The sequence below is a fragment of the Gobius niger genome (genome assembly GCF_951799975.1).
Source record: "Gobius niger genome assembly, chromosome: 1".
In the NCBI taxonomy this organism is placed as follows: domain Eukaryota; kingdom Metazoa; phylum Chordata; class Actinopteri; order Gobiiformes; family Gobiidae; genus Gobius; species Gobius niger.
The window spans coordinates 73,241,119-73,313,207 of NC_136852.1; the positions used below are offsets into that span (position 1 = coordinate 73,241,119).

Here is a 72,089-nt window from a genome sequence, read left to right on the forward strand (position 1 = left end):
TGTCAGGAGCTTGTGGACAGTGGTCATGGAAGTACGGCCCGTCAGGGCCGTCTGATGCTACTTGTGAAATTAAAAAAATTATGGGCGCGCTAGCGCCCTCTGCAGGCTGGAGCCATTATTCACATGGAGAGGCTAAAAATATAGTTTTGAGGTTTACTGACAAAGATTAATGGCAGATCAGGGCAATAAAATGCCGTGTGGCGCCCTTGGTAGGGCTATGGCGCGGCAATAGAGGCGCTATAGGAGGCACGGCCCGCGAGGGCCGTTCGATGCCGCTTGCGGCTTTAATTATTATTGTTATTATTGTTATTATTTTTTTTATTCTTATTTTTATTCTTATTTTTATTATTTTTATTTTTATTCTCATTTTTATTTTTATTATTATTATTTTTATTCTTATTTTTATTTTTTATTTTTTTCATCTTTGTCTCCCGGGTTTGTGCACGTGACCCTCTCGCCTCCTCGCGCTCTTCGCGCTCACCTGTCGCTAGGAGACCCTTTGCCCTCCTCTTGTTGTGGCGCGGTCACGTGGTTGAGTGATGGGGGAAGTGCTGCTGTCGCTCTGAAACTTTTCTACCTTCTTCTTCCCTCCCGACCGGCTCCGAGCGCGACACGTTTCACCGTCTCCGGCACCGCGGCCTGAATCATGGAGTTCACGGAAGAATCTTCTCCCGCTTCGGCTTTCGACAAGGAAGCGTTCGAGCTGACGGTGGAGGACGTGTACGACATTTCCTACGTGATCGGCAGAGACTTGTTGAAGATCAGCAGCTCCGGGGAGGAGGTGTCGGACCTGCAGTTTCGGATCGTGCGCGTGCTGGAAATGTTCGAGACTCTGGTGAACAAATACAACCTGTCCCTGGAGGAGCTGCGGATGGAGCGGGACAACCTGAAGAGCGAGCTGGAGAAGGTGCTGTCCGAGGGCTCCCGGGAGGGCACGGTGAGTCCCGCACGCGCGCACAGACACACACACAGACAGACACACAGACAGACACACAGACAGACAGACAGACAGACAGACAGACAGACAGACAGACAGACAGACACTGACTTCCACGGAGTTTATGGTTGAGCCGCAGATTCTGACTTAGTTTCGGTCTCGTGGTTTGTTTAACGAGTCCTGATTTAGTCCTGGTTTAGTCCCGGGCTGCACTTTCGCCCTGTTTAGTCCTGGTTTATGCCTTTAGTCCCTTTTGTCTGATCAGGTTTATTTCTGTTTAGTTTTGTCCTCATTTATCCTCCTAGTTTGGATTTTCCTATAGGGCTTTTTCTGTGCCCTTTTCCTGTTTATTATTATTGCCTGCGATGCGTAAACCATCCACCAGGGGGCGCTGCAGCAACTCAGCACCCCGGGTCCAGCGGTCTCCAACAGGTGGTGTGTGTGTGTGTGTGTGTGTGTGTGTGTGTGTGTGTGTGTGTGTGTGTGTGTGAGAAGTCATGATTTTATTTAAAGAAATGACCAGAATGATCACTCCAGCCACTAGGGGGCAGCTTAGAGAAAGTTCAGTGGTTATACTTTATTAATCTTTGTAGAGAAATGTGTTCTCTGCATTTGACCCGTCCTCAGTGTCTCTGGGCTTTTCAGTCATGTGACTTTTGTTGTTGTGGCGGCCATTTTGAATACCAAAGTAGAATTATGCAGTACTACAACATGTAACAATATCTCTGCTATAAGTGACATTTTTATGGACTCTTAGTCATTGTTCAAGAAGAAAACAGTAAAAACTCTGCCCCAGAGGTGAGTCGCTGCCCCCTGCTGGCCTCTCGTCCTGCTCTGTTGTCTCTGTGTTTGTTGAGTTTGGTCATGTTTGGTTTGTGATATTGACAGTGCTGTTTTCTTTTTTAAATGTTTCATTGTATTGCATTTTACTAGATTGTGTTTTGTGTATAATTGTACTTTTATTTCCTTCAGGAGGTAAAACATAACTGTCCAGGGACTACGGAGGAAAATAGCCCTTTGGCTAATTCTGGCATATTTACATGTATAATGTATTATTAGTATTATTATATATTACAAATTAGTATGCACTGTCCCTATAATAAATATATAAATATAAATAAAATTAAGCTGCTCAAGACGGTAGCATGCTACCGGCTAGCATTTAGCTTCAACAGCTCAGCTCTGACCTCTCCAAGAGAAAGCCCGGAAGAACATCAAGCTTTAAAGGAACAGGCCACCGTTTTTACATACTGAGATATGTTCTTACCTGAGCTGTGACGAGTTCTTTAGGACCTGTCTGATCTTCCCCCGTGCCTTCAATCACGTAAACACAGCGCAGACGGCGTTAGCATTTAGCCTCTCCCTCTCTCCTCTATAGCTCCAAAACAGGTCAAGATAGAAGCTACCAAGCTCTTCCACGTTTTCCCTATTTAAAAATGGTTACGTGAAGTGTTCCAAAGTATAATTACACAAAATCAAACAATGTGGATTTTCTAAGTGGATAAAAGGGGGGACTATATTGTGAGGCGTAATAATACCAGGAGTAGTTTGGCCATCCATCCATCCATCCATTTTCTTCCGCTTTATCCGGGGCCGGGTCGCGGGGGCAGCAGTCTCAGCAGAGATGCCCAAAACTTCCCGGTCCACACACACCTCCTCCAGCTGTTCTGGGGGGACCCCGAGGCGACACCAGGCCAGCTCGGAGACATAGTCCCACCACCGTGTCCTGGGCCTTCCACGAGGCCTTGTCCCACTAGGACATGCCTGGAACACCTCCCGCGGGAGGCGACCAGGAGGCATCCGAAACAGATGCCCGAGCCACCTCAGCTGGCTCCTTTCGACGTGAAGGAGCAGCGACTCTACTCCGAGCTCCTCCCGGGTAACTGAGCTCCTCACCCGATCTCGGAGGGTGCGCCCAGCCACCCTGCGAAGGAAACTCATTTCGGCCGCTTGTATTCGCGATCTTGTCCTTTCGGTCATGACCCAAATCTCATGACCATAGGTGAGGGTGGGAACGTAGATCGATCGGTAAATCGAGAGCTTTGCCCTCCGACTCAGCTCCCTCTTCACCACGACAGACCGATACAGCGACCGCATCACTGCTGACGCCGCACCGATCCGTCTATCGATCTCACGCTCCATCCGTCCCCCACTCGTGAACAAGACCCCGAGATACTTGAACTCCTCCACTTGAGGCAAGGACTCCCCACCGACCTGAAGAGGGGAAGCCACCTTTTTCCGGTGGAGAACCATGGCCTCGGATTTGGAGGTGCTGATCCTCATCCCGGCCGCTACACACTCGGCTGCAAACCGCCCCAGTGCGTGCTGAAGGTCCTGGTTCGTTGAAGCCATCAGAACAACATCGTCCGCAAACAGCAGAGATGAGACTCTGAGGCTCCCAAACCAGACACCCTCCGGCCCCTGGCTGCGCCTAGAAATTCTGTCCATAAAAGTAATGAACAGAACCGGTGACAAAGGGCAGCCCTGGCGGAGACCAACACGCACCGGGAACAGGTCTGACTTACTGCCGGCAATGCGAACCAAGCTCCTGCTGCGGTCATACAGGGAACGGACAGCCCTTAGCAGAGGGCCCCGGACCCCATACTCCCGGAGCACCCCCCACAGGGCACCACGAGGGACGCGGTCGAACGCTTTCTCCAGATCCACAAAACACATGTGGACTGGTTGGGCGAACTCCCACGAACCCTCGAGTACCCGATGAAGGGTATAGAGTTGGTCCAGTGTGCCACGACCAGGACGAAAACCGCATTGTTCCTCCTGGATCCGAGGTTCAACCATCGGCCGGATCCTCCTCTCCAGCACCCCGGAATAGACCTTACCGGGGAGGCTAAGGAGGGTGATTCCTCTGTAATTGGAACACACCCTCCGATCCCCCTTCTTAAAGAGAGGGATCACCACCCCGGTCTGCCAATCCAGGGGCACTGTCCCCGACCGCCACGCGATGTTGCAGAGACGTGTCAGCCAAGACAGTCCTACAACATCCAGAGACTTAAGGTACTCAGGGCGAATCTCATCCACCCCCGGAGCCTTGCCACCAAGGAGCTTTCTCACCACCTTGGTGACTTCAGCCCCGGTGATGGGCGAGCCCACCTCCGGGTCCTCAGCCTCTGCTTCCTCATTGGAAGACGTGACGACGGGATTGAGGAGGTCCTCGAAGTACTCCTTCCACCGCCCGACGACATCCCCAGTCGAGGTCAGCAGCCCCCCACCCGCACTGTAAACAGTGTTGGTGAAGCACTGCTTCCCCCTCCTGAGGCGCCGGATGGTTTGCCAGAATCTCTTCGAGGCCGACCGATAGTCTTCCTCCATGGCCTCCCCGAACTCCTCCCAGACCCGAGTTTTAGCCTCCGCGACCGCCCGAGCCGCAGCACGCTTGGCCTGCCGGTACCTCTCAGCTGCCTCAGGAGTCCCACAAGCCAACAAGGCCAGGTAGGACTCCTTCTTCAGCTTGACGGCATCCCTTACTTCCGGGCGCCACCACCGGGTTCGGGGATTGCCGCCGCGACAGGCACCAGAGACCTTACGGCCACAACTACGAGCAGCCGCATCGACAATGGAGGAGGAGAACAGAGTCCACTCTGACTCCATGTCCCCCGCCTCCCCCGGAATCTGGGTGAAGCTCTTCCGGAGGTGGGAGTTGAAGACCCCACTGACAGAGGGATCCGCCAGACGTTCCCAGCAGACCCTCACAACACGCTTGGGCCTGCCAGGTCTGACCGGCTTCCTCCCCTGCCAGCGGATCCAGCTCACCACCAGGTGGTGATCGGTTGACAGCTCAGCCCCTCTCTTCACCCGAGTGTCCGAGACACGCGGCCGGAGGTCAGACGACACAACTACAAAGTCGATCATCGACCTCCTGCCTAGGGTGTCCTGGTGCCACGTGCACTTATGGACACCCTTGTGCTCGAACATGGTGTTCGTTATGGACAAACTGTGACTAGCACAGAAGTCCAATAACAGAACACCACTCGGGTTCAGATCGGGGAGGCCGTTCTTCCCAATCACCCCCTCCCAGGTCTCACTGTCGTCACCCACGTGGGCGTTGAAGTCCCCCAGCAGAACAATGGAGTCCCCAGTCGGAGCACTATCTAGTACCCCTCCCAGGGACTCCAAGAAGGCCGGGTACTCTGCACCGATGTTGGGCCCGTAGGCCGAAACAACGGTGAGAGACCTGTCCCCGACCCGAAGGCGTAGGGACGCGACCCTCTCGTCCACCGGGGTGAACTCCAACACGTGGCGGCTGAGCTGGGGGGATATGAGCAAACCCACCCCAGCCCGCCGCCTCTCCCCGCGGGCAACTCCAGAAAAATGGAGAGTCCAGCCTCTCTCCAGGAGTTGGGATCCGGAACCCAAGCTGTGTGTGGAGGTGAGCCCGACTATATCTAGTCGGTATCTCTCAACCTCCCGCACAAGCTCAGGCTCCTTCCCCCCCAGCGAGGTGACGTTCCATGTCCCGAACGCCAGAAGCTGTGCATGCGGACCAGGTCGTCGAGGCACCTGCCTCTGACTGCCACCCAGTCCTCTCCGCACCCGACCCCTACGGATCCCTCTGCGGGTGGTGGGTCCACAGGAGGGCGGGCCCACGTCGTCCCTTCGGGCTGGGCCCGGCCGGGCCCCGTGGGCAGAGACCCGGCCACCAGACGCTCGCGTTCGGGCCCCAACCCCAGGTCTGGCTCCAGGGTGGGGCCCCGGCTGCGCCATGCCGGGCGACGTCACGGTCCTTGTGTGTTGTACTTCCATAGAGATCTTCTGAACTGCTCTTCGTCTGACCCGTCACCTCGGACCTGTTTGCCATGGGAGACCCTACCAGGGGCATAAAGCCCCAGACAACATAGCTCCTCGGATCATTCGGGCACTCAAACAACCCCACCACGTTAAGGTAGCAGTTCATGGGGTTGTATGGGGTAGTTTGGCATTTCGCGTAATTATACTTTGTAGTGGAACACTTCACGTAACCATATTTAAATAGGGAAAACGTGGAAGAGCTTGGTAGCTTCTATCTTGACCTGTTTTGGAGCTATAGAGGAGAGAGGGAGGGGCTAAATGCTAACGCCGTCTGCGCTGTGTTTACGTGACTGAAGGCACGGGTGAAGATCAGACAGGTCCTAAAGAACTCGTCAAAGCTAAGGTAAGAACATATCTCAGTATGTAAAAACGGTGGCCTGTTCCTTTCATACAACGTGTGTGTCTGAGCTGTTACTGTAGTGTTTCCTCAGCGTCATACATGTGAGACACACATGTGTTTATCCTGTTGAAGCCATTGACAGTTCAACTGTCAATGGTTAAAGCTAAATGCTAACCGGTAGCATGCTAACATCTTGAGCAGCTTAAACACTGACTCAGACTGAGACTCTGTTGACATGACAAACTGTAAAAAACACAGAGAAGGTTTTCTGGTTCCTCTTTGATGTGTTCATTTAGTCTTCAGAGTGAAGCAGATCTTTGGTAAATCCTGCTGTAGCTTCACAGACGGAGCTGCTACGCTGCGTCTCTGGGCTGAGTTTTAACCTTGAGCATTAATTACGAGTCATAAAAATGCCTCTGTCAGTCGTCTTTCTTTTTCATCCTGAGTACAGATATTGTTACATGTTATAGTACTGCATAATTCTACTTCGGTATATGGCCGCCGGAACTATGCGTGATGTCACTGGAAACGCAATGACAAGGAGCATGTTTGCATGTTCAATAAAAAACCAACGCATGACTTTAATAGTGTGTGAATATGGAAGGTAGAAAGTATCGAGAAAGTAGATCTGGATCGGGATATTCCAATAGATACAAAGACCATGTGACAGGAGAACCTCAGTCGCTCACGCGTGTAAAGCCGTGTAAAGGCGTGTCAAGGCGTGTAAAGCCGTGTAAAGCCGTGTAAATGTTCCGAAAGCAGAACACTGAGGCCTGTTCTTCTCACTCGTACGACTCTTGTCTCCGCAGACAGTGGGACCGAACCAGCTGCTGGTGGACCTGACGGACCCCAACAGGCCTCGCTTCACCATGCAGGAGCTCAAGGAGGTTCTGCAGGAGCGGAACCAGCTCAAGGCCCAGCTCATGGTGGCCCAGGAGGAGCTGCAGCTGTACAAGAGGTGGGACACGGGACACGTCAGCGGGACACGGGGACACGTCAGCGGGACACGGGGACACGTCAGCGGGACACGGGGACACGTCAGCGGGACACGGGGACACGTCAGCGGGACACGGGGACACAAAAAGTACAAAAAAATGACAGAAATTGATAACAATGTGAGGAAAAAAGTGAGAAAAATGGACAAAAAAGTGATACGAATTTAACAAAAAATGTGAATAATTTGACAAAAAAGTGACACAAAAAAAACTGATGAAAATGTGACAAAAAAGTGACACGAAAAATGACAGAAATGGATAAAAATTTGACAAAAAAGTGAGAAAAATTTGACGAAAAAGTGACAAAAAAATTGACAAAAATGTGAATAATTTTACGAAAAAGTGACAAAAAAGTGACCAAAAAATGGACAAAAAAAAGTCACGAAAATGAGATGACTACCCAACAAAAAAAGAGATGAAAAAAGTCAGCGGGACACGGGGACACAAAAAGTACAAAAAAATGACAGAAATTGATAAAAATTTGACAAAAAAGTGAGAACAATTTTACGAAAAAGTGACAAAAAATGGACAAAAAAGTGATACGAATTTAACAAAAAATGCGAATAATTTGACAAAAAACTGACAAAAAGGTGACAACAAAAACAATGACGAAAAAGTGACAGAAATGGATAAAATATTTGACAAAAAAGTGAGAAAAATTTGACGAAGAATGGAGGAAAAATGGACGAAAAAGTGACAAAAAATGGACAAAAATGTGATAAGAATTTGACAAAAAATGTGAATAATTTTACGAAAAAGTGACACAAATTTTTTTAAAAAAAGTCACGAAAATTTGGCAAAAATGAGATGACTGCCCAACAGTAAAAGTGATGAAAAAAGTCAGCGGGACACGGGGACACGTCAGCGGGACACGGGACCCGGGGGGGAACTTACTGAGGCTGGTCAGAAGTCACCACACTGAGTATTCAGATCCATTGGAAAGACTTTTCTGGATCTGTGAAGCAGGTTCAGACGTGTCATCACTTTACCCAAATCTAAAAGCTTCTTGAATAAAAAGTGTCAAAACAGCAACAAAAATGACACAAAAAAACAAGGATGGAAATTCAACAAAAGATCGACAAAAAGTGATGAAAAAGAGCCAAAAACCCCAAAAAAGAGCAACAGAAAAGTGCCTAAATGGTGACAAAAAACAACAAAATTGCAACAAACAAGAGACAAAAACTAGGAGGAAAATTGAACAAAAGAACGACAAAAACGTGACGAAAAAAGCTATCAGAAAGTGATGAAAATGTGATGAAAAAGTGACTAAAAAGCGATGGGAGAAAAAAAAGTCAAAAAAATAAATGAAAAATTGACAAAAAATAATAAAAATGTGACAAAAAAACAAAAAAAGTGACAAAAAATGATAAAAATGTGACAAAATATTATAAAAATGTGACAAAAAAATAAATTTAAAATGTGACAAAAAATTATTAAAAATGTGACAAAAAAATAATATAAAATTGACAAAAAAATAAATGAAAAATTGACAAAAAAATAAATGAAAAATTGACAAAAAACAACGCAATTCCAACAAACAAGAGACAAAAACTAGGAGGAAAATTGAACAAAAGAACAACAAAAACGTGACATAAAAAAGCTATCAGAAAGTGACAAAAATGTGATGAAAAAGTGACTAAAAAGCGATGGGAGAAAAAAAAGTCCAAAAAATAAATGAAAAATTGACAAAAAATAATAAAAATGTGACAAAAAAACAAAAAAATGTGACAAAAAATGATAAAAATGTGACAAAATACAATAAAAATGTGACAAAAAAATAAATTTAAAATGTGACAAAAAAACAAAAAAATGTGACAAAATACAATAAAAATGTGACAAAAAATTATTAAAATTGACAAAAAAAATAAATGAAAAATTGTCAAAAAATAATAAAAATGTGACAAAAAAAATAATAAAAAATTGACAAAAAAATAAATGACAAATTGACAAAAAACAACACAATTCCAACAAACAAGAGACAAAAACTAGGAGGAAAATTGAACAAAAGAACGACAAAAACGTGACATAAAAAGCTATCAGAAAGTGACAAAAATGTGATGAAAAAGCGACTATAAAGGGATGGGAAAAAAAGTCCAAAAACCGTCGACAACGCAAAGAAAAAGCTCCATTTATAGATGAGTTTTGTAGGTCTTAGCTTTCAAATGAGGCGTTTCTCTGGTCTATAGGCGGTGACCTTATACATTTGGGTTAAGGTGAGGGGTGAGATGTTAAGTCAGGGTTGTAAAGCCTGTATTTCACAATAATAAACTCTATGGTTTCTTATCAGACTCTGCTGACCGCTCACCACAAAACATTATCAAATCCTCTCATAATCGCTATAAAAATATTTGTAATTATATTTTTTTTCACTCAAACTTGGCTGTAAATAGTGTTTAAGTGGCGTTAGCCTGTTAGCTTCTTCATGATTCCATTAGTGTGTATTGGTGACTCCGGTCCGGTGGCAGTCAAGTTGCAATTGTGGTTTTCTGGTCAGAGACACCAGGGGGAGATGAAAGACCCTCCAAATCCTCCCTTAACACTTTAATGGGAGGTAAAAAAGTTCTGCTTTAACCCTCAATGAAATGAGGCGACGCTCGTGGTTTTGACCTCTTAACTCCCACCTGAACCGAGCACATTTTCTCCAGCTTTACCCCCAGTCCAAAAGCTTCAGGAAAGACGGTGTGAAAATAGCAACAAAACTGAGACGAAAACAATGATGGAAATGTGAAAAAAGTGAGAAAAAATTGACGAAAGAGTGACAAAAACTGTCAAAAAAAATGACAGAAATGGATAAAAATTTGACAAAAAAGTGAGAAAAATTTGATGAAAAATGGAGAAAAAAATGACGAAAAAGTGACAAAAAATTGACAAAAAAGTGATGCAAATTTAACAAAAAATGCGAATAATTTGACAAAAAAGTGACAAAAAAAGTGACCAAAAAATGGACAAAAAAAATCTAAAAAAGTGACGAAAAAGTGACAAAAAATGGACAAAAAAATGACAGAAATGGATAAAAATTTGACAAAAAATGGACAAAAAAGTGATAAGAATTTGACAAAAAATGCGAATAATTTGACGAAAAAAAGTGATGAAAAAGTGACAAAAAATGTACAAAAAAAATGACAGAAATGGATAAAAATTTGTCTAAAAATTGACAAAAAATTGACAAAAAAGTGATAAGAATTTGACAAAAATATGCAAAGAATTTGACGAAGAAGTGACAAAAAAATGGACCAAAAAATGATGAAAAAAATCTGATGACGTGAGGAAAAAGATCAATTTAGTTTTGTAGATCTTAGCTTTCAAATGAGGCGTTACACTGGCCTGCAGGATTTGGGTAAAGCCGAACTGGAGAAAATGCTCTCGGTTCAGGCGGGAGTTAAGAGGTTAAACACCTTCATTCATGACGTCACATCTGTAAAATAAAAGTCAAGTTTAACCTCTTGACCCCCACTTTGTTATTATCCACGTGTCCAGGCATTACCCAAATCTAAAAGCTTAACAGTAATTGCTCGACTTTACAAACAAAAAACAACTTAATTAACCTCTTAACTCCCGCCTTAACCGAGCGCATTTTCTGTAGTTCAGCTTCACCCAGAATCTAAAAGCTTACAGTCAGTGTCACGCCTCATTTGAAAGCTAAGACCTACAAAACTCATATAAATGTTTTTTGTTTTGTTTTTCATTGTTGCTCTTTTTTGTCACTTTTTGTCACTTTTTTGGTTGGACTTTTCTCACATTTTTACCCAAATTTTAACGTTTTTTGTCACTTTTTTTTGTGTGTTTTTGTCACTTTTCTGTTACTCTTTAGTGGCTTTTTCGTCACTTTTTCATCACTTTTCTGTTGCTCTTTTTTGTCACTTTTTGTCACTTTTTTGGTTGGACTTTTCTCACATTTTTACCCAAATTTTAATGTTTTTTATCACTTTTTTTGTTGCTCTTTTTTGTCACTTTTTTGGTTGGACTTTTCTCACATTTTTACCCAAATTTTAACGTTTTTTTGTCACTTTTTTTGTTGTGTTTTTGTCACTTTTCTGTTGCTCTTTTGTGGCTTTTTCATCACTTTTTCATCACTTTTCTGTTGCTCTTTTTGTCACCTTTTGTCACTTTTTGGTTGGATTTTTTCTCACATTTTTACCCCAATTTTAACGTTTTTTGTCACTTTTTTTGTTGAGTTTTCGTCACTTTTCTGTTGCTTTTTTTTGTCACTTTTTTGGTTGGAATTTTCTCACATTTTTACCCAAATTTTAACGTTTTCTATCACTTTTTTTGTTGCTCTTCAGTGGCTTTTTTGTCACTTTTTCATCACTTTTCTGTTGCTCTTTTTTGTCACTTTTTGGTCACGCATTTTGGTCACTTTTTCATTGTTTTTTCTCACATTTTTGTCGCTCTTTGGTTGCATTTTCCTCCTCATTTCCATCGCTGTTTTGACCATTTTTACCAAGAAGCTTTTAGATTTGGGTAAAAGCCAAACTAGAGAAAATGTGCTCAGTTCAAGTGGGGGTTAAGAGGTTAAACGTTTTTGTATTAATGATGCAAAATGAGTCTGAGCTGCAGCTGAGAAGGATCAGAAGAGTGATGCATTGTGGGTGAAACGAATGAATCTAAATGGTTCCAGTTAGTTCTTCTTCACGCTCGTCTGTCCTGAGCTCTTCCTCCTCCTCGTTTTCCTCGTCCTTCAGTAATGACAGTGTTACGTAATGTGCTCAGTGTGATTTACTTCGGGGGCAGAAACATCCTCAGGACAAAGAATAAAACTCATGTTGGGTTTAAACTCTTACCTTCCACCTGAACAGAGCACTTTCTCTCCAGTTTGGTTTTACGCAAATGTAAAAGCTTATTGGAAAAAGTAAAACATTTTTAAAAAAACAGAAGCGACAAAATTGTGACAAAAAATTATAGAAAAATGACAAAAAAATTAATGAAAAATTGACAAAAATAATAAAAATGTGACAAAAAATGATAAAAATGTGACAAAAAATGTGACAAAAAATAAATAAAAATGTGACAAAAAAATGATAAAAATGTGACAAAAAATAAGTAAAAATGTGACAAAAAAATGATAAAAATGTGACAAAAAATGTGACAAACAATAATAAAAATGTGACAAAAAAATAATAAAAATGTGACAAAAAATAAATGAAAAATTGACAAAAAATAAATAAAAATCAAAAAGCTTCTTGGGAAAAAAGCACAAAAACAGCCACAAAAGATGAGAAGAAAACAAGGATGTAAACGCAACAAAGATGTGACAAAAACTCCAAAATAAAAAAAACATAAAAAAGGTGAGACAACACAGCAACAACGCGAGGAAAAAGATCAGTTTTGTGGGTCTTAGCTTTCAAATGAGGTGTTACACAGACCTACAGTATATAATGGCCAAAGAGGACAGAATGCATTTGGTTCAGGCGGGTGGTAAGAGGTTAACCCCTGCCTTAACTGAGCGCATGTTCTCAAGATCGACTTTAAAGCCACACCGTGTAGGGCTGTGCAATTACTCGAAATCCGTAATCGAATTTCGATTATTACACTAATCGATTACAAAATTAGCATAATCGAATATATATATATATATATATATATATTTTATTTCTATTTTTTCTTTTTTTCTTTTTTTTCTGGCAAACCAGACTTGCATTATTTCACGGCGCTGGGATTATTTTCCCTTCGCATTTCTCGTGCCGTGGCTCGTGCTTTTGCCCGACATGAAAACAAACGGCGCTGTGTGATGATGTCATCAGGCCGCGCTGCTCAGTTTGCTTGCGCCGGTGTGAGGGCTGGCCAGCAGGGGGCAGGCGTGAAACAGAGACCTCTCCTTAATCGAGGCAAACTTTAAATCATTTGTTCTTTTATGACGGTTCAGAAAACAGAAAATATTCAGCATCGTTTTTGTTTTTTATTAATAAATATATAAATGAAATGAAGACTTTTTTTAAAGGCAACAAATAATCGTTTGAATAATCGTGATTTCAATTATGACAAAAATAATCGTGATTATTATTTTTTCAATAATCGAGCAGCCCTAACACCGTGTCAGATTTCACACAATAAACACAATTGAAACACAAGCCTTAATTTTCTGACAGATATTTTCACCATTGAAAAATACCTCAAACAAACCTGTTCTTTTGCTCTGTGCGGCTCGCCTCTGCTAAAACTATCACTTTACCCGGAGTGGGTGCGTCTCCAGCTCGTCTCCATGGAGATGTGAACTAAAGTCAGCAGAATTGAGAGTTAAACAGGCTCGGTCCTCGTCCAGATCCATCCTTTGATCATCCGCTGCAAAAAATAGCATTTTATTTGTCGAGCTGGTCATTGAGAGCGTGTTTAGTGTCGATGGCGACTGCAGAGTCCAAAATGTTACGCAGTGTGCCTTTAACCAAATCGAAAAGTTTCTTGAAAAAAGTGTCCAAATAACGCAGCAAAACAGGTGATAAAAAAGTGATGAAAAAGCGTCAAAAAACGGACAATATAGCACCAGAAATATGACGAAAAAGTTAAGTTTTAAAGTTTTTAAACCCAAATCTGAGGCCCTGTCCACATGAAGTCAAGCTGAAGACCAAACGCAAAGATATTTTATCAATCCAGTGTATCGTCCATACGAGCCCGGCGTTTTGGGGGTCTGTAAACGAACATTTTCCAAACTAGGTCCCAGAGGAAAGATCTCAAAACGCCGTTTACGCGGCGCCGTTGTTATGTCGTCTCCGCAACTTTTACTAAAACGATGACATCACAGCTCCAGAGTCTGTGATCCATAATCTACTGACCTTAGAATGAGTTTTCCTCATGGATCTATGATGGTTTGACTCCGCTCCTCTTTGCTCCACTGCCGTCCACAAGCCACAGGTGACAAGGAGAAAAACACGGCCGACAGTCTGTGTTTTTGGACTGACAGGAAAAGTCCGGTCCATGACAGGTTTTTCTGCTTTAGTCCCGCTACGTCTGAAGAATAAACTCTCCTCCTCGTCTCTTCTGTAGATCGTAAATCCTTGAGTCAGTTTAATTTTCCACAAAAGTTTACTGCGCATGCACCCTCTACATCATCCGTGTTAGCGTCACAGCGCCTCACACAGGCCCGGAAGATGAATTGCGCCGTTTTCACAGACCTGAGTCGACCCATGTGGACGCTCACATTTACTGAGCTGGCTTCGTGCTTACAAAGAAAGTTTCTGAAAACATAAGCGTTTTGTCTTCGTGTGGATATAGCCTTAAAGCTTCTTGACTGAGCTGGTTGCGGTGGGGGTTAAGAGGTTAACAAACAGCCCTTGGCCCCCTGCAGGAGAAACAAAGTCCCAGTGAAACAGTGAAACAGTGAAACTCTTCTCTTTCCTCTGACGTGTTTTCAGTGGGATTCTGCCCAACGCCGAGGCCGCCATGGTGGAGGTGGACCTGGACACGCCCCCGGCCTCTGAGGACAGCTCGACCAACATCACGGACGGCAAAGACGAGAGGAGCACCATCGGGAAACTGTGAGTTTTTCGTCTCAGTTTTGTTGCTTTTTCACAGCTTTTTTCCAAAGCTTTTGGACTGGGGTAAAGCCAAACTGGAGAAAATGTGCTTGGTTCAGGTGGGAGTTAAGAGTTTAAACAATCTGAATCCTGCTAATGGGAATAAAAATGATGGTGGTTCGTTTAATTGGATCGATGGGAACATTTTTCTGACGTTTTTCTTACTCTCAGTGTTAGATATGGATAAAACGTCCACTATCTGCCTGCATTATATTTGAATACATTGTTTATAATATGTTGTCTACGTTACAATAAGTAAACACGTGTGGGAACGTGAAGCTCCACCAATCAAAAGCCTCGTAGTAGATCATGGGACTCCCGAGCATCCTGGGTAATGTAGTTCTAGGACGAAGGCTCGCAGTTAAACTAGATGGATCTCATACGTGCTTTTTTCACCTGCGTCTGACTTTATAAGACTTTATTCCAAATCGGTCTCAAAGCAAAGGGGGGTTTTACTTCCGGACCGGAGAGGAGGCGGGACTGTGGAGAGGAGGCGGGACTGTGGAGAGGAGGCGGGACTGTGGAGAGGAGGCGGGACTGTGGAGAGGAGGCGGGACTGTGGAGAGGAGGCGGGACTGTGGAGAGGAGGCGGGACTGTGGAGAGGAGGCGGGACTGTGGAGAGGAGGCGGGACTGTGGAGAGGAGGCGGGACTGTGGAGCTCTATTGACCAGCTCAACACAGAAAATACTGAAAAATCAAAGAATGGATTCGAATGAGGCCCTGTTTAAATCTCACATCCTGCTGCCTTTAGACACATCTCCATGGAGACGAGCTGGAGACGAACCCTCTCTCAGTAAAGTTACAGTCATGTCTTAGGAGAGCTGAGCCGCTCACAGCACATTTATGAGGTATTTTTCCAACGATGAAATGATCTATCACAAAATAATATTTCAGTAGGGCTGCTCGATTATTGAAATAATAATAATCACGATTATTTTTGTCATAATTGAAATCACGATTATTCAAACGATTATTTGTTGCCTTTAAAAAAATCCATCAAAAAAGTGACAAAAATCCAGCAAAAAAAATACAAAAATCCAGCAAAAAAATTACAAAAATCCAGCAAAAACTGACAAAAATCCAGCAAAAAAATTACAAAAATCCAGCAAAAAAAGACAAAAATCCATCAAAAAAAGTGACAAAAATCCATCAAAAAAATTACAAAAATCCAGCAAAAAAGTGACAAAAATCCATCAAAAAAATTACAAAAATCCAGCAAAAAAGTGACAAAAATCCAGCAAAAAAATTACAAAAATCCAGCAAAAAAGTGACAAAAATCCAGCAAAAAAAGACAAAAATCCAGCAAAAAAAAGACAAAAATCCAGCAAAAAAGGACAAAAATCCAGCAAAAACATTACAAAAATCCAGCAAAAAAAGACAAAAATCCAGCAAAAAAGTGACAAAAATCCAGCAAAAAAAGACAAAAATCCAGCAAAAAAAAGACAAAAATCCAGCAAAAAAGGACAAAAATCCAGCAAAAACATTACAAAAATCCAGCAAAAAAGGACAAAAATCCAGCAAAAACATTACAAAAATCCAGCAAAAAAAGACAAAAATCCAGCAAAAAAAGACAAATATCCAGCAAAAAAGTGACAAAAATACAGCAAAAAAAAGATAACAATTCAGCAAAAAAAAAGACAAAAATCCAGCAAAAAAGTGACAAAAATCCAGCAAAAAAGTGACAAAAATCCAGCAAAAAAAATTACAAAAATCCAGCAAAAAAGTGACAAAAATCCAGCAAAAAAAGACAAAAATCCAGCAAAAAAAAGACAAAAATCCAGCAAAAAAAGACAAAAATCCAGCAAAAAAGTGACAAAAATCCAGAAAAAAGTGACAAAAATCCAGCAAAAAAAGACAAAAATCCAGCAAAAAAAATTACAAAAATCCAGGAAAAAAAGGCAAAAATCCAGCAAAAAAATTACAAAAATCCAGCAAAAAAATTACAAAAATCCAGCAAAAATATTGCAAAAATCTAGCAGAAAAAAGACAAAAATCCAGCAAAAAAGTGACAAAAATCCATCAAAAAAGACAAAAATCCAGCAAAAAAAAGACAAAAATCCAGCAAAAAAAGACAAAAATCCAGCAAAATAAGACAAAAATCCAGCAAAAAAGTGACAAAAATCCAAAAATAAAAAATTAGAAAAAAGAAAATTAAAAAACAAAAATTAAAAATAATTAAAAAATTGAAAAAAAAAAATTGAAAATAAAAATAAAAAAAAATATTATAATAGATTTTTTGCGATTATGCTAATTTTGCAATCGTTTACTGTTGTAATCGAAATCGTAATCGAATTTCGATTAATTGCACAGCCCTATATTTCAGTTTTATTTATGAGTGGAAATCCTACGCGGTGTAGCTTTAAAGTACTTCCAGCCTTTGTGACTCTGCGTCTCACTCTCCGGTCTCTCACAGTCTGGCCTTCCTCCCCCCTCCCTCTTTAAAACAAACCCCTCAGTGATCAGCTCGTTCCCACATGCCTCACACTGGTCCTAATGCTTTACTTGTGACCAAATGAGTCGATGCTGATGTTTGTGACGAGTGTGAGACATGTGGGACAGAGAAGTGTCTCTCAGCCCAAACTGGGTTTACTCATTACCCCGAGCTGCTCTGACCTCACTCTCCTCTCTCTCTCTCCAGGTTCTCCTTCAGACGGAAATGAGGAGCAGTCCTGGGCTCAGACTGAAGAACAAGTGACCACTCCAGGGCTGGTGTCGGGAAAAGGTTTTAGGTTTTACAGGCATCGAAAATCTTGAATATAAAGATGTTTTATTTAGATTTAATATCAGGTTTTGATGCTGTTGGTCGTGAACATTTAAAAGAAAGAAAAAAGTGAAAGACAAGTTGAAAAAAATCTTGAAAAAATGTGGGTTAATTTGGTGAAAACATTGGAAATATATTTTATTTTTAAGTAAAAAAAAAAAGAAAATTGGGGGAAAAACATGTAAAAATATTGGAAAAATGTGGGGAATTTTTTTCGCCCTTTTGTTAACACATTGAGTGCCAACAATCCAGACCGCTTTAAAAAAAAAAAAATTGTAGCACCGCAGTGGATTCTATGCTCTAGATATGGACACATGTTGAGCCACTATGTTCTCCATGAGCAGAGCTTAGTTTGATCCACCGTTCAGTTTTTCAGGGTAAAGGATCCGGCAAATATTTAGGAGGATTCGGGAAATATTTGATCTGATATAATGGTGTTTAAAGTGCACATGACAGGTATTATCTCACCAAATCAAGAAGAATGACAAAACCTGGGTTAAGGAAAATATTACAGTTTTACACCCGTATAATATCAGTTTGTGGAGAAAGTATGATTAAAAGGTCAAAACTTTGGTTGAGTTTGTCCTTAGCAACAGTAGAAGCTCTTCAGTGCTGACGTAGAAGAAAGTGTGCACTGAAAATAATATAATATATAATAATAATATAAATAATAATACAGCACTTCTCAGGGAGTTTTCTTCAGCACAGGGGTTGGTTTTGTTTTAATCTGATATATCAGTTTGTGTTTGTGAGCCTTTGTACCGCGTTCGTTAGCCCTGTGGATGTCGTCTCCCGTAGTTAGCTTTGGTTATGGCTACCGTAGTTAGCTTTGGTTATGGCTACTCTGGTTAGCTTTGGTTATGGCTACTCTGGTTAGCTTTGGTTATGGCTACTGTGGCTAGCTTTGGTTATGGCTACTGTGGCTAGCTTTGGTTATGGCTACCGTAGTTAGCTTTGGTTATGGCTACCGTAGTTAGCTTTGGTTATGGCTACCGTAGTTAGCTTTGGTTATGGCTACCGCAGTTAGCTTTGGTTATGGCTACCGCAGTTAGCTTTGGTTATGGCTACTGTGGCTAGCTTTAGTAATGGCTACTGTGGCTAGCTTTGGTTATGGCTACCGTAGTTAGCTTTGGTTATACGAGCGATCGCTGTTATTGTTTACTTCCGCAATTTTCGCCGGATGTTTTGGTGAATGGTAGGCAACAGCTGATGCACCCAGGCCTCTAACTCGGTTTTATAAAATGATAGATCTGTTACAGCGCAAGAGAAGCAATGCCCTGTTTATGGACATTGTTTTTGCTGATAATAGGATTTTAATAAAATGTTTATCAAATATGAAAATGTAAAATGCCGACCACGGCCAATGGATGTGACGACATCGCGATCGCTCGTATGGCTACTGTGGCTAGCTTTAGTAATGGTTACTGTTTGCCACAGCGTAGAGGCCAAGTTTATCATCAGCCACTGTCGTTCTACATTTCTACCGTGAGTGAATCGCTCTCCCGTTAATGCAAAGCACAACATACGTTGCGTAACGTAAACAAACTAATCCTGAATGAATCTGCTAGCAGCCGCGGGCTAGTTAGCTTTAGCCTGCTAGCTTCTTTGCGTTATCAGCGCTGATCTCCATTCATTGCATCAAGACTTTTTTAAATGTTGTTGGTCCTCAGTCTGTCACAGGTTCATGGTGATATAGTTGTGGTTCACTAAATGTTTGCAAATGTTTGTTTCAGCGACCGTTAACAGTTTTCTATTTCATTCTACGTCACTTCCGGTCTCCATGGCCGATGCGGAAGTGTTTTTTTTTAAGTAAAAAGGAATTTTTTTTGCCAGATTTAGGGAATTTTTTAACATGAATCTTGAATGCAATTGTGTTAACTACGTATCTGAAAATGTAGTCTGTGTCATATGCACTTTAAAGAGAGTGTTCCGGAAAATGTTTAGGCCTGTTACTAATTTACAAATGAAGCCTTCTCTGGAGATGAAAACAGTTTAATTCTACGTGCCTTCTACATAGGCTAGTTTTCATCAAAATCACTAATTTTTTTCTAGATTTGGAGATAATGCCTGTTTTATGAAACTCTCTCCTCTGGTCGGACACTAACGTTATGTGAAGAAGCAAATGCCAAAATGTTTCCGATTCAAGTCAGTTTTCAACCACATCATTGTTGACATGTTTTGAAACACGCGTGTTCTCGATCTCTTTTTATGGCGTGTGCTTTTAAACAGGCTGGTTCTGGATGGAAGACTTTAACAGGATGTTTCTCAGTCGTCCTTGGACCGATTTTAACCATTTAAAAACTCAGAGAAATGTTAAAATCTCAACTGTTTCGATCTTTCCATGTGAAGCTGCTCTGCTTTGTCACCACGCCCCCTCAGACTAACACCACGCCCCCTCTGACTAACACCACGCCCCCTCAGACTAACACCACGCCCCCTCAGACTAACACCACGCCCCCTCAGACTAACACCACGCCCCTCGGACTAACACCACGCCCCCTCAGACTAACACCACGCCCCCTCTAACACCACGCCCCCTCAGACTAACACCACGCCCCCTCAGACTAGCACCACGCCCCTCAGACTAACACCACGCCCCCTCAGACTAACACCACGCCTCCTCTAACACCACGCCCCCTCAGACTAACACCACGCCCCTCAGACTAACACCACGCCCCCTCAGACTAGCACCACGCCCCTCAGACTAACACCACGCCCCCTCAGACTAACACCACGCCCCCTCAGACTAGCACCACGCCCCTCAGACTAACACCACGCCCCCTCAGACTAACACCACGCCCCCTCTAACACCACGCCCCCTCAGACTAACACCACGCCCCCTCAGACTAACACCACGCCCCCTCAGACTAACACCACGCCCCCTCAGACTAACACCACGCCCCCTCAGACTAACACCACGCCCCCTCAGACTAACACCACGCCCCTCGGACTAACACCACGCCCCCTCAGACTAACACCACGCCCCCTCAGACTAACACCACGCCCCCTCAGACTAACACCACGCCCCCTCAGACTAACACCACGCCCCCTCGGACTAACACCACGCCCCCTCAGACCAGTGTTAATTTTGACAACATATTTTAATTTAGTTTTAGTCTTAGTCTTTTGACGAAAATGTAATTCGATTTTAGTCTAGTTTTAGTCGACTAAAATCAATTGCCAGTAAATTTAGTCGACTAACTTTAAGACGAATTTACTCGACTTTGCATTTATAATATTCATTATAATCATATTTAATCTTGTTCTTCTGCTTCATGGAGCTGCTCCACATGAACAAAGCTCAGAGCTGATCCTTTAACAGAGAATTTAAATGATCTGAGGCTCTTTCAGACGCTCAATAGAAGTTTGGATGATTTTAGTCTCTCCTTTTCATTTTTATTTAGTCTTATTTTAGTCGACTAAAATATCTGGACATTTTAGTCATAGTTTTAGTCTCATGAGAAACTTTTAATTTCGTTTTAGTCGTCAAAAATAACACTTTGACTAAAATTAAGACTAAATATTTTAGTCGACGAAATTAACACTGCCTCAGACTAACAAAGAAAACGCAATAATATATATAAAATGTCCAGATAGTGGCTTTTCACAAGTTTTTGGTCATTTATTTCACTTCTGTTCATCAGAGCTACAAAAACCACACATAAGGTGGATTAGAGTGTCTAGTTTCGTAATTTAATTTCCGTTTTTGGCACTCAATGTGTTAGAGTTTCTTGTCTGTTTCACCTCAAATGATACAAATGGAAGGAAAAAGAATGAAATTAACATTAACCTGTTTCACGGTTCTATATTATAAATAATTTACGAGTGCCGGATCTACTTTTTTTTAACGGTACCCAGCCCTGCAAGCAACTCTATGGACCAAGTATTTTTCTAGTTTGACCTTTTGTAAAATGTTTGTATATATTGATAAAGATATTTTGATATGTATAATAACGCTTTTACTCACACACAGTGATCTTTGTATGGACTTTTATAATTAAAAACATTCACAAACCGACTCGTTTGTGTGAAAACATTTGCATGGTAAGACAGTTCCAGGTTCCATTTCATATCTTCCACACGCCTGGTCCCGGTGGCGAGCGTGGAAGGCGTTTATTCTTTGAGAACAAGTAATAATTTACAACGACATTCTTCTAGGAAATCCGTGACAATATACAACACTAGCGAATGCTCCTTAAGCATGTCCCGATACAAGAGAAAAATATAAAAGCACTATATAAAACTGTAGCAAAAATATACAGGAAGCTCTTGCCTCCATTTAAAACACTGGAGTTGTTCCTAAAAGGCGACTGCGGCGGCGGGGGGCGGAGTCAGAACTTGAGCCAGGGGTGAGCGGAGATGGAGGCTTTGCTGCGGTCCCCGTAGTCGTACAGCAGCTCCTCGTCCGCGGAGATGTCCCGGGACGCCACCAGGATGAGGTGAGGGGTCCCGTCGATGGGGTGCAGCCGGGTCTGACAGTTCCCCGTCTTGCTGTGGTTGATGAGGCGACCCAGGCGGGTGCTCTCTCGAGTGGCGTCCACACTGGAACACAAGACACGGAGGTTATGGGACCGTCCCGCAGCAACAACGGGCTTTTAAGAGGGGGTATTCTGCTTTTTTCAGTCACACAGCACCAGTCTATATCTCACTACAATGATGAGCAAACCTTCTGTTGGTCTGTAAATGCAGTAAATTAGAATAACTGCCTTGTATAAAATGTCTCTCTCAAAATGGCTGTAGTGAATGTCTTGAAATAGGCCTCTGTCTCTTTAAGAACCTCTGAGCCTTTAGACACGCCCCCTCCACACGCTGTCTGTGGCATCAGTGGGGAGGGGGTTCTGCTGAGGAGCAGTGGTTGGTTACTCGGCTGGTGACGAAAGCTCGGAGGCGTCTCCAGGAGGTGGGGGCGTTCCTAGGAGGACTCAGGCAAACCTATCCCTAAAATGGCCGCCATCAGAGTTTTTACAGATTACTCAAAAACGCAAGAACTTCTTGTTCTTGCATCTTGTGAATGAGCCTTTAACCCCTTAACTCCCACCTGAACCGAGCACATTTTCTCCAGTTTGGCTTTACCCCAATCCAAAAGCTTCTGGAAAAAAGCTGTGAAAATAGCAACAAAACTGTGACAAAAAAGTGAGAAAACTGAATTGACAAAAAATGACAAAAAAATGACAAAAAAATACAAAAAAAACAAAACGAAAAAAATGACAAACTCATTTTGTAACTTTTTTGTCTTTTTTTTTCTTTGCCTCAGGTGCTCTGTGGAGCGGGTCACACTGTTTTTAATGCAGGCTAGCTGATACCATAGACATGCACTAGCCTTGCACTAGCCTAGCGCCACGTAACTCTTCAAATAGAAGAACTGAATGAATTACAAAAAGAAATCAGCAACACTCTGGATAACTAGGAAATGAGGCCCTGTGTCAAACATCCTAAAACATCCCTTTAAGCCCACGTGGACGGCCTCACTGCAACCTGACCTATCGCCGTAAAACCACTTTAAGTGACGTAATAGTCACTAAACAGCCGGTTGTTCTACCATGATAGTCTGGTTTTAATGGGCTTTGACACCGTGGGTAGTTGTGAACTTTGACCGGAACATTACCACACATGCTACTGACAAAACTGATTATGCTGATTGCGGAAGTCAAAACTAAAACTTCATCGGTTGAATTCTCCAGGTTCAGGCGAGACACTGCAGGTGAATAGGGAAAAAAAATGAATGTACAGATATCAATTTGAAACTTTTGCTGAACATTACAGATATAAATATGAGAAAAAAATGTATTGCCTAATTTTTATGTGAAAACGTAAAATGACAGAAAAAATGCATATTGAGCATTAAAATGGCCAAAATTGCCTATATTTTGGGCAACGAAATCAAAATAATGAATTGAGCCAGATTAAATTTATGGTTTTATGTTATTGACATATTAGTAACAAAGATTTTTTCAGAGGGGATTTTGGATATTTTGTTTAGTTTTTCAATAAACTAATCATCAGTGAAAAAATCTGTAAAAACTCAAATTTCGCCTGTTTTTTTTGGTTTCAAAGCTGAATAAATCAGGTTTGGAATTAGATATTAAAAAATCCCTCTGAAAAAACCTTAAAAATCTTGTTGTGTCTCAGCCTGTAAAGTTTGGAGTCTGTGGGAGCTTCTATAAGGGCTCAGGCTCTGCCCGAGTGCGGCTTCTCTCATTCAGAGAAAACCAGCCCTGAAGTTTTGTAGCGAGTGCGCATGCTCGGCCCGTTCTCCGACTTTTCCGCACTTGCGTCTTGTAGGAGGAAAAACACCATATTTGGGTGAAAGCGTCATCACAGGGCCCCTTAGCAGGACACGTGGATGTCAAATCTGTCAATATTTATGAATGAAAACCCGCGGGAAAGACGGCCTTTCTACGCGGCGCAGCAGCTACTTCCGGGTTGCCCCCACCTCGCAGACAAAACATCATAAAATAAACATCATGCGGGTGAGTTTGGTCATCTTTATATCTGACATGAAAACTAAGATGTAAAGGGAGGAAAATAGATAAAAATCTCCACTTCGACCACTGCGTGAAAAATCAATACTTTCACCTGCCGTGTCTCGCCTTAAGACGGGGATAAGAGGTTGAATCAAAAACTTGCCGAGATTGAAACTCTTGTGACACGTCTTGCAGTGACGCGGACTCACCAGTAGGTCTTGGTCTGGTACTGGAAGTAGTACATGTAGCAGCCCGTGGACGGGTCCTGGGAGTACTGGGCCTCCCGGACCTTGGCCTCGGACAGCTCCAGCAGGTCTCCGTGATACTCCACCACGAAGTCACCCTTCTTAAAGGCGTTCACTGCAAACACGCCTCTGCCCTTCCCCTCGATGTGCTTCACCTGTTTGGACGATGAGATATACGTTTGAAATCCAGGTCACTGTGTGGGAACCGTTACAGGTCAGAGGTCAGAGGTCGCTCAGGCGCTGACGTTTACCTCCATTCCTTCTTCAATGCCGTTCTTTATGAGGTCATCGAGGTGTCTGTGCTCCTCACTCTGAAAACAGACATCGAACAAATACTGCTATTGTTTCTTTTCCCAGTTTAATATAAATAGGATTGGAATAGGTCGAGTTCATGTGATTCTAAAATTCAATGTCATCATTTCGGACAGAGGGCAGGAGCTCATGTATAAGAACTGCAGATTCACGTATAAGAACTGCGGACTCGTGTACTATAAGGACTGCGGACTCGTGTACTAGAAGGACTGCGGACTCGTGTACTAGAAGGACTGCGGACTCGTGTACTAGAAGGACTGCGGACTCGTGTACTAGAAGGACTGCGGACTCGTGTACTAGAAGGACTGCGGACTCGTGTACTAGAAGGACTGAGGACTCGTGTACTAGAAGGACTGCGGACTCGTGTACTAGAAGGACTGCGGACTCGTGTACTAGAAGGACTGCGGACTCGTGTACTAGAAGGACTGCGGACTCGTGTACTAGAAGGACTGCGGACTCGTGTACTAGAAGGACTGCGGACTCGTGTACTAGAAGGACTGCGGACTCGTGTACTAGAAGGACTGCGGACTCGTGTACTAGAAGGACTGCGGACTCGTGTACTAGAAGGACTGCGGACTCGTGTACTAGAAGGACTGCGGACTCGTGTACTAGAAGGACTGCGGACTCGTGTACTAGAAGGACTGCGGACTCGTGTACTAGAAGGACTGCGGACTCGTGTACTAGAAGGACTGCGGACTCGTGTACTAGAAGGACTGCGGACTCGTGTACTAGAAGGACTGCGGACTCGTGTACTAGAAGGACTGCGGACTCGTGTACTAGAAGGACTGCGGACTCGTGTACTAGAAGGACTGCGGACTCGTGTACTAGAAGGACTGCGGACTCGTGTACTAGAAGGACTGCGGACTCGTGTACTAGAAGGACTGCGGACTCGTGTACTAGAAGGACTGCGGACTCGTGTACTAGAAGGACTGCGGACTCGTGTACTAGAAGGACTGCGGACTCGTGTACTAGAAGGACTGCGGACTCGTGTACTAGAAGGACTGCGGACTCGTGTACTAGAAGGACTGCGGACTCGTGTACTAGAAGGACTGCGGACTCGTGTACTAGAAAGACTGCGGACTCGTGTACTAGAAGGACTGCGGACTCGTGTACTAGAAGGACTGCGGACTCGTGTACTAGAAGGACTGCGGACTCGTGTACTAGAAAGACTGCGGACTCGTGTACTAGAAGGACTGCGGACTCGTGTACTAGAAGGACTGCGGACTCGTGTACTAGAAGGACTGCGGACTCGTGTACTAGAAGGACTGCGGACTCGTGTACTAGAAGGACTGCGGACTCGTGTACTAGAAGGACTGCGGACTCACGTATAAGAACTGCGGACTCGCGTGTAACAACTGCGGACTCGCGTATAACAACTGCGGACTCGCGTATAACAACTGCGGACTCGCGTATAACAACTGCGGACTCGCGTATAACAACTGCGGACTCGCGTATAACAACTGCGGACTCGCGTATAACAACTGCGGACTCGTGTATAACAACTGCGGACTCGTGTATAACAACTGCGGACTCACGTATAACAACTGCGGACTCACGTATAACAACTGCGGACTCACGTATAACAACTGCGGACTCACGTATAACAACTGCGGACTCACGTATAACAACTGCGGACTCACGTATAAGAACTGCGGACTCACGTATAAGAACTACGGACTCACGTATAAGAACTACGGACTCACGTATAAGAACTGCAGACTCACGTATAAGAACTGCAGACTCACGTATAAGAACTGCAGACTCACGTATAAGAACTGCGGACTCACGTATAAGAACTGCGGACTCACGTATAAGAACTGCAGACTCACGTATAAGAACCGGACTCGTGTATAAGAACTGCGGACTCGTGTATAAGAACTGCGGACTCGTGTATAAGAACTGCGGACTCGTGTATAAGAACTATGGACTCGTGTATAAGAACTGCGGACTCGTGTATAAGAACTATGGACTCGTGTATAAGAACTGCGGACTCGTGTATAAGAACTGCGGACTCGTGTATAAGAACTATGGACTCGTGTATAAGAACTATGGACTCGTGTATAAGGACTGCGGACTCGTGTATAAGAACTATGGACTCACGTATAAGAACTACGGACTCACGTATAAGAACTACGGACTCACGTATAAGAACTACGGACTCACGTATAAGAACTACGGACTCACGTATAAGAACTACGGACTCACGTATAAGAACTGCGGACTCACGTATAAGAACTGCGGACTCGTGTATAAGAACTACGGACTCACGTATAAGAACTACGGACTCACGTATAAGAACTACGGACTCACGTATAAGAACTACGGACTCACGTATAAGAACTACGGACTCACGTATAAGAACTACGGACTCACGTATAAGAACTACGGACTCACGTATAAGGACTGCGGACTCACGTATAAGGACTGCGGACTCACGTATAAGAACTACGGACTCACGTATAAGAACTACGGACTCACGTATAAGAACTACGGACTCACGTATAAGAACTACGGACTCACGTATAAGAACTACGGACTCACGTATAAGGACTGCGGACTCACGTATAAGGACTGCGGACTCACGTATAAGGACTGCGGACTCACGTATAAGGACTGCGGACTCACGTATAAGGACTGCGGACTCACGTATAAGGACTGCGGACTCACGTATAAGGACTGCGGACTCACGTATAAGGACTGCGGACTCACGTATAAGGACTGCGGACTCACGTATAAGGACTGCGGACTCACGTATAAGGACTGCGGACTCACGTATAAGAACTGCGGACTCACGTATAAGAACTGCGGACTCCTGTATAACAACTGCGGACTCGTGTATAACAACTGCGGACTCACGTATAAGAACTACGGACTCACGTATAAGAACTGCGGACTCACGTATAAGGACTGCGGACTCACGTATAAGAACTGCGGACTCACGTATAAGGACTGCGGACTCACGTATAAGAACTACGGACTCACGTATAAGAACTACGGACTCACGTATAAGAACTACGGACTCACGTATAAGAACTACGGACTCACGTATAAGAACTACGGACTCACGTATAACAACTGTGAATCATGTATGAACTATGGACTCGACTAGAAAATACCCTTAGGTGTTAAGATGTGATAGAAGAGGGTACATTTTTATGCTATATGTTAATCGGGATGAGTATTGTTAAGGATTAATTAATACTCCAGTTCTTTAACGTACTCATCAGTATTTTAAAAAGGCCCAATCATTTTTTTCTCTCTTCTCCCGAGACTCATTAGTTCGGGTGTTCGTTTTCATACCTTTAGCTCAGCTTTCGTTTTCCTGTTGCTTCTCCTGATGGGAAAGTAGTCCGTCACCTTCTTGTTTTGGGGGGCTTTGTTTTCAGTCCTGTGGGAGCAAAGGAATGTCGTTTAGTATTATTTTTGTGAGCATGTAAAGTGTTTTTGTTTGTTTTTTTTAACCCACTTCTTGTGCCCGGCCCGGCCGCGGTTCTTGGGCGCCGTCACTTTGTGGTCTTTGGCGCTGCCGGCTTTGGTTTGGCCGGCGGACGGCTTCAGCTCGCTCGCCGCAGGCTTCTCTCCCACCTCCGGACACGTCGAGGGCTTCTGCTCCTTGGCCTCGCATTTCCCTTCTGCAGGTGAGTCTGAAAGAACCGGCAGGGCGAAGGAATTCAGCGGAGATAAGGACAGAGCGAGGCACCTTTACAAAAAAACAAGGCTAAGTCGTGTCATGAGATCGGAGGCCAGGAAACAGAGCGGCCATTCAGGCGGGAAGCGGCCGGGTGGACATGTGGGATCTGCTGACCGGGCGGGAGAGGAGGCTGCGTGGACGGTATGAAATGTCTTGGTATGTAGGTTAGAGGGTTAGCGAGGGAGATGAACCTTTTTTGAACTTTGAGTCGGCGCTGGCTGCGTCGGCGTCGTTGGCCTCTTGGATCAGCATGTTGGACTCTCTGAGGGGGGCGCGGGGCTGGGCCGGGCTCTGCAGGCTCTGGAGAACAGACTGCGCTTTGGTCTGGGAGCTCTGGAACAACACAGAGAATCACAGGGAATAAAGATTAACCTCTTAACTCCCGCCTGAACCGAGAGCATTTCCTCCAGTTCAGCTTTAACCAAACCCTGTAGGCCAGTGTAACTAATTTTTGTAACTTTTTTGTAATTTTTTTATCAAATAGTATTTTTTTGTCACTTTTTGTCACATTTTCTCATATTTTTTTGGTCAAATTTTTGTCTGTTTTTTTTTTTGTCAAATAGTAATATTTTTTTTTCACTTTTTGTCACATGTTTATTACATTTTTTTTCGTCACATGTGTCATTTTTTTCATCAATTTTTGCCACTTTTTCATAAGTTTTTGGTCAAATTTGTCATTTTTTTGGTAAAATTGTAATTTTGTGTCACTTTTTGTCACATGTTCATTTTTTCATCATCAATTATTTGTGACATTTGCCACTTTCTCATAATTTTTTTGTCAATTTTTTTTGTCAATTTTTGCCACTTTCTCGGTCAAATTTTGTGTCCGTTTTTTTGTCAAATAGTATTTTTTTGTCACATGTTCATCATTTTTGTCAATTTTTTTGTGTCATTTTTTTTGGTCAATTCTTTGTAAATTTTTCGTCATTTTTTGTCACTTTCGGTCATTTTTTATCCTTTTTTGTCAGTTTATTGTTTGTCATATTTTCGTCATTTTTTTGGGTCAATTTTTGCCATTTTTCATCATTTTTTTGTAATTTTTTTGTAAATATTTTGTCAGTTGTCTAAGTTTTCTCACTTTTTCGTCACTTCATCATTGTTTTCGTCTCAGTTCTGTCGCTTTTCTCACCTTTTTTCCAGAAGCTTTTGGATTGGGGTAAAGCCAAACTAGAGAAAATGTGCTCGGTTCAGGTGGGAGTTAAGGGGTTAAAGTCACGAGGAGAAAATCAACACACAAAAATATTAAGAAACATGAAGGTGATGTTGGCCAATAGGAAGGCCTTTCTGCCATAAAAACAACATGACAGATTTGTTCATCCAATCACCACCAAATCCCGATAACGAACATCTTACAAAACCTTCTCCCATATATTGGCATCAGCCCTTCCATTAGTTTTACTTGTGTGGCTAATTTCCCTTTTGTCCTCCATGGAAACCTGGCCGTGTGAGCCCTGGCCTTGGAGGACTCTGTTCTGGTTGGCTGCCCGTCCCTGGTCCTGATTCAAATCAGCCACACCTATAAAAGGCCACACTTTGGGACTTTCAGGGCTGGTCTGTGTGGCCAGTGCGCCGTTCTGTCTTTTCTAGAAACACTCGGGTTTAGTTAGTTTGTGTCTCATTTTGTTTTTGTTTTTTAATCAAGAATATCTTTATTGAATTTTAACATATTAAAAAAGATGTAGACATATGTACATGTGTTTGGTACAAAAATAGTATATTAAAAACAAAATCCCCGGCCAAAACAAAACATAAATAAAAATAAAAACCCCACCATTACTGCCAAAACAATGACGTCACACCAAGACCTATTTTAACATTTTACTGTAAAGTACAAATACAATATCACAGAGCTGGAAATGCAAGTAAGAGTGGGCCCCAAGTATCCTTAAAGGCACCAGGCGTTTCTTTTAGCGTTTGTCTTAGCTTTTCCGATTTTAAACAGGACATGACATCTTGCAGCCACTGTGCATGTGACGGAGGGGAGGCCTCCTTCCATTTAAAGTAAAATGGCCCGGCGTGCCCAAAGCAAAGACTAGAGACTGTCTTTTGTTGGCGCTGAGACATGTTTGATTTTCAAAACCCCCCAAAAAGGGCTAATACGGGATTTGGTTCGAGCCTAAAGCTCAGTAGTTGAGATAATATCCTGAAAATGGTCCCCCAAAAGTGTCTCATTTTGTTAATGGTGATTAGTTTTGGACACTGGTTAGTTTTTGTGACATTGGTTTTGTACTCGTTTTAGTTTTTAGTAACTTGGCTTTGGTGAACCTCATGTATAGATGTAAATAGCCTTAGTTTGGTTAAATTTACCTTTTACGCTCCTTTTATCAATTACAACTTTATTTAACCTTTTTACATCTTGTTTTTTTCTCACTTCCTTTATCTGACTGAGCAGGGTCGTAACGCACTGGAATAGAATTGTAGAACATGAACGCAGCTCAGAGAGTTCAGCAAAATCCACTGTTACGGCTCAAATTGCAATTATGAACAGATAAGATGCATCTAATGTCATTATTCCAAACCCAATGTCATTATTCCAAACTCAAATGTCATTATTCCAAACTCAAATGTCTTTATTCCAAACTCAAATGTCTTTATTCCAAACTCAAATGTCTTTATTCCAAACTCAAATGTCTTTATTCCAAACTCAAATGTCTTTATTCCAAACTCAAATGTCTTTATTCCAAACTCAAATGTCTTTATTCCAAACTCAAATGTCTTTATTCTAAACTCAAATGTCTTTATTCTAAACTCAAATGTCTTTATTCCAAACTCAAATGTCTTTATTCCAAACTCAAATGTCTTTATTCCAAACTCAAATGTCTTTATTCCAAACTCAAATGTCTTTATTCCAAACTCAAATGTCTTTATTCCAAACTCAAATGTCTTTATTCCAAACTCAAATGTCTTTATTCCAAACTCAAATGTCTTTATTCCAAACTCAAATGTCTTTATTCCAAACTCAAATGTCTTTATTCCAAACTCAAATGTCTTTATTCCAAACTCAAATGTCTTTATTCTAAACTCAAATGTCTTTATTCTAAACTCAAATGTCTTTATTCCAAACTCAAATGTCTTTATTCCAAACTCAAATGTCTTTATTCCAAACTCAAATGTCTTTATTCCAAACTCAAATGTCTTTATTCCAAACTCAAATGTCTTTATTCTAAACTCAAATGTCTTTATTCTAAACTCAAATGTCTTTATTCCAAACTCAAATGTCTTTATTCCAAACTCAAATGTCTTTATTCCAAACTCAAATGTCTTTATTCCAAACTCAAATGTCTTTATTCCAAACTCAAATGTCTTTATTCCAAACTCAAATGTCTTTATTCCAAACTCAAATGTCTTTATTCCAAACTCAAATGTCTTTATTCCAAACTCAAATGTCATTATTCCAAACCCAAAGTCATTATTCCAAACTTAAGCAGTTGTCGTCGTCACGTCTAGTTGGCCCTGCTCTAAAAAAAGAACATTTTAGAAACCAATTTAAATGTCGGTTCTTTATGAGCATTTGATGTGACGAATAGTTTGATTAGGATGTGGAAAAACCGCACGAAGAGCCAAAAGAAACACGGTCAGAGCTGAGGTCATGTGAAAGAAAACCCAATGAAACAAGCCATTTGTCGAGCATTTAATGAGACCATTTAACTGCATTCACTCCACACGTGGTGGTGATGAGCCATGTTCAGTATGCAGCCACGGCCGCCCCTTGGGACAGACCAACAGAAGGGCGTCCGTCCCACTCAGTATTTGTGGCAGAGTTTCCTCATTAGCCCACCCCTCCCCCACCCGACTTTTGCTCTGCAGATCTAATCACTGACTGTAAGACTAGAGCTTCTTCACACTACACAAAACGAATATTCAAGGATCTATACCTGAGTTTTATTTGCAAACACTGAAAAAGGAAGTTGTCCAAACTCACAACCCTGGGCAGGTTAATCTAAAAGGACAAAAAATGATTTTGACCATGGATTTATACATTTTATCATCATTAAAGGGGGGTGTTATGCAAAATGGACTTTTTCAAGCTTTCCATCATGTTATTATGTCATTCCCTCATTAAAAACATGGCTGAAGTGTTGCCTTGGCACATTCACGTGTTTTTGAGTAATCTGTAAAAACTCTGATGGCGGCCATTTTAGGGATAGGTTTGCCCGAGTCCTCCTAGGAACGCCCCCACCTCCTGGAGACGCCTCCGAGCTTTCATCACCAGCCGAGTAACCAACCACTGCCCCTCAGCAGAACCCCCTCCCCACTGATGCCACAGACAGCGTGTGGAGGGGGCGTGTCTAAAGGCTCAGAGGTTCTTAAAGAGACAGAGGCCTATTTCAAGACATTCACTACAGCCATTTTGAGAGAGACATTTTACACAAGGCAGTTATTCTAATTTACTGCATTTACAGACCAACAGAAGGTTTGCTCATCATTGTAGTGTGATATAGACTGGTGCTATGGGACTGAAAAAAGCAGAATACCCCCTCTTTAAAAGGATCTATACCCGAGTTTTGTTTGCAAACACTGAAAAAGCAAGTGGTCCAAACTCATTCCTAACTTTCCTCACATATTTGTAGCTTCCAAATTTGTCACAGGGACGAGTTTATCGTCACATTTAACAACTTGCAGCGTCAGGTTCACAAAACTGACAGGGACAGAGCACAATTTAACATTGACCGAAAGAAAAGATGCATTGTACTGATTTTAAATGTAGATGAATACTTGACCATGGATTTATACATTTTAACATCATCATTAACATACATTTAATTTAAATACGTTTGAAACGTTGGTGAATGGGCAGGAGAACGGCCACATGACGTCGTTACAGATCATGAATGCAAGTTTGTTTTTGAAAATGTGACAAAAAAAGTGACGAAAAAGTAACAAAAAATGGACAACGCGACAAAAACACAAGGAAAAAGATCAGCGTAAATGAGTTTATACTTTCTGATGCGTCTTCGTCACTCTTTAGTTGTGTTGTCGCTTTTTTCATTGCGTTATTGTTGCATTGTCGCCCTTTTGCCGCTTTTTTTTGTTACCACTTAACCCAGAATGAAGCCACTCTTGCCTCGTAACCACAGAAATGTCTTCAGTATAAGATGTTTCTATGGCTACAAGGCAAACAAAGCTCTTTCGCCTTGTTAAGTCATGAATGAGTCTTTAACCGAGCACATTTTCTCCAGTTCGACTTTACCCAAATCTAAAAGCTTCAGCAAAATAGTGACAAAAATGATACGTAAATATGATAATAATTTTAGATCCGTTTTGTAGGTCTTAGCTTTCAAATGAGGCTTTACACTGGCCTAAGCTTTAGAGCTTGGAGTTTTTGTCACATTTTTGTCACTTTTTGGTTGAATTTTTGTCACATTTTTAGTGATTTTTTGTCACATTTTTGTCACTTTTTGATTGAATTTTTATCAAATTTTTCTTGAAATTGTATCACTTTTTAGTTGCGTTTTTGTCATATTTTTGTTGAATTTTTGTCATACTTTTTGTCATATTTTTTGTGATTTTTTGTCACATTTTTAGTGAACTTTTGTGATTTTTAGTTGATTTTTTGTCACATTTTTGTTGAATATTTGTTAAATTTTGGTTGAATTTTTGTCACTTTTTAGTTGCGTTTTTGTCACATTTTTGTCATATCTTTGTTGAATTTTTGTCATTTTTTGGTTGATTTTTTATCACATTTTAGTTGAATTTTTGTGATTTTTTTGTGATTTTTTGTCACATTTTTGTTGATTTTTTGTCACATTTTTAGTGAATTTTTGTAATTTTTTTGTTGATTTTTTGTCACTTTTTGATTGAATTTTTGTCACATTTTTGTTGAATATTTGTTAAATTTTGGTTGAATTTTTGTCACTTTTTAGTTGCGTTTTTGTCACATTTTTGTCATATCTTTGTTGAATTTTTGTCATTTTTTGTTGCGTTTACAGCCTTGTTTTCTCCTCATTTTTTGTAGCTGTTTTTCCCCAAGAAGCTTTTTGATTAGGGTAAAGCCAAGCTGGAGAAAATGTGATCCGTTCAGGTGGGAGTTAAGAGGTTATAGGCCTATAGGCTGTGAGCTCTCCAGTCAGGCGGCTTCAGATTTGGGTAAAGCTGAAGAAAACGTGCTTGGTTAAGGCGGGAGTTAAGCGGTGAGACCAGCGCCCTCTGCTGGCGATCGAACCCAACCGCCACACTAGGTCGCCTGTCTTCATCTGAGGAAACTCTACGTCAGCAAATCCACGCAGAAATGAAAGATAAACAGGAAACGCCACGCACAACAAGGCCGCTCGTTGTACCGTTTGTGCCGTTTACACCGCGGTGCTTTAACCCTGCGCGTGTCCAGGCGTTTGTGATCCTGGCAGTCAGCGCTCAGGGTAAACCCGACGCGTAAACCACAGCAGCTGCACAAGTCACATCGAGAATTCTTGTCCGTAACAACACATAACGTAAACCCACATGTACACGAGTCGTTTTCAAAGCTGCAATACTGTTTTCGCGCATGTTACGACCCAAAAACACACCGCACGTACCTTGTTCTGGGCAGGTTTGTTCTCCTTTGTCTCGTCCCGGAAGCTAACTTTGTCTGGCACGGCGTCGTCGGGCTTTCTGTCACTTTTTAGGACGTTTCGCTTTCCTTCAAAACACGAAACATAATAAGAGTAAAGTAAACACCACCCCCCCGGAGCCGTGCGCGTGGAGTAAACAAAGGCAGTGCTGTTAGCGTAGTGCATTTGTAAACATGCTAGCTCGGGTGGCCTGTATCGCAGCAGCGTGGGCCATTTTTTTTTTTTTTTACTTTTTATTTTATTTTAAATTAAACATTATTTGAAATACATTTAAATAGCGAGTAATAAACGGAAAAGGGAATGGGTTCAATAAATAATAATTAAAAAAAATAATAAATAAAAATAAGCTAACTAAGAGGGTCGTGGCAATAACACGCAGCGACGTAACTCACGCACGCCTTTGCAGAAACGCCAGTAATAATTTCAGTTTTTACTACCTTTTGCCATGTCCGGGTCACGGAACACCCGAGAGAGAATCTTCCCGGGATAAACGCGGTCCCGTTTCTGCCGTAATCCCGTTGTTTTTTACTCCGCGGCCCCGGTAACGACCCACACCACAAACACCGAGCGGGGCGGCGCTGCGCGGAGGGTTTAAAATCCCCTCTGCGCGTCTCATTGGCTGCGAGGGTCGCGAGGGGGTGGCGCGAGCGAGCCAGGAGCCGTGTGATTGGTTCGCTCGTAACGTACGCAAACAGCTGGTCCGTAATTAGCATATTAAAGAGTTGCTAGTTGGTATTTAATGTTTTGTTTTATTGTTTATCCCCTTAAGGCATTACTGTTTATAGTCCTTCTCTTATTTTGTCTGTATACTGTTTATACATTCATATAAACAAACAAACAAAATGAACTGGGAGCTTACAGTCTTTTCTCATTAAAAACACAAAATCTTACACACCCACATGGTTATTATTTGTCATTTACATTTAAGGTTATGTAAAGTCATTCATGATTTGATCTTAACCTCTTAACTCCCACCTGAACGGATCCCATTTTCTCCAGTTTGGCTTTACCCTAATCAAAAAGCTTCTTGGGGAAAAAAGCACCAAAACAGCCACAAAAAATGAGAAGAAAACAAGGATGTAAATGCAACAAAAAAGTGACAAAAATTCAACAAAGATGTGACAAAAACTCAGCTAAAAAATTACAAAAAATCAGCAAAAATGTGACAAAAATTCAACAAAAATGTGACAAAAACTCTGCTAAGAAATTACAAAAATTCAGCAAAAATGTGACAAAAATTCAACAAAAATGTGACAAAAACTTAACAAAAATGTGACAAAAACTTAACAAAAATGTGACAAAAACTCAGCTAAAAAATTACAAAAACTCAGCAAAAATGTGACAAAACTCAGCAAAAATGTGACAAAAACTCAACTAAAAAATTACAAAAATTCAGCAAAAATGTGACAAAAACTCAACTAAAAAATAAAAAAAAATCAACAAAAATGTGACAAAAACTCAACAAAAAAATTACAAAAATTCAGCAAAAATGTGACAAAAACTCACCTAAAAAATGACAAAAATTCAGCAAAAATGTGACAAAAATTCAATAAAAATGTGACAAAAACTCAGCAAAAATGTGACAAAAACTCAGCTAAAAAATGACAAAAATTCAGCAAAAATGTGACAAAAATTCAACTAAAAAATTACAAAAATTCAACAAAAATATGACAAAAACTTAACAAAAATGTGACAGAAATTCAACAAAAATGTGACAAAAATTAAACAAAAATGTGACAAAAACTCAACAAAAAAATTACAAAAAACTCTAAGCTCTAAACTAAAAAACACAAACATAAAAAGGTGACACAACACAGCAACAACGCGAGGAAAAAGATCAGTTTTGTGGGTCTTAGCTTTCAAATGAGGTGTTACACAGACCGATATAACGGCCAAAGAGGACAGAATGCATTCGGTTCAGGTTAAGCACCTCGTTTGAGGTTTAATGAACTCCAAACCAGTATCGTTGCAATGAGGGACATTCCCAGAATATATGGAAGTGCTGAGCCTCCACAGAACCACATCTTCTCCAACGCTCTGCTGCTGTTTTCCTACTTTTACCTCAGGGATTGTTCAAACAAATGAATTATATGCACGTTTAAAGCCTCAAAATAAATTGCACTACTTTGTGTCCAACAATGCAAGATCTTTTTACTTTATTTACAACATACTTTGTGGTGGCAAAAAATGTATGTACTTTATAACAACAAAAAGTCAGGTACCTCAGCTTTAACCAAACACATTTTCTCCAGTTCAACTTGACTCGAAACGCTTCTCGCCTGGAGTTTACAGTCTATAGACCAGAGCAATGCCTAATTTGAAAGCTAAGACCTACAAAACTGATCGTGATATTTTTTGTTAAGATAATAATATTAATAGTAGAAAAAAGAGGTGTCTTATGGACAAAAGCTTTTAGATTTGGATAAAACTGAACTGGAGGAAATGTGCTGAGTTAAGGCGGGGGTTTAAATGTGTTTTTGTCCTTTGTTTATTGTGTTTTCATCCTCGTTTTTGTCTCTATGTGGACGCTTTGTTCAAGAAGCTTTTACAAATTGTGTTAAAGCCAAACTGGAGAGAATGTTCATGAGGTTAAAGGGATGTTTCAGGATGTTTGACATAGTTATACAGAGTGTTGCTGATTTCTGGAGATGTTTTTTTTTTTGTAATTCATGCAGTTCTTGTATTTGAAGAGTTTCGTGGCGCTAGGCTAGTGCAAGGCTAGTGCATGTCTATGGTATCAGCTAGCCTGCATTAAAAACAGTGTGACCCGCTGGTTATAACACCAGACAATGGTTAGTCTGGTGTAATAAGTGATTTTCCTCAGGTGCTCTGTGGAGTCAGACTGTTTTTAATGCAGGCTAGCTGATACCATAGACATGCACTAGCCTTGCACTAGCCTAGCACCACGAAACTCTTCAAATATAAGGACTGCATGAATTACAAAAAAAAATATTTCCAGAAATCAGCAACACTCTGGATAACGAGGAGATGAGGCCCTATGTCAAACATCCTGAAATTAACCTTTAACCCCTTAACTCCCACCTGAACCGAGCACATTTTCTCCAGTTTGGCTTTACCCCAATCCAAAAGCTTCTGGTAAAAAGGTGAGAAAATAGCGACAGAACTGAGACGAAAACAATGATGAAGATGTGACAAAAAAATAACAAAAAAATTACAAAAAAATTACAAAAAAATGACGAAAAATTTACGAAAAAATGACGAAAAAATGATGAAAATGTCACAAAAAATTGACTAAAAAAGGACAAAAAAAGATTTAAAAATTGACAAAGAAATTATGAAAAAATGAGGAACATGTGACAAAAAGTGACAAAAAATTTACTATTTCAAAAAAATGACAAAAATGAGTTGAATACCCCCCCCCCCCCCAAAAATGATGGGGAAAAAAATCTGATGACATGAGGAAAAAGATCCATTTAGATGAGTTTTGTCGATCTTAGCTTTCAAATGAGGTGTTACACTGGGTTTGGGTAAAGCTGAACTGGAGAAAATGCTCTCGGTTCAGGCGGGAGTTAAGAGGCTTCTTCACATTTGTCATAAATCTGAATGAAGAAGAATGAAGAACAAACACACCTTCTCGTTAGTCTCACAAAAGTGTCTTTATTATCTTAGTATCGGTCAGTCCTGCCCTGAGGCGCTCTGACAGAGACGTGGCTCCCGATCCTCACCATCACGTGTCTCTATCCTCCGCAGGTTTGTTTCCCTCCTTGAACAGCCGCTTCCTCTCCAGGCTTTGGTTCACCTTCTTCCTCTTGTCCTGCTTCTTCAGCACCGCCTCCTTCTTCTTCACCATGATCTCGCTCAGCTCTCCTTTGAGGAACACGTCCAGCTTCTCCCGCATGATGTCCCGGGCACGTTTGCGGTTCTGATCCACCGACCGGGTCTGGTGGCACTGGAGGAGGGAGCGGAAGGTGAAACCATTAAACTTTCAGAACATCAGAAGGTATTGGTGGCACAAAAAACTTTAAAGGTCCTATATCATGCAAAATCGACTTTTTGGAGCTTTTAGCCATGTTGTTCTGCTATTTCCTCATCAAAAACACCCCCAGTAATCCTCCTGAATCCTGCTCTCTGAGGCTCCGCCCTCTCCTGGTGAACGACTGAGTGTTCAGTTGTGTCGTCACAGCGGAACGGAAGTGCTCGACGTCTGTAAAGCAATGTCTTACAGCCTGATTTTAATTTGTAAAACAGCTTTTTCATTATTTCTGTCGTAAGAGAGAAACAAAGAGAAAAAATAATAATAATAATAATAAAAAATAATAAAAAGGATGTGCCCGAGGTGCTTCCAGGTCAGCTAAGGCCAAAACAAACACATCGCGTCTGAACAGATCAGTCATGTTTGCGCTGCAGCTGAAGATGGAGCTCGTTATAACTGGACACACCTGTTCTTTATTCTTACCTAACGATCATGTCACGGAGAAAAAGAAGCGCATTTGGCTACGAGGACGGAGTTTATTCAACCTTTTTCAAGAAGAGGCTGTGACTGTCACTGATGGATGTTTGGGGAACCTTCGCCAGAATCAAAGTGGATTAACTTTTATAACCAACGCGAGTCCCATAATGTAAACAGCGATGGAGCAGAGGGTGAGTCAGTCCAAACGCGGGTTAGCTTGTGTGTTAGCATATTAGCATGTGTGTTAGCATATTAGCATGTGTGTTAGCTTGTGTGTTAGCATATTAGCTTGTGTGTTAGCATATTAGCATGTGTGTTAGCATATTAGCATGTGTGTTAGCTTGTGTGTTAGCATATTAGCATGTGTGTTAGCATATTAGCATGTGTGTTAGCATATTAGCATGTGTGTTAGCATATTAGCATGTGTGTTAGCTTGTGTGTTAGCATATTAGCATGTGTGTTAGCATATTAGCTTGTGTGTTAGCATATTAGCTTGTGTGTTAGCATATTAGCATGTGTGTTAGCATATTAGCATGTGTGTTAGCATATTAGCTTGTGTGTTAGCATATTAGCATGTGTGTTAGCTTGTGTGTTAGCATATTAGCATGTGTGTTAGCATACTAGCATGTGTGTTTGCATATTAGCTTGTGTGTTAGCATATTAGCATGTGTGTTAGCATACTAGCATGTGTGTTAGCATATTAGCTTGTGTGTTAGCATATTAGCATGTGTGTTAGCATATTAGCATGTGTGTTAGCATATTAGCATGTGTGTTAGCATATTAGCATGTGTGTTAGCTTGTGTGTTGGCATATTAGCATGTGTGTTAGCATATTAGCTTGTGTGTTAGCATATTAGCTTGTGTGTTAGCATATTAGCATGTGTGTTAGCATATTAGCATGTGTGTTAGCATAATAGCTTGTGTGTTAGCATATTAGCATGTGTGTTAGCTTGTGTGTTAGCATATTAGCTTGTGTGTTAGCATATTAGCATGTGTGTTAGCATATTAGCTTGTGTGTTAGCATATTAGCATGTGTGCTAGCTTGCGTGTTAGCATATTAGCATGTGTGTTAGCATATTAGCTTGTGTGTGTTAGCATATTAGCTTGTGTGTTAGCATATTAGCATGTGTGTGTTAGCATATTAGCTTGTGTGTGTTAGCATATTAGCGTGTGTGTTTGTGAAGCTGTGTTGCAGATGTCAACTCCGTATAACTGCATCGTGAAGCGATTTCACTTATTGCTGTTTATTTATATTACGGTAAAGTATGTGCGGAGAGAGGGGGCGGAGTTAACTGAATCGAAGCGTTGTGTCTTCCGGGTTTGAAAAATACCTCCAGAAAACACTTATATTTATCACAAAAATCAGTGCTCCATAGTGGTAGAGGTACAATATATCATATAAATGCCTATACTTAACTTTGGAATGGCTAAAATAGCAGGATATAGGACCTTTAAGATCCTCCAGAACTCACTGCTCAACGCCGACTAACAAACACCGTGATGTGAACTCAATCAGACTTTGTAAAACACATTTCTTCTCTGTATATAGTTCACCTTTAACCCCCCCCCAAAAAAGAGTGCATTTTCTCCAGTTTGTGTAGCGCCTCATTTGAAAGCTAAGGCCTACAGAAGTGATCCTAAATTTTGCGGTGTTTTCACAATTTATTTCATCATGTCTCACCACATTTTGTCACTTCTTTCTTTCGTTTTTGTGACTTTTTTTGGCCTTGTTTTTTGGTTGCTTTTCCATCCCCGTTTTTGTCACTTTTTTTCCAAGAAGCTTTTTTTAGATTTGGGCAAAGTAGGACTGGAGAAAACGTGCTCGGTTCAGGCAGGGGGATACGAGGCTAAAATAGTGAGCGTATTGGGTAACACTTTATTTTACAGTACCCTTGATACATTGTACTTGAGAAAAACACAATAATAAAGCATTTGTATCAGGTTTATTTATTTTATTCTATTTATTTATTTGATAGGGACAATGCATATTGATGAACAGTTGCACATGAGCTGTAAATATGCCAGATTATAGCGGGGATGCTAGTTTCCATCTGTCGTCCTGAGGCAGGAAACACATACACAATTTAAAATAGGCGGCGTTCACGATTTCGAATGTGATGATGTCATAATGTCAGATGGAGGGCGGGGCCAATACAACTCTATGGGAGAAATGCAGTTTTTGTAAGAAATCTCCAAAACAAAAATTGACAAATGTTTTTCCTCTTCAGTGTTTGATCGTGAGTGGATTCACAAACCTGACATATTATTTTTTTGTCTGAAAGTCCTTTCTATTGGACAACATCACGGTCGTGTTTTCGCATATTGTCACCACGTTTGGATGTTTTTCTGAGATAATAATTGGACATTAGCTCATATGTGCCGACAGAGGAGAGAATGAACTTTGTGACAGTTTTTGTTTCATGTGGATTCCACCATTAATGACTGAGATATGAGCCAAAAAACAAAGACATAAAAATATGCATTTTGTCAGTTACCACAGTTACCATAGTTACCGTCAGTTGCTCCACCTCAATGTTAAAACTGTGGGCTCTTTAGAATGTTGTGATGTCACGTGAACGCTACCTATTAACATAATGTGACAACAATAAATGCAGTAACAACTGAAAGTGTCACAGGCCTGGTTTTCCTTTAGCCACAGTTTAAAACCTGCTTTAAAAGTGGCCAGAGTTGGAGTCTCTCTGACTGATGACGGGAGACTATTCCAGTACTTGGTGCCTTTTACAGAGAGCACAGTCTGTCCAGAGGAGGTTCTCCTGTGTGGAACCTCACAGAGAGTCTGTCCAGAGGAGGTTCTCCTGTGTGGAACCTCACAGAGAGTCTGTCCAGAGGAGGTTCTCCTGTGTGGAACCTCACAGAGAGTCTGTCCAGAGGAGGTTCTCCTGTGTGGAACCTCACAGAGAGCACAGTCTGTCCAGAGGAGGTTCTCCTGTGTGGAACCTCACAGAGAGCACAGTCTGTCCAGAGGAGGTTCTCCTGTGTGGAACCTCACAGAGAGTCTGTCCAGAGGAGGTTCTCCTGTGTGGAACCTCACAGAGAGCACAGTCTGTCCAGAGGAGGTTCTCCTGTGTGGAACCTCACAGAGAGCACAGTCTGTCCAGAGGAGGTTCTCCTGTGTGGAACCTCACAGAGAGTCTGTCCAGAGGAGGTTCTCCTGTGTGGAACCTCACAGTCTCCTCGAGCTGATGCCCTGGAGCCCGTGATCCCACTAACAGACTTTGGCTTGATGAAATCCTGCAATGGAGGTGGAGCAAGTCCATGCAATACTTTATATACAAGGCAACCATATTTAAAATGAATGAAGTTTTCAAAATTGAGTAAATGATGCTTCTCTAAAACAGTGCAGTGGTGAAAGGAGAACGGTTTCTTGTCCAAGATTTTTATGGATTTTTTAAAAAGAGACTCTATTGGTTTGAGTGTTGCACCAGCAGCATAAACTTTCAGGCTTGTTCTCGAGCATTTCTGTTTAACAAACCCAGAAACGTGACCCTGAGAGTCATGAAATGTGCTCATGAAGTCATTACTGTGAGGGATTAGATACAAACATGTTAGGAATGAGTGTCCCTGTTTCACTGTCAGTTATAAATAATCCTGTAAGAAAAGCAGGTGTTCAGAGCGACATCGATTTTTGGTCATTTTTTGTAATTTTTTTGTGATTTTTTGTGATTTTTTGGGGAATTTTTGTGACATTTTTATCCCATTTTTTTGTGATTTTTTGTGATTTTTTTGTCACATTTTTTTGTCACATTTTTTTGTCACATTTTTGTCACATTTTTTGTCAATTTTTTGTGTGATTTTTTTGTGATTTTTTTGTCAATTTTTTGTCACATTTTTGGTCACATTTTTATCACATTTTTGGTCATTTTTTGGGCACTTTTTTGGCAATGTTTTCTCACTTTTTTGTCCCATTTCCATCATTGTTTTCGTCTCAGTTTTGTCGCTATTTTCACAGCTTTTTTCCAGAAGCTTTTGGATTGGGGTAAAGCCAAACTGGAGAAAATGTGCTCGGTTCAGGCGGGAGTTAAGGGGTTAAAGGTCCTACAGATATTTGAGGTGTTGGGGAGAACACTTTGAAATTGAAAGTAGTTACAGAATACTGAACACTGAATGTATTTAGTAATGTATTCTGTTACTTTGTTCAATCAGAGTACTGCACTCTGAATACTTAGAATACTTTCTCGTTGATTTGCATAATATTCATGCATTAAAGGGGCATAAGGTTAAAACATGCAGCATGAAAGTACTTTGCAAATGCCCAAGGCCCAAAATAACACAGAGCTTTGAATATACTTATGAAACTGAATTTTAATTATTAACCCCTTAACTCCCACCTGAACCGAGCACGTTTTCTCCAGTTTGGCTTTACCCCAATCCAAAAGCTTCTGGAAAAAAAGTGTGAAAATAGCGACAAAACTGAGACGAAAACAATGATGGAAATGTGACAAAAAAGTGAGAAAACATTAACAAAAAAGTGACGAAAAATGGATGAAAAAGTGGCAAAAATGTCTCAAAAATGTCACAAGAAATTGACAAAAATTGAAAAAAAAATGACCAAAAAATGACAAAAATGTGACAAAAAAATGGATAAAAATGTGACAAAAAATGACCAAAAAATGACAAAAATGTGACAAAAAAGTGACGTAAATATTGATTTAAAAAAAGTGACAAAAATGTCACAAAAATGTCACAAGAAATTGACAAAAAATGGAAGGAAAAATAACAAAAATGTGACAAAAAAAAATCTGTGAAAATTGTGAAACAGTGAAAATTGTTTCACTGTTATAAATAAATAATCCTGTAAGAAAAGCAGGTGTTCAGAGCCTCACCTTGACCACGATGCCGCTGGGCACGTGCTTGAGGACCACACAGTTGCTGGTCTTGGCGGTGGCCTGACCTCCAGGGCCGTGTCCTCTCACAAACTGCTCCTCCAGCTCCTCTTCGTTCAGGACAGGCAGATCCACCAGGTCCTTCTTCCCCGCGGTCAGCAGCAGCAGCAGCGGCGGCGGCGGCGGCGGCGGCCCCCCCGGAGGCCCCCCCCGCCCGGGACACACGCTGACCGGGGGGCAGAGCAGCGCGGACACGCCCCTCACGGAGGACAGGAGTCTGGACATGTCATCGCACTCACGGGTCTTTTAGTCCGCGAGGAAGTCAGGACGTGAAGGTTTGTTTACAGCGCGCTCTTCTTCTACGGTCTTAATGTTACCGCGCGCTCTTCTTCTACGGTCTCAATGTGGGCTGATGTTACCGCGCGCTCTTCTTCTACGGTCTCAATATGGGCTCATTTCTTTGTGTGCGTTTGAAAGGTTGCAATAGAAACAGAGAGTTGCGCACTGCCCCCTAGTGGGCACTTTTAGACAGAAATCAAAGGGGGAAAAATGGATGACAAAAAATGGGAGAAAACGTCGAAAAAATGAAAGAAATTGGGGGGAAAAATAGGAAAAAAAATTGGAAAATTGGGGGGAAAATGGACGGAATAAATGGAGGACATTTTTTTAAAAAATTGCGAAAAAAAAGTAGGGAAAAAATTTGGGGAAAATATTAGACAATGTTTGATATTGGATCCTTCTTCTTTGGCAGCTTAACCCCTTAACTCCCACCTGAACCGAGCACATTTTCTACAGTTTGGCTTTACCCCAGTCCAAAAGCTTCTGGGAAAAAAGGTGTGAAAATAGCAACAAAACTGAGACGAAAACAAAGATGGAAATGTGAAAAAAGTGAGGAAAAATGGACGAAACAGTGACAAAAAAAATGACAAAAAATGTACAAAAAAATGACAAAAATTGACAAAAATTTGACAAAAAAGTGAAAAAAAAATTGACGAAAAAATAAGAAAAAATGGACAAAAAATGACAAAAAAGTGAAAAGAATTTTACAAAAAACATGCGAATGATTTGACGAAAAAGTGACAAAAAAGTCACGAAAATTTGACAAAAATGAGACGACTGCCCATCAAAAAAAGTGATGAAAAAAAATCTGATGATGTGAGGAAAAAGATCAATTTAGTTTTGTAGGTCTTTCAAATGAGGCGTTACAGGATTTGGGTAAAGCTGAACTGGAGAAAATGCTCTCGGTTCAGGCGGGAGTTAAGAGGTTAATGGCAGATAATGACTAACATAGCACTCATGGCTGACATCTTTAGGAATAATGTAGCCTGCAAGCTACAGAAAAAAAAACAACTAAACTCTATCAATGAGTCCAGTGTGCTTTAATATCTCAAACATATATTTTATTACTCTATGACAGACCTGGGCAAAATACGGAGTGGACCACTGTTGAATCGATTGGAATTAACACGCTTTATTTCACCACATTCATTACGCAGCTACATTAATATTAACAATGTAATAAATGTAAATGCCAATAACACTTTTAAACATCTCAGCAATATCAAGCGAATTGTTTTTTAACCTCTTAACTCCCGCCTGAACCGAGAGCATTTTCTCTAGTTCAGCTTTACCCAAATCCTGTAGGCCAGTGTAACGCCTCATTTGAAAGCTAAGATCTACAAAACTCATCTAAATGGATCTTTTTCCTCACGTCATCAGATTTTATTCCATCTTTTTTTGGTCATTTTTTTTGGTCACATTTTTGGTCATTTTTTTTGTCGATTTTTGGTCATTTTTTGTAATTTTTTAGTGATTTTTTGTGATTTTTTGTGATTTTTTGTGATTTTTTTGTCACATTTTTTGTCATTTTTTTTGTCATTTTTTTGTGATTTTTTGTAATTTTTTTTGTCATTTTTTTGTCATTTTTTTGTCATTTTTTTGTCATTTTTTTGTCATTTTTTGTCAAATTTTTATCACATTTTTGGTAATTTTTTGTATTTTTTTTTTATTTTTATGTAATTTTTTTGTGATTTTTTGGTCAATTTTTGGTCAATTTTTGGTCACATTTTTATCACATTTTTGGTCATTTTTTTGGCACTTTTTTGGCAATGTTTTCTCACTTTTTTGTCCCATTTCCATCATTGTTTTCGTCTCAGTTTTGTCGCTATTTTCACAGCTTTTTTCCCCAGAAGCTTTTGGATTGGGGTAAAGCCAAAACTGGAGAAAATGTGCTCGGTTCAGGTGGGAGTTAAGGGGTTAAAGGTCCTACAGATATTTGAGGTGTTGGGGAGAACACTTTGAAATTGAATGTAGTTACAGAATACTGAACACTGAATGTATTTAGTAATGTATTCTGTTACTTTGTCCAATCAGAGTACTGCACTCTGAATACTTATAATACTTTCACGTTGATTTGCATAATATTCATGCATTAAAGGGGCATAAGGTTAAAACATGCAGCATGAAAGTACTTTGCAAATGCCCAAGGCCCAAAATAACACAGAGCTTTGAATATACTTATGAAACTGAATTTTAATTATTAACCCCTTAACTCCCGCCTGAACCGAGCACATTTTCTCCAGTTTGGCTTTACCCCAATCCAAAAGCTTCTGGAAAAAGGTGTGAAAATAGCAACAAAACTGAGACGAAAACAATGATGGAAATGTGACAAAAAAGTGACAAAAAATGGATGAAAAAGTGTCAAAAATGTCACAAAAATGTCACAAGAAATTGACAAAAAAATGAAAAAAAAATGAAAAAAAAAATGACAAAAATGTGACAAAAAATCACATAAAAATGACAAAAATGTGACAAAAAATGACAAAAATGTGACAAAAAATGACAAAAATGTGACAAAAAAAATCACAAAAATTTGATAAAAAATGTATGAAAAAATGACTGAAATGTGACAACAAGAAAAAAAAAAAATGAAAAAAAGTTTAAAAAAATGAGTTGAACACCCGACAAAAAAATGATGGAAAAAGATCCTCTCAGTTCAGGCGGGAGTTAAGAGGTTATTTAACTTCCCTTTGATTCTCGGAAAGGAACTGTTCCTCAAATGAGAGAGTGACTTTACCAGAATACAGTTACTCAAAATGAGTACTCTAAATACATCTACTCAGTTACTCCAACACTACAGATAGTTTCTCACCAGCAGTGTTGGGCAAGTTACTTTAAAACTGTAATATATTTTGGTAACTACTCGGTATATGGGTCAAAGGTTTAGTTTTAAATAATGTTCAGTATTTAGTTTGAGTAAACATTATATGAGCTGTTCTGATGCCATGACTCCGTAAGTGAGAGATGTTTCCCTCTTTGTGCTCTGTCAGGAAACGTTGATGTTTATTTCAGAGCCGGCACCTGACAGGCTGAGTGTGGTTTGTGCCGTGGTAACTGCAGCTGTTCAGAAGCCGGTGAAACATCTGCAAAGTAGGTCGGCTTCTGCTTCAGAGGAACAACAGACCGTCTGACCACCTGCATCACTGTGTGAGACGGAGCCGGCGCTGCATCCGGCCTGAGAGCAGAGAGAGCAGAGAGAGCAGAGAGAGCAGAGAGAGCAGAGAGAGCAGAGAGAGCAGAGAGAGCAGAGAGAGCAGAGAGAGCAGCTCAGGAGGTCCTCAGTGTCTCTCTCCTCCATCCAGGTGATTACTCCACCCACCAGGAGCCTCCAGAGCCTCCAGAGCAGAGAGAGAGAGCGGCTCAGGAGGTCTTCAGTGTCCCTCAGGTGATTACTCCACCCACCAGGAGACTGCAGAGCCTCCAGAGCAGAGAGAGAGCAGCTCAGAAGGTCCTCAGTCCCTCTCCTCCATTACTGCAGAGCCTCCAGTCCACCAGGCTGACAGGAAGCTCATACAGATTTCTTCTGTTTGTGCAAAGGGTTTTCAGAACGTCATTTCTGATTGAACATGTGGTGAAATGAAAAGATATATCTATATAAAAATATAAATAATTATATATATCTGACTTTGAAGTTGGAAAAAATGGTCTTAACCTCTGACCCCCACCTGAACCAGTTTGGCTTTACCTAAATCTAAAAACTTAAACAAAAACAGCATCAAAACAGTGACAACAAAGAGGATGAAAATGTAACAAAAAAGTGGGGAGGTAAGAGGATAAATAAACAAGTTCCTCTAATTGAGAATTTTAAACTAATCTACTAAACTCTATTTCTCAAAATCATCCCTGGGGCCAGACGTTTTATGCTGTAGGGCCGGATTTGGCCCCCGGGCCTGACGTTGCTCCAAACAGAACACAGAAGGGAAGAATATACAGGAAAATGGCCACTCAGGAATATCTCTTACACATCCATGCAGTACTTATTTGTAAATGAGTATTTTCAGGAACACTTCTGGTCTGATGTGATGGATTCGGGGAAAAGGCCAGAACATTTGCTGGATCACAGATTAAACATTGTTATATCAGACACATGTTTTACCGGATCCTTTACCCTGAAAAACTGAACATTGGGGAAACGGGGGATCACATTAACCTCTTAACTCCCACCTGAACGGATCCTGTAATGGACTTGATAATTTAATTATTTTGAAGTACTTCCTGTTTGACGATGTAATATCCTGTGTGCTGAATAAGGAAGTGTTTAAATTTGAGTGTCATTGCGGGAAGGGAACATGGCACCTTATGGTTATGGTTTTTAGCTCCCAGTTGGAATGGGGAAAAAAGGTAATATTTGGATTCATTTTATGGAGTATTTCTACTATTTGTGTATGGATGTTTATATTGTAAATTGTTTTGCTTTTAGCTCTTACGGTGGTCACTGTGTACTAAATGGAAATAAAGAAGGAAAAAGACACAAGATCCACTTGTACGCTTCATCATTACGACTGGGATGCTACAGATCCCATTTTCTCCAGTTTGGCTTTACCCTAATCAAAAAGCTTCTTGGGGAAAAAGCACCAAAACAGCCACAAAAAATGAGAAGAAAACAAGGATGTAAATGCGACAAAAAAGTGACAAAAAAATAAAAAAATAAAAAATGTGACAAAAATTCAACAAAAAATGACAAAAATTCAACAAAAAAATGACAAAAAATCACAAAAAATGTGACAAAAACATAACAAAAAATGACAAAAATTCAACAAAAATGTGACAAAAATTCAACAAAAATGTGACAAAAAATTCAACTAAAAAATGACAAAAATTCAACTAAAAAAATGACAAAAAATCACTAAAAATGTGACAAAACATAACAAAAAAATGACAAAAATTCAACAAAAAATGACAAAAATTCAACAAAAAAATGACAAAAAATCACTAAAAATGTGACAAAAACATAACAAAAAAATGACAAAAATTCAACAAAAATGTGACAAAAATTCAACAAAAATGTGACAAAAAATTCAACTAAAAAATGACAAAAATGTGACAAAAAATCCACAAAAATGTGAAAAAAATTCAACCAAAAAATGACAAAAATTCAACTAAAAAATGACAAAAATGTGACAAAAATGTGACAAAAATGTGACAAAAATTCAACCAAAATGTGAAAAAAATTCACTAAAAATGTGACCAAAATGTGACAAAAATTCAACCAAAAAATGACAAAAATTCAACTAAAAAAATGACAAAAAATCACTAAAAATGACAAAAATGTGACAAAAATTCAATCAAAAAAATGACAAAAAAATCACTAAAAATGTGACAAAAACATAACAAAAAAAATGACAAAAATTCAACAAAAAAGTGACAAAATTCAACTAAAAAAATGACAAAAATTCAAAAAAACATACAAAAGGTGACACAACACAGCAACAATGCGAGGAAAAAGATCAGTTTTGTGGGTCTTAGCTTTCAAACGAGGTGTTACACAGACCGATATAACGGCCAAAGAGGACAGAATGCATTCGGTTCACGCGGGTGGTAAGAGGTTATGTCACTCTCCCGCCTCAACCACCTACAGGACGCGCTGTGCATAATCACAAAAGCGTCACATTGCAGCCTGTCACGCTCTCCACCGCCACCAGAGGGCGCCACGGCTCCACCTCCCACTGACAGCTGGTAAAGCTCAAACCACACGGGCGGAAAACGCACCACCCGCTCTTCACAATAAACCCCCGCCCCCCCCCCTCCCTCACGTGCTTCTCCTTTCCCCTTTTACGGCGGCGCGCGAGGCGGAACCGCCGCTGCAAAAACGCGTCCGCCTTGCCGCGCCGCTTTCCGCTTTCGCGTCGTGCCTGCGTTGCGCGAGGACGGTGTGAATTCTTGCAGAGGTTTTTTTTCCCCCCGAAGACTTTGAGCGACGGCGGCGGTGACAACTTTACTGACTGGGCCTGAGCGCGCGCGCGTGCCCCCCCCCCCCCCCAACACACACACCCCCCCGCACCTCCTCTCTCTCTCACTCTCTCACTCCACACCGCTCGGGCGACGGCATTTTGCGGCGGTGGAGCTAAAACATTCGCACCGTGTGGCATTTTTTCCCCCCCTTCTCCTCCTCGACCGTTTTTTTTCCGCTTCCCCTGGATAACCAAGGACGTTCACGCGTTACCATAGCGACTTTGCCCTTCTTTTTTTTTTTTTTTTTAACTCCCCCCCCCGCTGTCGACTGAGGAAACGTAGCGGCGCTGCTGCGGAACGGCGTGGGCAGGCGGTGTAAACACGGATGTAAAAAAAAAACAGCATGTAACTCCGCTTCACCATGTTGTTGCGCTCTCCTCCTCCACACCTGCAGCAGCGCGCCTCCTCCTCCTCCACCACCTCCATGACACCAAACCCGCCGACGTTTCGTTAAGATTTGTTTTTTTTTTCTTGGATGCAGCAGCCGTGGAGAACATCAACATGCCGCCCCTTCTCCTCCTCCTCCTCCTCCTTCCTCCTTCTTCTTCTTCACGCGTCCTTACCGAGTTGCGCCGCAGCTGCTGAGGGGATATACGTGCGCGCGTGGCCCTGACGAGAACCCACCGAGGCCCTGGGACTTTTGAGGCGTTTCGTGCGACGCTTCGCCCCCCACCACCCCACGGAGAGAGCATCAGGTGCAGGTATGTGAGGAGCGCGGGAAGCGGAGGTTGCGTTCGTTTGACGTCTTGGGAGTTCAGATGGAAACGCAGGGGAGGGAGACGAGTCATCAGAGGTATAGGTGTTATATAGGTATAGGTGTTATATAGGTATAGGTGTTATATAGGTATAGGTGTTATATAGGTATAGGTGTTATATAGGTATAGGGTCATGGAGTTAAGGAACAGGTTCTTCCAGACTGAGAGCTGTTCTTACCTGAGCTTAGACGAGTTGATGGGTACCTGTCTGCAGAGGCGGACTGGCCATATGTCCATTCTGTAAGAGCACAGAAGGGGCCACCGGTCCCGCCTTTACCGAGCTTTACCCAAATCTAAAAGCTAGAAAAGAAAAGAATCAGAAAATAGAGACAAAAAAAGAGGATGAAAAACAAAACGTAAATGTGCCGGAAAAGCAACGAAAAAAGTGACAAAAAAATGTGATGAAAAGTCAACAAAAACACGACGACAAAGCAACAAAAAGTAATAGAAAAAATGTGACAAAAAATCAACAAAAATGTGACAAAAATTCTACAAAAAAATTACAAAAAATCACTAAAAATGTGACAAAAATGTGACAAAAATTCAACCAAAAAGTGACAAAAAAAGTAAGGAAAAAACAACAAAAATATGACAAAAAATGCGGCGACTTCACAAAAAGTTACCATCAATTTTGTAGGTCTCAGCTTTCAAATGAGGTGTTACGCTGTCGCTCTCCAGTCGAGAAGCTTTTAGATTTGGGTAAAGCCGGACTGGAGAAAATGCGCTCGGTTAAGGTTAAGTGTCACATTTACGCTGGTCCGAGTCCAGGGCCGTTTTTCAGTCCCCGTCCGGCCCTGCCTGTCTGGTCTTTGTGCTGCCAACAAAACCCTCGTTTGGAGCCATAGGGATACATTAGGAGAGGCCAAACGCTAACCACATCTTTAGTCGTTTTGCGTGACTGAGCGTACGCACAGACCAGCAGGGGCGGGACTGGCCATGTGTCCGTTCTGGAAGAGCACAGAACTGGCTCGAGGGCCCCCCCCCATCTGGCCCCTCGATGTTCTCCCTAAAGTGAGAGTCTGGAACTCCTAAAGGTTATTGACGGAAGTGAGCGGTGGATTGTTTGTTGGAGGCTCTTGGTGCTAATTCTTCTTCTGATCGGATGAGACACAAACAGATATTCATGAAATTTACAATGTACAAAGTGAACTACAGACACTTGCTATGAAAAACAAAGTAGGTTTTCATCAAAAATACTACATTTTCATGTCATTTTTGCTCTATTTGTGTGAACCAGAAAACGATTAATCGATCACTAAAATAGTTGTCGACTATTTCAATAATCGATTAGTCGTCGATTAATCGATTAGTCGTTTCAGCCCTAATATACAAATTACTTTGTGTCAAGTCCCTCCTTCCTGAATCTCAGCAGCTAATCAGAGTCTAGTATCCTCCCGCGTTGACCAATGAGACGAGCTTTTCCCGTGAGCCAGCCTGTCAGGCCAATCGGGAGGGAGGGGGAGGAGCTTGATTTTGCAAACGAAGAAGGGGTTTCTGGTCCAAGAAGGGCGGAATTTACTTTCAAATTTCACTCTATCTCTCCTCCCTCTGCAAGCTGACAGACTATCACTTTAATCTACTCTAATTTGGGCCAGAGTCCAGGGCCGTTTTTCAGTCCCCGTCCGGCCCTGCCTGTCTGGTCTTTGTGCTGCCAACTTCACCCTCGTTTGGAGCCATAGGAATACATTAGGAGAGGCCAAATGCTAACAACATCTTTGGTCGTTTTGCGTGACTGAGCGCACGCACACATTTTTGTCACATTTTTGTTGAATTTTTGTCACATTTTTGTCACATTTTTGTTGAATTTTTGTCACATTTTTGTCATTTTTTTGTCACATTTTTGTTGAATTTTTGTCACATTTTTGTTGAATCGTGGCCTGTTCCTTTAAGAGAAGTGGATGTTCCATAAAGAAAAGCTGATTGGTGCAGAGGTTATGCACGTTTTAACTCTAAATTAACCAGGGGTAGGCAACGTCAGGCCCGCGGGCCAAATCCGGCCCTCCAGCACAGAAACTCTGGCCCTCGAGATTATTTTGAGAAACATTATTATGCAAATAAGAGCTCAACTTGCTTTCATAGTACTTTAAAAATGCCCTGGCAGAAAATCCCACTTGGTCCTACAGTGTGTAACGTAAAACAGTGATTCTCAACTGGTGGGTCGGGACACAAAAGTGGGTCGCGGAACCTCTTTCAGTGGGTCGCGAGTCTATTGGAAGCTTTTTTTTCCAATATTTTCCCTCTGTAACTGCTGGAATTTCAGATTTAAAGGCATATCTGCTGCTTGTGTTGGGTTGTTTGGGCCGGTCATCCCAGGGGAACGTTGGGCCCCGACTTGGGAACCACTGGTGTAAAACTTTGGCATTTGCAGAAAAAAAGTTCTTGACTTTAAGCTACAATGTTGAGGTTCGGCCCTCGGTGTTTTGGCGAAGATGAAAATCTGGCCTAAACCCTCACCTGAACCGGGCACATTTTGTCCAGTTCGGCTTTACCCAAATCTAAAAGAGTCAAAGTAGCGACAAAAACGAGACGTAGACAAGGATGAAAACGTGACAAAAACGCAACACGAGGAAAAATCTTAGATCAGTTTTGTCGGTCTTAGCTTTCAAGTCATGCATTACACCGGCCTATAGAGCAGGGGGAGGCAACGTCAGGCCCGCGGGCCAAAGCCGGCCCTCCAGCACAGAACCTCTGGCCCCAAAGACGATTCTGAGATCAATATTCTTCGGCTCAAATACCTGTTAAAGTTAACCTCTTAACTCTCATTTTTTGGGGGGGTATTCAACTCATTTTTGTAACTTTTTTGTCATTTTTTTGTCACATTTTTTTGTCATTTTTTGTCACATTTTTGTAATTTTTTGTCACATTTTTTGTCACATTTTTTGCCACATTTTTGTCATTTTTGGTCAATTTCTTGTGACATTTTTGCCACTTTTTCATAAATTTTGCGTCACTTTTTTGTCACATTTCCATCATGGTTTTCGTCTCAGTTTTGTTGCTATTTTCACAGCTTTTTCCAGAAGCTTTTGGATTGGGGTAAAGCCAAACTGGAGAAAATGTGCTCGGTTCAGGTGGGAGTTAAGGGATTAAAGCACTCTAACAAATATGAGAAATAGTGTCTTCTTATAGTGTATTTTTTAATGCCTTTGCAGAACATCCCACTTGGTCGTATTTAATGTAAAACAGTGATTCCCAACGGGTGGGTCGGGACTCAAAAGTGGGTCGTGAGCCTATAGGGAACTTTTTTCAATATTTTCCTGAAACTACACGGAAACACACTGGAGTCAAATTCATATTATTGGGTTGTTTTGATCAGAAATTTCTGTCTTAAAAGTAAATCTACGGCTCGTTCAATAAAAAACATGCAGTAAAAACAATATTTTATGCGATATATGACAAATGATAGTTTTATTTGGTTCACAGCTTGTCATTAACCTCTTAACTCCCACCTGAACGGATCCCAAAACACCAACATAGCCACAAAAAATAAGAAGAAAACAAGGATGTAAGAATTCAACCAAAGAGTGACAAAAACTCAACAAAAATGTGACAAAAACTCAACAAAAATGTGACAAAAACTCAACAAAAATGTGACAAAAATTCAACAAAAATGTGACAAGAATTCAACAAAAATTCAACAAAAATGTGACAAAAATGAGACAAAAATGAGACAAAAATGTGACAAAAATGTGACAAAAAATCAACAAAAATGTGACAAAAAAATGACAAAAATTCAACAAAAATGTGACAAAAAAATGACAAAAATTGAACAAAAATGTGACAAAAACTCAGCAAAAATGTGACAAAAATTCAACAAAAATGTGACAAAAAAATGACAAAAATTCAACAAAAATGTCACAAAAATTCAACAAAAATGTGACAAAAAAATGACAAAAATTCAACAAAAATGTGACAAAAATTCAAAAAAAAAGAAAGAAAAAACATACAAAAGGTGACACAACACAGCAACAACGCGAGGAAAAAAATCCGTTTTGTGGGTCTTAGCTTTCAAATGAGGTGTTACACAGCCAAACGAGGACAGATTTGGTTCAGGCGGGTGGTAAGAGGTTAAGGTAATGGCGGGGACTTCAGGCTCGGTGTTTTTTCCTCCCCCTCCTGTAGAGGCTGTAAACTCTCCACTCGTGAAGCTTTCAGTTTAGGGTAAAGCCGAACTGGACTGGGTTAACATCTGTAGCATCTGTAGTGTCGGATCAATGATTAACCGCACAGTAAAGGAAACGTGATCGTGTTTTGCTCTTGTTAACATAAAGTCTTTACAACAGCAACTCTGATTAAATGTGTTTCAACACGTGCGGGGAGGACTTTGAACTTTGTGATAGTTTCTCTTTGAGTTTTTTTGTTTTCTGCAGAGTCAATTTCCCCCCCAAAATTCTTCTTTGTGAGGCAAAGAAGGAGACGACACCCATTTTAATTTCAATATATAATCAATATAATCAATATCGACTGATTCACTGCTAAAACAGAACCAGGATTTACTATGTTCTGAGCTTAGACGAGTTCATGTGTACCTGTCTGGTCTTCACGCGTGTCCTCAGTCACGTTAGCACAGACGGCGTTAGCGTTTAGCTCCTCTATAGCTCCAAACCAGGTGAAGATAGAAGCTACAATGTGGATTTTCTGAGCGGATAAAAAGATTTACTGCACAGATGTGGAAGAGCTCGGTAGCTTCTGTCTTCACCTGGTTTGGAGCTATAGAGGAGCAGAGGCTAAATGCTAACGCCGTCTGTGCTAACGTGACTGAGGACACGCGTGAAGACCAGACAGGTGCACATGAACTCGTCTAAGCTCAGAACAGATCTCAGTATGTAAACACACCGGCCTGTTCCTTTAATCCCTTAACCTCCACCTGAACCGAGCATATTTTCTCCAGTTTGGCTTTACCCCAATCCAAAAGCTTCTGGAAAAAGAGTGTAAATATCAACAAAAGTGAGATGAAAACAAGGATGAAATGTGACAAAAAAGTGACAAAAATTTGACAAAAAAGTGAAAAAAGTGTGGAAAAAAAATTGACAAAAAATTGAAAAAATGTGGGGGGAAAAAATGACAAAAAAGCGGGAAAAAAGTGACAAAAAATTGACTAAAAAGTGAAAAAAGCGTGAGAAAAAATTGTCAAAAAAACAGAGAAAAAGTGACAAAAATTTGAAAAAAAAATGAAAAAATGTGGAAAAAAAATTGACAAAAAAGTGAAAAAAAATGTGGGGAAAAAAATGACAAAAAAATGACAAAAAAGTGAAAAAAGCGTGAGAAAAAATTGTCAAAAAAACGGGGAAAAAGTGACAAAAATTTGAACATTTTTTGAAAAAATGTGGAAAAAAAATTGACAAAAAATTGAAAAAAAACGTGAGAAAAAATTGACAAAAAAACGGGAAAAAAGTGACAAAAATTTGAAAAAAAGTGAAAAAATGTGGGGGAAAAAATGACTAAAAATGGACAAAAAGCGGGAAAAAAGTGACAAAAATTTGACCAAAAAAGTGAAAAAATTGACAAAAAAGCGGGAAAAAAGTGGGAAAAAAGTGACAAAAAAGAGAAAAAAAAAAGTGACAAAAAATTGCCAAAAAAAGGCCAAAATTTTGACCAAAAAGTGACAAAAAATGTGATAAAAATGTGAGGAAAATGAGATGTAAGTCTTAGCGTTCAAATGAGGTGTTACACTGGCTTCAGGATTTGGGTAGAGCTGGATAAAAAACGCTCTCGGTTCAGGCAGGTGTTAAGAGACTTAACACAAGTTGAACCCGGATTGTAACTAAACCAGAGATGGAAGCATTCAGAAACTAAACCAGAACCTTTTTGGCCGTAATGACAGAGAAACGATCCATAACATGAGTGTTTTTTCAAAGCTCAAAACCCTCCCCTGGTCCTTCTGCCTCAGCACCGTGAAACCACAGCCTCTTCAGAATGTTACAACATCACGTGAACGCAACCTATTTAGTCTTCTTCTCCTTTCTTTCCCTTTTTTTTTTCTGACCGTGCTGTCATGTTGCTAGGTAACTAACAGCGGCGGGTTTACTGTCGTTCACGCCGGCAGAGGAGACGCTCGCCAAGAAGCAGCACTTTTATTATTACCGCCCGCCCGAATGCCATTTTGGTTTGACACCTTTTTTTTTTTTTTTTTTTTTTTTTAACGCCGTCATTCGGTTTCATAACTTCCCCGCCAACTTGGCTCTGTCGGCGTGTGTGTGTGTGTGTGTGTGTGTGTGTGTGTGGGGCCGCGCTCGTGCTGTACTAACTGTCATCTCAGGAATCTCGCAGAGGAAGCGGACATATTGTTGTCGTCTTCACGTGCCCGAGCTCGAGGGACGGCCCTGGTCGCGGCGTGCGATGTTTGGCGGAACAGGACGCCGTGTTCTGAGCGGAGGAGGAGGAGGAGGAGGGTTTAGGGTTTGATCGGGCGCAGGAAAGATAAAGAGGTTTAGCTGGTGTGTTGGGGAGTCACAGTGCACAAAGCTCTTAACTCCCGCCTGAACCGAGAGGAGCTTTTTCCTCACGTCATCAGGTTTTTTTTCCATCGTTTTTTTGTTGGGTGTTCAACTCATTTTTGTAGCTTTTTGGTCATTTTTTCCTCACATTTTTGTCATTTTTTTTCTTCATTTTTTTCCTCCATTTTTGTCATTTTTTGGCTTTTTTTTGGTCAAATTTTAATCAACTTTTTTGTCGTTTTTTTTGGTCACATTTTTGTCGTTTTTTGGTCAATTTTTTGTAATTTTTTGTCACAGCTTTGTCACATTTTTGTAATTTTTTGTCACATTTTTGTAAATTTTTGTCAATTTTTTAATCAATTTTTTTTATCATTTTTTGTCACATTTTGTCACATTTTTGTCATTTTTTTGTCAATTTTTTGTCAATTTCTTGTGACATTTTTGCCATTTTTTTGTCAAATTTTTGTAATTTTTTTTGTCACATTTTTGTCATTTTTTTGGCACATTTTTGTCATTTTTTGGTCAATTTCTTGTGACATTTTTGCCACTTTTTCATCCATTTTTCATCACTTTATTGTCATTTTTCTCACATTTTTTTCATTTTTTTTATCATTTTTTTGTCCATTTTTTGTAATTTTTTTGTCACATTTTTGTCATTTTTTGGTCATTTTTTGGTCACATTTTTGTCATTTTTTGTATTTTTTTGTCACATTTTTGCCACTTTTTCATCCATTTTTATCACATTTTTGTCAATGTTTTCCCACTTTTTTGTCACATTTCCATCATTGTTTTCGTCTCAGTTCTGTCGCTATTTTCCCACCTTTTTTCCAGAAGCTTTTGGACTGGGGTAAAGCCAAACTGGAGAAAATGTGCCCGGTTCAGGTGGGAGTTAAGGGGTTAATACATTCAAGAATCACGTACGTTTTGATTATCTTGCAGGAAATATTTATCTAACGCTGTGGAGACGCATTCTGCACATTTCTGAAATCGGTTATCTGGTAACCTGAGCAACTATCCATTAATCATCAGTTACTGTTGTCAAAGTCATGATACTTCCCTCAGTTCCACATGTTTGCTTTGCACTGGGGACTCCACTGGTTTCTCTCTTACTGTAGTAAAACCTAAAACACACATATCTAAAAGGAAGAAATGACAGAAACCTACTCGAATTAAGAGATCGAATCTAAAGTCTGAGTAGATTTGGTCTGGTCTTAGATCAGAGAAAACATCTTATCGCCAATGAAACAAGTCATTATTCTCTGAATTCAGATTATATTGTATAATTTCAAGTGAAAAACAAATCTTTTTAAAGGTAAAAGTTCATTTGTGGGTTTTCTGTTTGTTCCATTGGCATCAGCATTTGTATCTTTATCTTAGATTAGTCCAAACAGACTCAAATCCAACATAAAGAACCTTTAATTCAAGCAATTTTAAGTCATTTATCTCATTTAAGACGGTCATTTTTCCAGTGTTGTGCTTTACTTTGGCCTAAAATTGGCGGCTTCGGCCCTCGGTCTTTATACAATGAAAAAAATGTGTCCTCTGTTAAGAAAACGTGCCTCTCCCAGCAGTACAGTATCATCAGTTCAAGGGTAATTGTGAGATATGTAATGTTATAGAGGTGAGCCATATCGTTAACAGCCCATAACAGCCCATAAATACATAAATAATGGAGATTGCTAGCATGATGCTACATCATAGACATATTATCAATAGACCGTCATTCCTCACTCCTCCCCGTGTGACAAAATAACTACGTTCAAGGGGGAAATCATGGTGGATTTACAGACTCCGCCTCCCCAGCTCTGACGAAGCCTGTTCCTAAAAAGGGCATAAGGGCGGGATCTTCACTGTAGACTCCGCCCTTGCGTGACGTGTAGCTCGGTCGTAGCCGCGCAGCTCCAATGCTAACAGTCCGGCCCTCATTAGTGCGAGGTTTCTAAAATGTTTCTTACAAAATCCAGCCTGGTCCCTTTAATTCAGGGGGAGGCAAGTTTGCGTCATGGAGGCCGATTTTCATCATCGCCAAAACACCCAAGGGCCGAACATCAACATTGTGGCCAAAAGTAAAGAACTATTCTGCAAATGTTTTACATCAGTGGTTCCGAAGTGCAGGGCTTTGGGATCCACCGTTACCCTCGGATGACGAGCTCAGGACCCAGATAAAACTAATTTGTCAAACTTATCATGGAAAATATAATATTTTATACGATTAGTTTTTGTTGAACAAGCAGTAAATATCCCTTTAATGAAACTATGATCAAAACAACCCAATAACATTTTAACATTGTTTCCACGCAGTTGGAAAATGTTGAAAAGTTCCCACAGACCCGCGACCCACTGAGAATGGTCCCTTGACCCACTTTAGGGCCCCGACCCCCCAGTAGAGAATCACTGTCATATATGACCAAGCGGGATGTTCTGACAGGACATTTTTTAAATACACTTTCTCGCATTTTAAGAGTACTTTAACAGGTATTTGCTCTTATTTGCATCATTCTCAAAATCATCTTGGGGGCCAGAGGTCCTATGCTGGAGTGCCGGATTTGGCCCCCGGGCCTGACGTTGCCTACCCCTGCTTTAATTGTTTTTAAAAATAGGCACCAGGCTTTACAGTTGTTTAGAAGTGTCTTAAGTCCAGTGCTGTGTAGTGTAAAACTAGCTTGTTCTGCCACCGCTATAGAGGCGCTGCAGCAGTCGGCCCCGAGCGTCGTCGTCGTGAATCTCTGCTTCAAGTGGCCATTGTGCTTCATGTTAGCATCGTGCTAATGCTAACTCTTTAGTTATGTGTGATAAATAAGTTCATATTCCACCAGAAAATGAAGCCCCGCCCCCTTCTGTATCTGTCAGCAGCACAAACACTGACTGTAGAACACGGGGGCTTAAAAAGTTAAAGGAAATGAAGAATGTAAACTGCTGGAGTAGATCATATTTGTGAGGAAATTAGTATGGCCGTAAAAAAAAAAAAAATATATATATCACTGATTTAATCTTTAAGGCTGGGATTTTGACGTCTTTTGCCCGTTGTCAATTATATCTTTAAATATATCATTATCGTGATATTTCTTTTTCTATATCGTGATGTAGATTTTAGGCCATATCGCCCTGTCCTATAATAGTATCTACACAAGAAGCATTAAAGGGAACTGGATGCAAAGGCCATTTTATACTCACTACTGCCACCTCAGGTCCTACGTGTAACTGCAGCTTCTATATTAAGCCGTGCATGACGAAGTAACAGCTTTCTGAGTGGCAGTGCAGGATTTTAGAGGCAGTTGTGGTAAATATGTCTGAGCTAGTTCTAACATTAGGACATGGAGGAACATTTACTATTGTAGTTTTGTCTGATAACGATTTTTCCCTCAAGATTAATCCCAAGAACACATGAGCATGACAGTGATGGATAGATGGCAAACAGGTCCCGCCTCCAGCACAATCACAGAGCAGCTCTTCATTGGTCACTGTCACTCGCACGCGGCCTCTGTAAACGCTACGGGAAACGAGCAAACACCGGTGGATTATTCAGATATTCTTGTTTTTTTTTGGACGACTCTTTGCAAAGAGACTTTTCACCGGCGACACAGGATGAAGTGAGGAATCGGCCGTTTGTTTATGGAGTTTTAATGAGGCTAAAAAGACGCGGTTAGCGCTGTTGTTAGCTTAAGCAGGACATAAACGACTCCTCTTTGCTTCTCCTATCATTGTGCTTTGGGTAAATGCATTGTTAGGTGATAGTTTGCTGTAGTCACATGTCTGATGCTCTGAGCTCTGGGAATAAGAGTTCTCTGTAATACTAGTTCCGTTGGTATTGCTAATATGTGGTTACATCCTTCCTCTTAGTCTCACATAGCACCAGTTTATATCTCACTACAATGATGACGAAACCTTCTGTTGGTCTGTAAATGCAGTAAATTAGAATAACTGCCTTGTATAAAATGTCTCTCTCAAAATGGCTGTAGTGAATGTCTTGAAATAGGCCTCTGTCTCTTTAAGAACCTCTGAGCCTTTCCGACACGCCCCCTCCACACGCTGTCTGTGGCATCAGTGGGGAGGGGGTTCTGCTGAGGAGCAGTGGTTGGTTACTCGGCTGGTGACGAAAGCTCGGAGGCGTCTCCAGGAGGTGGGGGCGTTCCTAGGAGGACTCAGGCAAAGCTATCCCTAAAATGGCCGCCATCAGAGTTTTTACAGATTACTCAGAAATACGTGAATGTGCCAAGGCAACACTTCAGGCATGTTTTTAATGAGGGAATGACAGAATAACATGATGGAAAGCTTGAAAAAGTCCATTTAGCATAATACCCCCCCTTTAAAGCTCTTAACTCCCACCTGAACCGAGCACATTTTCTCCAGTTTGGCTTTACCCCAATCCAAAAGCTTCTGGAAAAAAGGTGTGAAAATAGCAACAAAACTGAGACGAAAACAATGATGAAAATGTGAAAAAAGTGAGAAAAAATTGACGAAAAAGTGACAAAAAATGTACAAAAAAATGACAAAAATTGACAAAAAAATTAACAAAATAATGTGAATAATTTGACAAAAAAGTGACACAAAAATGGACAAAAAAAAAAAAAAAGACAAATAAGTGACAAAAGATTTACAAAAAATGTACAAAAAAATGACAAAAATGGACAAAAAATTGACAAAAAAGCGAGAAAAAATGGACAAAAAATGGACGAAAAAATGGACGAAAAAGTGATAAGAATTTGACCAAAAAAAAGTGAATAATTTGACAAAGTGACAAAAAAATTGACAAAAAAAATCGAAAAAATTGATGAAAAAGTGACAAAAAATGTACAAAAAAATGACGAAAAATGACAAAAATTTGACAAAAAAGGGAGAAAAAATTGACGAAAAATTGAGACAAAAATGGACGAAAAAGTGATATGAATTTGACAAAAAAAATGCGAAGAATTTGACGAAAAAGTGACAATCAAAAGGGGAAAAAAAGTCATGAAAATTGACAAAAATGAGACGACTGCCCAACAAAAAAAAGTGATGAAAAAAAATCTGATGATGTGAGGAAAAAGATCAATTTAGTTTTGCAGATCTTAGCTTTCAAATGAGGCGTTACACTGGCCTACGGGATTTGGGTAAAGCTGAACCGGGAGAAAATGCTCTCGGTTCAGGCGGGAGTTAAGAGGTTAAAGGTAAAGTATGTAACATTTCACATTATGTCAAAGTTCCTTCCAATGTTTTGTTATGAATCTGAAGGAGAGCAGTGGATGAGTGTTTGTGTGGTTCTGCTGTGGAGGCTAATCCAGGTTGCAGATCTAGCAAACTGACACAGCAGCTAAAGCAAACCCCATGTGCGGCGATGAGCACGCCTTGGCGAGCGCTCCGGGGACTGTGGCTGCCTTGACTCAGCGTGGCAGCGTGAGTCATGGCGCTCGTCGTCGTTGTCACATAACGGTCGGGGACGCTCATTCATGTGTGTGTCTTTATATACGAGTTAAAGGAAACAGGCCCGGACCCGCATCCAGGTGAATAAAACCGAACCAGCCGCTCCAGGACGGCGTGTCGGAACATGAGGCCGATCGACCTGCCGAGACACTTTTCACCTTTGATCGGGCTGGGCCTCGTCTCCTCCCGTGGGAAAGTTAAAGGTGGCGTAACGAGAAGGAGGGGGCGGGACGTTTGTAGCAGTGGAATCGGAATCGCGGTTTGGCAAAAGCGCGGCAAAACGTGTTGTGAAATGAATGGCATTCTTTGTTTGTTTGTGTCTTTGGCGCGCTCAGGTTCAGCTGATTCAGCCCGTGTTGATCGAATAAAGTTTTGAAATTCCTCAGCCTAATTTGCATAAAATGACGAAATGAGGCCAGACGTTTTCTTCATTCAGTTTCACATATTGTCATTTGTCATTAGTTGGAATTTGTATTGTTTTGAGCTTTGTCATGTAGAGAAATAACTCCCATCCATCTTCTTCCACTTGTCTGTTGCCGGGTCGTGGGGGCAGCTGTTGGAGCTGCCCAGATCACATGGCACCAGCCCCTTATAGCGCCCCCTGCAGGTGGTGGGTCCACGGGAGGACGGCCTCATGATTAAACAGGCCTGATGGTTTCTCAAAAGGAGCTTCTGAACCGTCACCAAGGACCTGTTTGCCCTGGGAGACCCTACAGGGGCATTAGCGGACATGTGTAGCATTAGCGGACATGTGTAGCATTAGAGGACATGTGTAGCATTAGAGGACATGTGGACATGTGTAGCATTAGAGGACATGTGTAGCATTAGAGGGCATGTGTAGCATTAGCGGACATGTGTAGCATTAGAGGGCATGTGTAGCATTAGCGGACATGTGTAGCATTAGAGGACATGTGTAGCATTAGCGGACATGTGGACAATGTGTAGCATTAGAGGACATGTGTAGCATTAGAGGATATGTGTAGCATTAGCGGACATGTGTAGCATTAGCGGACATGTGGACAATGTGTAGCATTAGAGGACATGTGTAGCATTAGCGGACATGTGTAGCATTAGCGGACATGTGGACAATGTGTAGCATTAGAGGACATGTGTAGCATTAGAGGATATGTGTAGCATTAGCGGACATGTGTAGCATTAGCGGACATGTGGACAATGTGTAGCATTAGAGGACATGTGTAGCATTAGAGGATATGTGTAGCATTAGCGGACATGTGTAGCATTAGCGGACATGTGGACAATGTGTAGCATTAGAGGACATGTGTAGCATTAGCGGACATGTGTAGCATTAGCGGACATGTGGACATGTGTAGCATTAGAGGACATGTGTAGCATTAGAGGACATGTGTAGCATTAGCGGACATGTGTAGCATTAGCGGACATGTGGACAATGTGTAGCATTAGAGGACAATGTGTAGCATTAGCGGACATGTGGACATGTGTAGCATTAGAGGACATGTGTAGCATTAGCGGACATGTGTAGCATTAGCGGACATGTGGACAATGTGTAGCATTAGAGGACATGTGTAGCATTAGCGGACATGTGTAGCATTAGAGGACATGTGGACAATGTGTAGCATTAGCGGACATGTGTAGCATTAGCGGACATGTGTAGCATTAGCGGACATGTGGACATGTGTAGCATTAGCGGACATGTGTAGCATTAGAGGACATGTGTAGCATTAGCGGACATGTGTAGCATTAGCGGACATGTGGACAATGTGTAGCATTAGCGGACATGTGTAGCATTAGAGGACATGTGTAGCATTAGAGGACATGTGTAGCATTAGCGGACATGTGTAGCATTAGCGGACATGTGGACATGTGTAGCATTAGCGGACATGTGTAGCATTAGAGGACATGTGTAGCATTAGCGGACATGTGTAGCATTAGCGGACATGTGGACAATGTGTAGCATTAGCGGACATGTGTAGCATTAGCGGACATGTGTAGCATTAGCGGACATGTGTAGCATTAGAGGGCATGTGGACAATGTGTAGCATTAGAGGACATGTGTAGCATTAGCGGACATGTGTAGCATTAGCGGACATGTGTAGCATTAGCGGACATGTGGACATGTGTAGCATTAGCGGCCTCTCTGCCCCGTGTCCCTGCAGCAGCACCAGTGAGCGCCGTGTGTGAGTGACAGCCGGGGGTGTGTAGCATTAGCGGGTGTAGCATTAGCAGATGTAGCATTAGCAGATGTAGCATTAGCAGATGTAGCATTAGCAGATGTAGCACTAGCATGTGTAGCATTAGCGACCTCTCTGCCCCGTGTTCCTGCAGCAGCACCAGTGAGCGCTGTGTGTGTGTGACAGCCGGGGTGTGTAGCATTAGCAGATGTAGCACTAGCATGTGCAGCATTAGCGGCCTCTCTGCCCCGTGTCCCTGCAGCAGCACCAGTGAGTGCCGTGTGTGTGTGACAGCCGGGGGTGTGTAGCATTAGTAGGTGTAGCATTAGCATGTGCAGCATTAGCGGGTGTAGCATTAGCGACCTCTCTGCCCCGTGTCCCTGCAGCAGCACCAGTGAGCGCCGTGTGTGAGTGACAGCCGGGGGTGTGTAGCATTAGCGGGTGTAGCATTAGTGGGTGTAGCATTAGCAGGTGTAGCATTAGCATGTGTAGCATTAGCGGCCTCTCTGTCCCGTGTCCCTGCAGCAGCACCAGTGAGCGCTGTGTGTGAGTGACAGCCGGGGGTGTGTAGCATTAGCAGGTGTAGCATTAGCATGTGTAGCATTAGCGGCCTCTCTGTCCCGTGTTCCTGCAGCAGCACCAGTGAGCGCCGTGTGTGAGTGACAGCCGGGGGTGTGGCACTGAAGGCTTCTGCTAAACCAGTTCTCCCCCCCCCCCCACGCTCTGCACACAGACGTTAGCAGGCGTGTTTGTTGACATGTGCGCGCAGAGGAGCACATGCTTGTGGAGCTGGAGAAAAGTGCTTGGTTAAGGTGGGGGTTAAAGCAGTACTGAGTAACTCTTGCCCCTAGAGGCCATAAGCGCCACTGCAGGTCTCGTACATGTTGCGATTTTTTAACGTATTAATTGTCCCTGAGAGTAAATCCTACGCTGACAGAAAAGACAAAGGGACAGAGGGATATTGTTCATCCAATTACACAATGGAGATCATTTTTGTCACTCAGACTTGGCTGTAAATACTGTTTAAGTGGCGCTAGCCCACAGTTAGCTTTGCCCCTTAGCCTGTTAGCTTCTTCTTCACGGTTCCATTAGTGTGTATTGGGAAAGTTGCAATTGTGGTTTTCTGGCCAGAGACACCAGGGGGAGATGAAAGACCCCCCCAATCATCCCTTTAACATTTGTATCACCCCCAGAGGGACTACGGAGGGGGTTTATTAAGTAAACAAGTTACTGAGTGCTGCTTTAAGTGGTTAAGTGGAACAAAACATGCTGCAAATGAAACCAAAGAGCCACAGATGGGTGACCTGAAATATAAAACATGTAGTTTCACAGAACAGTAACGAGTTGAAGATGAACTTGTCCGTTTTCCAGCGGAGTGGAAAGTGTTGTGGGGCTGAAACCCGAGCACCGCTGTCCTCTCCGGTGTCTGTCTCGTCTGACCACAGCAGACCCACCCGACCGGTCCAGGCCCGAGGCTGCAGGCCCGAGGCTCAGCGGGCCTTTGTGACTCTGAGACCAGCCTCGTAAACCTTCATGCTCCTCCGGCTGTAACACACAAGGAAGTGGCCCTTTGTTCTCCGCCGTGACTGTGCTGTATGTAAATGCTGAGCGGCGGAACATTCTGCCCTGGGACTGTGACCCGGTGCTGCTGCCTGGTTTAACCACACAGGTGAGGCTTTCCAGACACAGCTCACAGCTGCCGGCTCAGGCACACACAGTCTTCTGTTTCTGAGACTCCGGGATCTCGAATGAGGCCGGAGTGCGACGTGGATGTGAAGAGCAGGAATCACATTCATCTAAAAACGGAGGCGATTAAGCTCTTAACTCCCACCTGAACGGATCACATTTTCTCCATGTTGGCTTTACCCTAATCAAAACGCTTCTTGGGAAAAAAGCACCAAAACAGCCACAAAAAATGAGAAGAAAACAAGGATGTAAACTAAAAAAAAAGTGACAAAAATTCAACAAAAATGTGACAAAAATTCACTTAAAATGTGACAAAAACTCAGCAAAAATGTGACAAAAATGCAACGAAAATGTGACAAAAATTCAACAAAAATGTGACAAAAATTCAACAAAAATGTGACAAAAATTCAACAAAAATGTGACAAAAATTCAACAAAAATGTGACAAAAATTCAACAAAAATGTGACAAAAATGTGACAAAAATTCACAAAAAATGTGACAAAAATGTGACAAAAATGTGACAAAAATTCAACGAAAATGTGACAAAAATTCAACAAAAATGTGACAAAAATTCAACAAAAATGTGACAAAAATTCAACAAAAATGTGACAAAAATTCAACAAAAATGTGACAAAAATGTGACAAAAATTCACAAAAAATGTGACAAAAATGTGACAAAAATGTGACAAAAACTCAACAAAAAAGTGACAAAAATTCACTAAAAATGTGACAAAAATGTGACAAAAATGTGACAAAAATGTGACAAAAATGTGACAAAAATTCAACAAAAATTCAACAAAAATTCAACAAAAAATCAACAAAAATTCAACAAAAACTCAACAAAAAAGTGACAAAAACTTAAATTTTTTTTGACAAAAACTCAACAAAAAAATTACAAAAATTCACTAAAAATGTGACAAAAATTCAACAAAAATGTGACAAAAATTCACCAAAAATGTGACAAAAACTCAACAAAAATGTGACAAAAATTCAACAAAAATTCAACAAAAAAATTACAAAAAATCACTAAAAATGTGACAAAAACTCTAAGCTCTAAACTAAAAAAAACAAAAAAAACATAAAAAGGTGACACAACACAGCAACAACGTGAGGAAGAAGATCAGTTTAAAAAATAGAAATATTTGTGAAAAAAACGAGGTACAAACTGGGAAAACAATTTTTTTGAAAATTTATGTGGAAAAAAAAACTTATAGTGTTATTTCGCCCTCTTGTCGTTAAAGGCAGTTTCTTGGTTGTTTCACCTCAAACAAATGATACAAATGCAAAAATATTTAAATGAAAGGAAAAGGAGTAAATGAACATTATTCACCTCGTTAAAGGTTCTACATGACAGTTAATACAGTATTGGTGTCAAATACACGTTTCCGATTCCCCGCCCTCGTCAGCCTCACCTTTCCCTCGTCATGTCGTTTGCTTGAACACCTGGAGCCTGGACTCATTTGCATCTGATTTCCTGGTTCGCGCTCACAAACACGTTTTTTTTCACACAGACACGAGGCGGACACGAACTCGTGAACCACAGCTTTAATCCTGACCAAGAGTCTTAAACAAGGACACGGGGCCAAAGCAGGGCCAACCTTTGGACTGGAGCTACACAAACAAACTCAAGTGACTCTTCAGTGTTTACATACACGTTAGCATTAGCATTAGCAACACACTGGATCATAACAACTCCTCAGTCAAATAAAACAAAACTATTTCTAATACTCATAACGTTTAGAGAAGGGAGAGGAAGACCATTGTGCGTTACTAAACTCCACACCCCACATAACTCATTTTCTCCAGTTCGGCTTTACCCAAATCTAAACGTTGTGATCGTAACTTTTTTTTAAATCAGTACTAAGTAACTTGTTTACCTTAATAATCCTTCCCGTCGTCCCTGTGGGGGTGATACAAGTGTTAAAGCGATGATTGGAGGGTCTTTCATCTCCCCCTGGTGTCTCTGCCCAGAAAACCACGCTGCCTCCGGGTCGGAGTCACCAATACACACTAATGGAATCACGAAGAAGAAGCTAACAGGCTAACGGGCAAAGCTAACTGTGGGCTAGCGCCACTTAAAACAGTATTTACAGCCAAGTTTGAGTGAAAAAATGTATCTCCATAGATACAGACGGCGTCTCTGTAATCGCCCATATATGGTCATGTTTGAAAACAGATAAGGGGGAAAACAATTTGGAGAAAAATCTAAACTTTCAACAAATATTGAATTATGAATATAGTTTTAAACTAAATAAAGATACAAAGACACGGAGAGGAGCAAAGTGGTTCAAAAGCCCATAAATACATGGAAAAATGGAGAATGCTAACATGATGCTACATATTAGCATCGTGCTAACGCTAGCTAGCGCTGGCTATGACTGCCGTTTTTTCACTCAACAATCTGCTGTGAGAAAACATCCATATGGGCCCGATGTAGACTTAGCTTTATTTGTATGTGATAAATAAGTTCATATTCTATCAGAAAATGGCTGAAAAGAGTGAAATTTGTGTTTCTTTTTTCCCCCTCGGCGAGGCCACGCCCCCTTCTATGACGAGACGCCGTCTGTGTCGATTGTGTAATTGGATGAATTAATTAATGAGTTAAAAACCGTCACATGCTGCGACACCTGTTAACTCCCGCCTGAACCGAGAGGATCTTTTTCCTCACGTTATCAGATTTTTTTCCCATCATTTTTTTGTTGGGTATTCAACTCATTTTTGTGACTTTTTTGTCATTTTTTTGTCATTTTTTCCCTCACATTTTTGCCATTTTTTGCCATTTTTTGTCACATTTTGGTCATTTTTTCGTCCATTTTTTCATCATTTTTTATCACATTTTTGTCACATTTTTGTCATTTTTTCGTCCATTTTTTCTCAATTTCTTGTGACATTTTTGCCACTTTTTCATCAATTTTTTTGTCACTTTTTTGTCAATGTTTTCTCACTTTTTTGTCACATTTCCATCATTGTTTTCATCTCAGTTTTGTTGCTATTTTCACAGCTTTTTTCCAGAAGCTTTTGGACTGGGGTAAAGCCAAACTGGAGAAAATGTGCTCGGTTCAGGTGGGAGTTAAGGGGTTAAAAGTGTTTATGCCACATTATTGATATGTTTTTGATGCTTTTTGTGTTGAAACTTTAAGATTTGGGTAAAGCCAAACGGTTCAGCTGGAGGGTCAGACGCTACATCTCCAGTGAAAGGCGGATCAGTTTACTCAGAATCACAACATAGTGAGTGAAACCGGATCTGGCAACCCAACGTCTGCGCTCATTCTTCATTACGATTCGATTATCAGCTTTAAAACTTGAAAACCAAAACACAATATGAAGAAAATCAACCCGACTAAAGCACCTGACTCACTGTGGAAACTCTGACCCAGAAAGGACGGAGCTTCTGAAAGCGAAAACCAAACGGAGGGGAAGATTTATCTCCCCGATTGTAAAAGTTCAATTACAGTAGGTCACGATTCAGATTACGCGAGACGGGAATGGAAAACTAATAAAAGTTTATTCGATTATAAAGCCGGCGTCGGTTTGTGTTCCCGCTGCGCCTCGTGTGAAGCCAAAGCAAACACGTGAAGCGCAGGACACGCGTGTGCTGCATTTGCATCTGTCAGACCGCACTGGAAACGCATTCAAATGGACGCATTATTAGAGACGGAGTTTTGAGTGTGACATGTGACCCCCCCTCGTCCCCCCCCTCGTCTAATAATGTGGAGGGAAACGAGGCCGAATGTGCTTCCTGTGTGTCGTGAGCAGGAAGAGACAAAGAACAAGAAATGTAAGTTAGAAGATACTTAAGTACGGAGGCACTTTCTCGAAAACCGATGCGAGTACTTTGTTTGAAGTACTTGCAGATACCGATACGAGTACAAGGCATTTACTTCAACAGACTTACTTTTCCGCAGCAGATTAGTTTGTAATGAGTTAATTTACTCATTTACATTTCCTTGAGTAAAGTCGGCGACACTTTTCAGAGAAGTTACATCAGAATTGAACAGACGCCATTTTATTTATTTCTATTTTTATGTCTCTGTCCGTCACAGACAGAACAGCTCATGTCCTAAAGCTCCTCAGTGCTTGTGCTTTATTCATTTATGTATTTGTATTGAACAATAGTACTGAGATGTTACTTATTACTGCAGATAAATGGTCTCTTTTCTCCTTTACTTCAGCTCCGTGTGGATTTTCTCCTGTGTTTATAGTAACTTATCCAGTAGCTTCAGCATTTTCATTGTTTTGCTCATTTTGGCTCAATATAAACATGCTGTATCTTTATTTGGGATTTTCTGACGACTTTTGAATCGCTGGGTTAGTTTTTCAGATGAAAACGGCGTAAGAATCGCCAGAACTGTTCGCCGCGAGTTAGCAACATTAGCATCATTAGCCTGTATCTTGTAAACCCTGCAGACGCTGCAGCGCTAACAACATTTAGCTCTGGTTAAATCCAGCTCAGACTCTGGTTTAAGGAGAGTCGTCTGTAATAAAGTCAGCTCTATGTGGAATATTGTATTTACACTAAACTATTCTCCAGTTTGTTGTTATTGTCTCTCCTCAGTGGAGCTGCTGCTGTAGGAGCACTGGACACATGCCAGGTACTAGGGATGGGCGGATCGATACCAAAGTATCGATATATCGATACCAAACGGCTATTTTTAAAGTAGCGATATTGGGCAAAAAGTATCGATACTAATTTGCATATGTAAAAAGAAGGCGTGGCAGCAATTATCAACACAAAAGGATGATTTATTTCCTTGTTCTGAGCCAAAACAGTCACAACAGCAAAGGATTGAACTGAGCCGGGCTGATCATTCTGGTTTAGGTTCTATTTGTCATTTAAGTATTCATTTTAAATTGTGTTAATGTATTTAATTTCACATTAGTATTATTTAATTAACCAGTTAAAGTAATATAATTTTAATTGACCAGTTAATTATATAAAATAACCAGTTTTAGAAATGTATATTGATTGAAATTACATTCACCCATATGAAATGACCAGTATCGGTATCGTCAAAAATGACCCCAAAAGTATCGGTATCGTATCGATTCCAAAAAATGTGGTATTGCCCATCCCTTGCAGGTACTAACTAACCTCCCTGCGTGGACTGGACAGGGACTTTACTCTTTGGTTCCTAAAGTTCTCGTCGGGACCTCCCAAAGATGATTTCAAGATATAGATGCAATTTATAATAATCAAAAACGGCATCGATTTGTGAATTTATGTCAAAAACAAAGTGAAGGTTTTTGTTTGATATTATTTGTATTATTGTTTGTTGTTGTTTGACCAGCTTAAAAACTTGAGATGGACTTTATACATGAGCCAGTGTTTCCTGATAATAACCTGAACACGGCGTTTAAAGGAATAGGCCACTGTTTTTACATACTGAGATATGTTCTTACCTAACCTTAGTCGAGTTAATATATCCCCGTCTGGTCTTTGTCCGTGCGCTCTGTCACGCAAACGGAGCACATACGCAGCCTCTCCCACATGTCATATAGCTCCAAAAAAGC

General features: G+C 41.1%; 3 protein-coding genes across 3 annotated transcripts; 1 reads left to right on the top strand and 2 right to left on the bottom strand.

Moving 5' to 3' along the window:
- Positions 1–646: 646 nt before the first annotated feature.
- Positions 647–14,551, top strand: rilpl2 (Rab interacting lysosomal protein-like 2; the record flags this gene model as incomplete). Its single annotated transcript, XM_079577113.1, has 3 exons — positions 647–937; positions 6,893–7,041; positions 14,425–14,551. The coding sequence occupies 3 exons, from the start codon at positions 647–649 to the stop codon at positions 14,549–14,551; spliced, it is 567 nt and encodes a 188-aa protein (XP_079433239.1).
- Positions 14,552–21,318: 6,767 nt separating this feature from the next.
- kmt5ab (lysine methyltransferase 5Ab) lies at positions 21,319–35,195 on the bottom strand. The gene is made up of 8 exons (XM_079579910.1): positions 35,046–35,195; positions 34,573–34,676; positions 28,252–28,393; positions 27,836–28,013; positions 27,670–27,757; positions 24,309–24,368; positions 24,022–24,212; positions 21,319–21,890 (listed from the first exon to the last, which is right to left on the bottom strand). Exons 1-8 carry the CDS (start codon positions 35,053–35,055, stop codon positions 21,680–21,682), a joined length of 984 nt encoding a protein of 327 aa, XP_079436036.1. The 5' UTR covers positions 35,056–35,195; the 3' UTR covers positions 21,319–21,679.
- Positions 35,196–38,269: 3,074 nt separating this feature from the next.
- Positions 38,270–44,161, bottom strand: mtrfr (mitochondrial translation release factor in rescue). The gene is made up of 2 exons (XM_079576121.1): positions 43,863–44,161; positions 38,270–38,518 (listed from the first exon to the last, which is right to left on the bottom strand). Exons 1-2 carry the CDS (start codon positions 44,145–44,147, stop codon positions 38,297–38,299), a joined length of 507 nt encoding a protein of 168 aa, XP_079432247.1. The 5' UTR covers positions 44,148–44,161; the 3' UTR covers positions 38,270–38,296.
- Positions 44,162–72,089: the final 27,928 nt, after the last annotated feature.

Bases quoted from the DNA above. Each gene is read 5' to 3' on its own strand.
- kmt5ab (XM_079579910.1), bottom strand. The intron at 28,394-34,572 runs GTACGTGCGGTG...GTGTTGTTCCAG, and splicing joins ACAAACCTGCCCAGAACAAG to AGCTCCCAGACCAAAGCGCA. The intron at 28,014-28,251 runs GTTCATCTCCCT...CGGTTCTTTCAG, and splicing joins CGACTCAAAGTTCAAAAAAG to ACTCACCTGCAGAAGGGAAA.
- mtrfr (XM_079576121.1), bottom strand. From the start codon at position 44,147: ATGTCCAGACTCCTGTCCTCCGTGAGGGGCGTGTCCGCGCTGCTCTGC. The intron at 38,519-43,862 runs GTGAGGCTCTGA...TCCCTCCTCCAG, and splicing joins CCAGCGGCATCGTGGTCAAG to TGCCACCAGACCCGGTCGGT.